This window comes from Typopeltis vanoorti, chromosome 3 (assembly GCF_054136105.1).
Source record: "Typopeltis vanoorti isolate ZY-2024b chromosome 3, IOZ_Tvanoo_1.0, whole genome shotgun sequence".
NCBI lineage: Eukaryota > Metazoa > Arthropoda > Arachnida > Uropygi > Thelyphonidae > Typopeltis > Typopeltis vanoorti.
Window position 1 is genome coordinate 118,740,639 of NC_143551.1, and position 72,089 is coordinate 118,812,727.

Below are 72,089 nucleotides of genomic sequence, written 5' to 3' on the forward strand. Positions count from 1 at the left end.
TTGTTTGAATCAGAAGGCAATTTACAATTATATATTTATGCACATAGTACTAGAGAAGATTAATTCAGTTTGAAAACTTTTATAAGAAAAAGGAAGACCACGGCCTTCAGAAGAAAATTTTTTAAACACTATAAGTTAATCGTGAATGACAAGCCTACAAGGGAGAAAAAGGGAAATTAAATCTTTAGGAAATAAAGTCAATTCAGATGATGAAAGAGATTTGAAGAATAAATAATCGAAGTAACTCAGAATATTTAGAATTTTGTTATTTTGTCAGATGTATGAAGAAACTCTCAGAATCAACATTAGTTTACGATTTTCATCATACCACTGTATTCTGTGCTGTCAATCGCCATGGATGGTGTCTGTCATGTATGCAGCTATCCTTCCATGGAAACCGACTGTGTCTAACTGTTTACGTAGTATTCTAGCACCATTCTCAATCCCTTATAGTCGCTCTCTTTTAGGTTTTCCAGTTTGTTGGTTGAAGCGACATCTCACCTTCATTCATATTTTGACCAGCTGATTATGTTGTGCTAATTTTGGATGATTTAATATTTTTTTTTTTAATCAAAGCCAGGTCATTTATTTAACCCGTGCCATCGCTATGCCACTCGTATGATAACACTGATTTCGAAGTTTTTCTCCAAGTGTCATTAACAGCATACAATACTGATGTACAGTTGATTTGGGGGAATTGATTGTACATCTCCCTTTGCCTTATAAAGCGATATAAACCGCAATAACTTATTTTTATTTATTGCTGTTGCCCACAGAATAAAGCGTTTTCTACTAATTAATTCGTAAAATTGAGCAAATATCTATTTGAGACCACCACCTACTTATTAGTCGAAATTATCTGACTTCTATTCAGTCCACACACGGTACTGTATGTGAGATAAGTTTACGACTTTCTGTGGGTGGTTTGTCTTCAACAAAATAAACCAAAGAAAAAGTAGAAATTTTGAAATATCCATAAATTTTCCACCGCTCATCCGTTTAGATCTGTTAGTTGTCCGTCCACCTAAGAATAACTTGTCATTTTCCGAATTAATAAAACGAAATCGAAGCATATTTATTATAGGGGAAAATACTTTAGCGATTATTGACCTAAATATATCAATTGTATCTTAATTAAAGTTATTAAAATCTATTGAAGACTATAATATCTATCAACAGTTTGCCAAAAATACTAAAATGGACCTTATTACACGGGTAAAGTGAAATAAAGCCCAAAGAGTTGAGTTTACCGTAGAGTATTGCAAAAGCGTCAAATCACATTCTTTTGTTATAAATGGACACCAATAGTATTGGTCTACATTTATAACAAAAAAAAAAAAACGGGTGCGTGTTTTTTTTTTTTTTTAAATAGCCCCCAAAATGAGTTTTATTACTTGAAGAAAGTCTAGTGTAATACAACCCACTGGAAGAGACACTATAATTTAAATCTGCTAATAAGTTGTTAATTATTACAGTGAAGTGCAGTATTTAATTACTGTTTTTAATAACAGTCATACACAACGAAAAGTAATTTTATAAAATTATTGGTCACAGTCAACGTTTTTATTGAGAAATTTCATTTACAGGAAGCTGAATTCAAATAAACAAAACTCAAAACTTTTTGAAAGCTATTTGATTAAAACAACTATTTCGCGTAAAAATACCCGACATTCTCTTATTAAAATTAGTCTATAAAACGTAGAAAGGAGTGGAATAAGAAGTGTAACTTCTAATACTCACACATTTTCTTGTTTAACAGTCTCTTTCCTAAACCGCAGAAAGCAAGTCGTGCTTATACAAAGCCACTTACATGTACGACAATTGTCCCAACTAATCGCCCAAAATCCGAAGGTAAATCTCTTCTTTTACTGCCTCCCCGTTAGAATGGTAGTCCAGTAAGAGAGAGAGAGAGAACAAGACGTTTGCGCCTATCCATAGCTTTTTTACGGTGATTTGATTCCCACTATAGTCCTCCCATCCCCTCACGTGGTTCTCCAAGACGGTCAACCAATCAGAGTACAGTTGCGAGTCTGGTAAAGTATTTGTGACTATTCCAAATCTGTTCGGAACGGTTGTATTACGCTACCGTAGGTAGATGTCTGGAAGGGTTTTTTCCTTCTTTTACGGAGACACACACATACGGAACATCCACCTAATGGCCCACTGATCCTCGTGGGATCATCTCATGGTTGCTGACCTTCCGACCTGTATTGCAATAAAAGTCGGAATGCAAACTGACATCTCGTGGCTGTTTTGGTTGTCGGTAACTATTTCAATGTTTCGATGTTCCTGTGCTAGCTGGTGGTAAGTTGCATCCAAACTAAATATTGAGATCATATATGAATACTAAATCGCACGATCTGTTACTTGATGATAGAGAGAAAGCATGAGCGAGAGAGATAAAGAAACACCATCCGATTCCCACCTATCCTTCCTTATAAATCCAATGTATCATGGAACATTAATGTGCGGTATGATAAAGACATAAATCAACATGGCTACTTGTCATTTAAGTCATCGCTATGTTCTGAATAACCTGGCAACAGCGGAAAAAATGCATCTCTAAAAATCACACTACAGGTGAATTTTAAAAGAATTATATGTGTCTGTTATTATCAGAAAATATGGTATGGGATTCGGCTATTATCTTACAAATTCTGTTTGAGTATTTCTGTTTCTACATTTTTTATTGTATTATGTTGTACGAATGGTCGGTCACTTTATTAATGTGATTCGTATTTTCATTTCTGCAATACGCACATATTACATTTATCAGTTTAATGTTTCATTATAAGGCAATATCCACTTTAACAAATAGAAATTGAGTTCTGAATGCTGAATGCTTTGTCTCGTATTGCTATAGTGATAACTACATTTTATAGAACGAACTTTGTTCGTTCTATAAAAGGCAGACAAAAGGTTCTTTTGTATGTAATTAATTTTAAAATCTTCTTGATTAACAGCTTTGCGATGAAGAGATAATTGTTATTTGCTAACCCTATTTTCTTAAAGATGTAACGAATTTAAATCAATAATTTCTTAATTTGATGAAACACAAAGCACAAATTTCTCTTTATCCTAGTTTATTGTAAACCTGCGCTATTTTCAAGTTTATGTAATTCGCTTTTTTATGAGCTTGTATGGGAATAGCGACTTACATAGAAATATTGCTATTGAGTGGTTCAATGTTGTTGTTATTGTCTCTGATATTGTAAATAGAATTATTACAAAACACGAATGGATTCAACTGTCTGCGTGCGAGAGAGAAAGAGAGAGAGAGAGAGAGAATTCTAACATAATTACAGATATGACAAACAATTTTCAAACAATGACAAAGAATTGTATTGTAAATATAATATGAAGGAAAACATTCAATTCAAACAAATAGAATTCGCTTTCAGACTGAAACCACTCGGTTTCCACTAGATCTTCAACAGAAACTACGAGTGCAGACTTCCTATGTAAATCACATAAACACTATTAAAAAAAATAAAACATCTCTCATGGGATTTTCATAGGAAGTCTGTGCTGTTGGTCTATGCCTGGTTATCTTCAACTGATAACTATTATCCATCCGTCCAACAAGGAGAATATCAAAATATTGTGAATTTTGAACATATCTTTATCTCTCTCAGAATTTATATCTGATTTACTTATTTAAATTTTAATCTGATTTTTCAGAAAAACAATTTCGAGTATGTTCTATGATGTGATGTGATAGTAATTGATGTCCGGATATACTTTGTTGTAAAAGTAGAAGAAAACTGATACAAAATTGTCAGTTATAAAACTTCCGAAAACACGTCAGCCTTCATTATGCATCTGTGAAGTCATCTTTGATAGATAATTTTATCTTGAAACTGTAAACAAAATATGCGTCATCTTCCATTAATATTATTACTTGGGACGGCAAGGTAATGATGGTAGACATGTTTTCTTAGATTATTTTTCATATGGTAAGACGTTCGCCCGATGCTTGTAAAATTCCACATTTCTATGCTCATGGTGATCTTTAAATTTAATATACTTTTTTCGTGCTTTTTTAATATATAATTTATGTATCAGAAATTAGAACACAGTTTGAAGAAATCTGACAGCACCACATAGTTTAATATGAAAACAAGAAATTGTAAGATGATTGGCTCTCGCTATTGTAGTGAAATACATCGGATGAGAATGAGCTAATCTCTAAATATCATGTATATTTCGGAGAAGACTAGAAATAGAGGTTAAAGAATCATTACCAAGTGTTAACAATATATATCGAGACCAAATTGAAGTGTTATGTTTTGTATATAAGCCACTGTCTCTCATGTAATGCAGATATATTTATATGAAATCTAGAAAAGAATAAATATACTTTGTAGTACAGTGTAGTGTAGAGATCTGCATCTGCCGATAAGAATGGTGCTACATGCACTGAAAAAAAAACGTAAGAAAGGCTGAAATCTGAAATTAGCTTAAATACTAACACTAAGCTGTTATATGACACACACACACACACACACACACACACACACACACACACACACACACACACACACACACACACACACACACACACACACACACACACACACACACACACACACACACACACACACACACACACACACACACACACACACACACACACACACACACACACACACACACACACACACAATTAGAGAGTTGTGAATTATGTTTAAAAAGTCAAGATTTGATACACGGAAAATGACTGTTGTGGAATTTTTAACATATTTCAGTTATTATCCCATTGTGGTTTTGTATGCAAGAGTTTTAAGCAAGCATCTTAGCATTATAACTGTTTTCTGTTATGCAATAACATTGCCATTTTTCGTGGTGAGATTTATTTTGATATAGTAAGGCCTTTTTTTTTAAAGACAATTTTCCCATTTGGACTTTCCATGACTCAACATTACAAATAGTCTGCGTGCTGCTGCATGGAATTCTGTCTCTAAGAAAGAACCTTCGACGAATTTTATAAGATAAGACATGTTTTCTATACAGTGATAGGAATCCCTTTAAGTGACGTTTGTCCAAGATTATGTTGTGGCGCAGAAGTTTATTTTCTTCGATCCAACTTGCAATAAATAAGAAAGAGCCCTTTTGTCATAACATTTTTGATGTATTGTTCTCGGCCTGAATGCAGTTGGATTTTATTGCTGTCATACTTTATTGCATCGTATTAATAGCAGGAAAGTCATACTATTGTATGTGACGAGATTAAAGATTGGGAGTCAAGCACAGGGTTTCGGATTGGAGGCAGTAAAAATATCATTTCTCCATAAAGAAAACACAGCGGTCTTTTGAGGAAGAATTTTTATATTTCGAGTAAAGACAAATGGTTTATTGCTGAATAGTTTCGCTGGTGGAGTCGCATTGAATGTTTCACGTAAACCGTATTGGTTTCAAGGAATAAACTCTATCTTCAAACTACTTGCACAACAGGGGTCCTAACCAAGCAACAAGAGGAGAAAGCTAATTCTGAATTTTCTATGTTTTCAATGTCGGTTGAAAAGGAAAAAAAAATTAAATAGAAGAATTCAAAAATGGGCTTCTGTTCTTCATTACAACAATCTGACAACTGCATTGCTAGCATGATCCTATTCTAATTAGCATCTAACCTGCAAAACACACACAAAAAGAATTTTAAAAAACTATGGCCAGGTCTAATTCCTATTGTGTATTGAAGTAAGTGCAACGATAGTGTAAAAAGTGTTTTGGAATGCTGTTTTTTTTTTCTCTTATGCACAAAGAGGAGCACTTGAAGGAAAATAATCCCAAACCACACTCTGAGACTGACTTATACTCAGTGATGGAGATTTAAAAGAATAAAATGAAATAAATCTCAAATGTACATGTCTTATTTGCTCCCTTTTTCCAAGTATGTGAATAAAACATTTTTATTAGTTTTTAACTGTTTATATTGGTGCTGGCGGAAAAATTATTTTAAGATGAAATTTACTTTTGTGTTCACATCATCAAAATTAACACGTGTTTAGAGGTTAAAAAGTCTTGATGAATTCACAGTTAGTTTTCGTATTTCAACCAGTGTCATTTACTGTAGGCATATCGAAGGTTTGAATAGCAGTTTCGTGCAGTAAAGATTTAAAAATTTATTCCACTGTTCGTGGATAGATCTAGGAGGTTGGATATAACGTAAAATATCATTTGAGTTTTATATTATAATGTCTGGGAAATAAGGATGGATGAACATTCTCCTAAACAACAAAAATGGAGAAAGAAATTGAAGCAGAAAAAATAGCGAATAATTGGATGAGTAGTGCTTCTCTTTTGTATCTTGACAAGTGGGGAATTTACGGCAGATACCAATTAATTTGAATAATGCCGACGGAAATATTTTTATAAAAAGGCAAATTACAGAACCGCAGAATCCGAATCCCACATTATGTGTGATAGGAGGAGGATTAGGCAAGAGAGAGAGAGATGGGTTGGGAAAGAAACGTTAAAAGAGGGTTGAGGTTAAGGGACATTGAAGTGAAGGTTACCTTTTCCCATTCGATAATAAAAACTGGAAAAAAAAAATAAAAAAAATAAAATATGAAAATGGACATTTGAATAGGTGGCATGTACTGTTAAAGCTTTGTTATTTATGAGCCTCAATGTTTGTGGAATGAACTTCATCAAACAAAAATACACAATACCATCATTTAAATCACTAATTCTTCTACCGCTTCAGCAAAACAACGAATGGAATTTGAAGTGAGTAAAAGAAGATTGTTGGTATAGAGACAGACAGCAGTAAGAAAGAACACCCTTAAGATGATGAGCACAGTAGTAGCAGAGAAATTTGTTAAAAAAAAATTTGAATCCAGAGAGGAAACTGGAGAAGACCCGATTTCAAAAAAAAAAAAATAGATGAAAGGTCGTCCGTTAGGAACTTGCTCAGAAAGCATTTATACAAAACCCCTATTTGGCAGAAAAACCTCCAGACCACTTGTCCATGAGTGAGTGATAGATGAAAGAAAATATTCCTATGAAATGGCTGTAAACGTATTTTGCGGTCCTGTCTTGCCGAATGGACAGCACGTCCACTTTTCATAAAAGTTTAGGAAAGTCTTTAGATAATAGATGAATTTCATCATCCGATGTGAGACTTAACTTTTACTTAGTGGGATTATCTTAAAGACATGTAGGCTGAAATGATTTATTAGAAATTGCTGTTACATGCAACCAATTTAGCAAATGGAGTCTTTTCGTATTAGTGATATCCCCCAGGAAGTCTGGTTTTACTAATTAGGCAGAAATTGAAGTATGCGCACATATGGTCAAACCTTTCTGTGGGCAATTCAGTCCACAAAACGTTAATAAATAATTTTAGTGTTTGAAGTTTGATTATACAGTAGTACATTATTCATATTTGTTTCAATGACTGTATATTGTGACTTTTGTTTCATGAGACTCTTGTCGTTTCTTGTTGTTTTTGTTTTGAACTGACAGAGAAGTAAGGGGAACGAAGGATAGAGATTGCATGAGTTGAAAAATTTTAATTTCTTTAAATAATTCTTTTCAATATTGTTTCCTCTTTCCATTAAGCTGGCTTGAATCATTTCCATAACGTTTGTAGGATTCACAGTATCCAAGGTCAGCTGTAAAGAAAACAAATTTGTAAATTCAAAGACGTTTATAGACAAACTCGAGAAATTTAAAATTAATTGACTAATTAGACAAATCAGAATATTACGAGGATCTTGACGAAGCAGCCGTTGTGATATAAAGAAATATTAATTGAAATACAATAATACAAAGTTATGAGTCTGCGATTTTGAGCAATGCAACACTTTTCTTTACAACAGTTTCTTCCAAACAAAAGAGGACAGGTTTGTGTAATTTAGTACTCTACAAAGGATATAAGTGGTCGTTCATTTTCTATTATTTTAATATTTTTAAACAATCTGGATAATAAACAAATGGTCCCAAATTATTCCCTGACTACACCAGGTTAGTGATTCCAGTCCAGTGACTCATTAACTCTATACCCTCGGGATTTATTAAAAATACCCACCATGAACATAAATGTGAATTCTGATTTGTTAAGAAGATAAACATAATTTAGTAAATGCCACGATTCATAAACTCACCCAGTGCTGCTACAAATGAAACAGTGGCCGAATGGCCACTGTCGAAGTATTTTCGTTAAAGAGCAACATTTTTAATTCCCAGTAATTTTCGTATAGTAGACATGAAGGAATGAATATTAAGTAAATCTCAGTCTCAACGAGAAACTATTCCACACTGAGAATCAAACAGTACATTTATATAATAATAATAATAATAATAATAATAATAATAATAATAATAATAATAATAATAATAATAATAATACAAACAAAAAAGTACAGGTGCATTCAGACTTGAATCTGTATGTATTCTTCGGAAAGACTACTAACCCCCAGAGAGAGAGAGAGAGAGAGAGAGAGAGAGAGCCTTGATATGATGCCAAAGAGTCATTCAATAATGAGTGTGAAATTCAAGTCCTGTGGACAATTTTGATTCACTGCCGAAGTGAATTTTTAAATCTTCTACCTTTTATTAAACCAATGGAAAAGTACCAACTCTGCAGAGTCACAGAATATACTGTTCATATTTAGTGTGAGTTTGGGGATGATATCAACTGAAAGAACAATGGAGACGTATTGTTCCAAGTGAATTTTGATGGAGAACATCTTTATAAATATGGCATGCTCTACTAAATGCAGCGAATAATTCTCAAACTTTTTTTAAGCGATGATATGATAAACAATTCTAATACTATCTCTTGTCTACTTCTTGCCTTAAATTTATATACTGCCCTGAATTTTCCACTGGATTTGAAGAGAACACGATATCAATTGCTGGTCGTAGACAATCAACAGCAATAATATCGAAATGAAATCATTTGCTGCACTAGTTGGCGTGTGTGCCCAATCTCCAACCATCCAACAGGCTGTAGGTTAATTCCTAGGTAGTAGATGATTTCATCTGATACTGGGGTTCAACAGGCTTACAAACTTTTCGATAAAAAATGTGATATTTTTGATGACAAGCCAATGGTTTTGGAATTAATTACAAAAAAAAATGTAGCTCTGTACCAGTAACATCATTAGAATATCCATTTCTGCCGGAAATACGTGTAACATAATAATAATAATAATAATAATAATAATAATAATAATAATAATAATAATAATAATAATAATAATAATAATAATATCGATTCAGTACAAAGCATTACAACGAAATTACGACTACCAACAATCCAATGCATTCTCTTCATTGAACCGCAGTATGTAAAAGAAAATTGAAACCTGTCCCAGCGTTTTACTAGAAATTCTTATGAAGCACAAAATTATCGTTTTTTCTACTCCAGTTATTTTTGATATTTTAGACTTTTGATTGTCATTTATAATAATATGAGAATAATGAATTCCATGTTTTAACACAAGGAAATACATAAATATACTTGGTCAACCAGAGGATATAAATCGGTAATTGACTACGTTATCACAAATTTTACAAAAATTTAAATTAGCGGAGTTAATTTTAGACGTAAGAGCATATCCAAGCTTTGAATTAAACTCTGATCATTATATTTTATCAGCAAAAATTCGTTTTAAACCAAAGTGGCTGAAAACACATAGAATTTAAAATTCTTACCAGCCAAGCTACAAAATTTCTTCATTACAGGATCCCCAAGTTAGACGACAATATCAAAAATGCACAAACTTCAAAACAGAAACCACTCATGAATCAATGACATAGAAGATGAATGGGAAAATTTGAAACAAATTCTCACAAAAGCAGCAACAGAAACCTCAGGAATAAAGCACAAATGGATTAGAAAAAGAGGACTACGAGACTGGAACAAAGAAATAGAAAATATAATAAAAACCAAAAAGGACAGTTACCAGAAATGGCTAAATTCCAAAACAATAGAAGCAGAAATAGAGTATAAAAGAAACAGTGCAAATGCAAAACGAGAAGTAACGAAAAAACATAGAGAGAGAAATGGAACAATTTTGTAACAGAACTAGAAAAGGATTCATTTAAGCCACAGCCCAAAACCTATAAAGTAATAAAATACATGAATAAAGAAATAAAAGAAAAGATAAAAATACAAACAATAAATTTAGAAAAATGGGTGATCTATTTCCAAAATCTCTGGACAGATGAGAACAATGAATTAAAATTTTATAAGACAAAGAATGACCTAATAGAAAATATCACAATGATAGAACTGAAAAATACAATAAAAAAGATGAAAGATAGGAAAACACCAGGAGAAGACAATATAAATATAGAACTATACAAAAATGCAGGTGAAAAATTTAATGAAAGACTTCTGAAATTTTTTAATATGGTTTGGATGTCCGGAAAAACCCCTAACTCTTGGAAAAAAGCACTGGTTATCCCAATCTATAAAAAAAGGAAATAAAGACGATTGCAATAACTATAGGGGATTAGTCTGCTGAATACAGGATATAAAGTATATGCAGGAATATTTAAAGAGAAACTAAGCAGTATTGTAGAGGACAAACTACTAGAAATGGTTTCCGAAAAGGCCGATCCTGCATAGATCCAGTTTTTACTTTAAAATTATTAATAGAAAAGAGAAGAGAATTTCAAAAAGAAAAATGTGGCGTTTATTGATTGTGAAAAAGACTTGATAAAATTAGTAGACAAAAATCGGTTAATATATTAACAGATTTAAACATACTAAACCAATTTTTACAATTCATTCAAGAAATATATAGAGGAAATAAAATAGCAGTTAAATTAGAACACATCTCAGAATGGAAAGATACATCAAGAGGAGTACGACAAGGATGTACCCTCTCACCTCTGCTTTTCAATATATCATTGTCATCATCATGCGTATCAAGGATTTAAGCCTAGCATGGCCTTAGAAGTCATCGTTGAATCGTTTAAGAGGACGTCCTGTTTTTTTTTTCCCTAATGGCTTGTACTTTAAGGCTTGTTTTGGTAATCTTTCTGTTTTCATTCTTTGAACGTGTTCCATCCATTTATGTTTATATTTTTTATTTTTTTCTATTACTGTCAATATGCTTTTCAATATATATATAAATTAAATATTAACAATCTGGAAACAGCATAACCCATTTGGTATACAAATGACCCCGCAAATGAAGATAGATATACTACTATTTGCAGATGATCAAGTAGTATTAGCTACATCAGAAGATGACTTACAAAGATCATTAAAATCATTAAATGATATCTCAAAGCAATGTAATATGAAAATATCTAAAGAAAAAACAAAAATAATGGCATTCAAAGGAGAAAACCCAATAAGAAGTAAAATAATGAAAGATAATAAAATACTAGAACAAGTAAACACTTTCAGATACTTGGGATGTGATCTATCATACGAAGAAGAAAAAGACATAGACACTAAAATAGCAAACTTTGTCAAAGTAAATGGCATAATAAATAATATATTTAAGCCATCCCTACTACAGAAACATACTAGAATCAGACTATACAATGTCTTGTCAAAACCAATTCTACTATACGGAAGCGAAACGTGGACCGTGAAAAGGAAAGATGAGAAATGAATTCAAACAGCAGAAATGAAGTTCCTCAGAAAAACAGCTAGATATACCAAGTGGGACCACAAAACAAATGAAGAAATCAATCTTACAATCCCTGAAAATAAAACCAATTAATTACTACATAAGACAGTATAAACAAAAATGGCTAGAACATTTAAATCGAATGGAGAACAGCAGACTACCAAAAATATTATACAGATACAAAATAAGTGGAAAAAGAAGAATCGGAAGATCAAGAAAGAGATGACATGAGACCGGAACAGACCACTTGGCCTAAACTCCATGTTAGGAAGAAGAAGAAGATCTGCATACTTATTATTATTATTACTTTTTTGTGTTATATATTATTTCAAGCGTTTAGACATTTAATATCGGCATCTTCTAAGATTTTTTTTTCAATGTTAACAATAATTTTTATTTTCTTCCAGTCAATGGACAGCTTCAAAAAAAATCCTCGATTTCAAGACATATACGCTTTTCAATCGAGAATTCGCCCACCTAAATTCCTTTATTATTTGAGTCCAATAATAAGGTACTTTTTACTATATCCATCCGCCTAGATCTTGTGATCTTCCTTGGGTCTTTTTTCTGCCACTTTGGCATCAAACACCTGTTTTGCTAATCTTCCCTCTCCCATTCTGTTTTAGGGACCACACCACCTGAGATTAGCTCTGCACGCATATTCCTGAATGCTAACAATATCAATGTTTCTTCATTCTAACATCCTCGTTTTTAGTATGATTTTGTCCTTAATACCGTCTGTCCACTTCTCTAATCTTTACAGAACTCTCATATCGGTGGTCTCTAGTCTTTGATCAACTCCTTTATTTCTAACTGAATTCTGTTATGTATGATTTGTTTTTGACCAAATAAGGCATCGGTGACATAGATTCCTCCGTGAGAACCAATGTATTCATTAATGTATTATCCACATTCTTCAAAGATATTTATGAATTTCTCTCATCAGGATATTATCTCACGATTGAAGAAATTGGTATCAAGTGCATTTAAGCAAGAAATGACAACTCGCTGCATATCAGTCAATCGTGTCATGCATATCGGGTTAGTCACTTGCCATCATAAGAAAGGTATAAAGACATGCAAGTCAGTTGGCATAAGATCAGGAGCCTGCTTTGGGTTCTGTAGACCTTCACACTTATAGCATTAAAATCACTCGCTGCTCATCTTTGACATTCTTCCAGTAACAAAGGTTTACACCAAACCCAAGCGTATTTCATCTCACATGATGTTTGTTTCATTCATTTCCGCCAGCTAGATATGAATTTCTGCCGTTACTGTACCTTTATCCTGCACAAATCGGATCGGATCGAATGGCGATGCAACCTGATGTTTGATTAAGTGATAATGTACAATCGATGGACACACGGAAAGGTTTGAGTAGCCAGATTCGATCTGATTTCTACAAATTATAATTTCTATTATATATATTATAAACAAATATGAAAAGTTTTACGATGGCTACTGTGCATAATTCCGAGTGTTGATCAAAGCCTGGCTGTGACCCAAATGGCTCGGAACTTCAACAATTTCATTGTAAATTATATTATAATGGAAATAAAATTACCAGAATTGTTAATCAAAGGCAAACTTTGATCGACACTTGGAATTATACACAACACATTAGCCATCATAAAAATTTTCACAGTTGTTTATAATAGCATTCTTTACTTCAGTCGAAACGTGGAAACCCTGCTCTAGAGACCAAACATGAAATTCTTTCAAGCCACTTCAGACCTCTAATAAGTGTGTGTTTGTGTGGGAGGGGGTCATACACGGTGTGATGAATTCATCTATCACCTAAAGACATTCACGAACATCTACGTCCACGGTAGGATTCGAACCTGTTGGTTGGAGAGTGAATACGCTAACCACTCGGCCAACCAGGCCGGCAAGGCTGTATGTATTCTTGCTGTATTCTTCTTTCTTCCATTTCTGATTTTATTAGTGTAACTTCCCAAAACATTTTAACACGTTCATGATATTTATCTTCTGTAATCCTTCTTATTTGCAATTGTCCGAACGTTATTGTATCCTGAATCCATCCGAAGGCATCAATATCAACAATAATCTAGTCAATGAATGGTTTCTTGTGTTCTATCCACGTGAATGTTTTCCCGTCTTTATACTGAAACATGGTGTTAGTAATGATTGCATGTTTTGAGTCATTATTTAGAAGCACATGCCATTATTAACGATTATGAACATCAAGTCTCCCCAAAACATTTCTATACGTAGGATGTTTATTTCCTATTCTGTTGTTTAGATCTTCAACGTGTGTACCAATTTTTCCTTTTTACTGTGTCAGCTTCCTTCTCTAATGACTCGATAAATTTCCCCATTTCTTCGTTGGTAGAACCTTTTGTGGGACTAAAGGCACAATTAATCTCATTGTATAATTCCCCATAATGTTGTTTGCTCACATTACTTGAAACTGTTTGCCATTTAGGAAATTTATTTGCATGTTTAGTATTATTCAATACCACACCTAATCTATTTTTTCCTCTAATCCCTATATCCTAAATAAATTCACGTAATTATTGTTGCAGAAATCTCTTACGCGTTAACTTTATTTCTCAGTCTTCTTTATTTCACTATATTAGACATATGGCCTATCTCAATTTTATATAATCTCTTTACGCATCTTCCTCTATTTCTCTTTCCTTTTGGTTTGAATTCAGTATTTATTTCTAGTGTGTTCCCCGAGTATTCTCTTCGCATGTCGAATCAATTTATTCTTACAGTTATCTATTATATGCAGAGCTAATTCATGTTGGGTTCACTTCATGTCTAGTTTAGTGTTTTCCACTGTTTTATCTCAAAAATTTCATTTCTACTGATGTAGTTTAATTGTGAGCATTAATTCAATGAACTATTTTAAGATTTTATTCTTCTTAGGTTTCTATTATTGTCCTCTGTCTGCATGACTGAAAATTCTGATATTCTGACTGCAAACAGGTTTTTGTCATCCTCAGTGTGACCTTTGTGCAAAGAAGTCTGAATGGCTTAGTTAGTCGAGTGGTTAGAATATCACCAGTTCTCCAATCAACAAGCTGTAGATTCGAATCCCACCGTGGGCATGGATTCATGTTGGGTTCACTGGGAGATGATTTTCATCTCCCAGTATGAGACAACGGTGCTGCTTATTGAAGGATTTTATTTTATCTAATCTTCGCACTGAAATGCAGTGCTACATACTATGGCTACTTCGGCCTTTCTGGCCCCAATAGGCCAGAAAGGCCGAAGCCAAAATACATCAAGATCTCTCCCACGCCGGTACGAGGATTCTAGAAATCATTCGTTGGTGACGACGCCAAGCCACAAATGTGTTGCAAAGCTCTAAGCGATAAGACCTTAATACCTGCCGAAAGTAATGAAATGAATTCTGGCTTCTCAATGAAGAAAGGTTTCCAACTCCAGTTCTTATTGGGCTTTTAATGTCTTGAGTCTCATATGTAATATTCTTTTGATGTAGTAATTATTGTCTAGACTACGTAAGTAAAGCTCTATGGACTCATTATAAATGTAACATACCTAATAACTGTTCTTTCTTTTTCTAATGTCACTTTCAATTTGTAATTTCTTTCTTCACTGTCATTTTATTTTATTTTATTTTGTCTCGCATATCTTTTTATGTTACTTTATTTAGCTTTATTTAATAATTAAGTTTCAAAATCATTTGTATTAAAATTAATGTATATATTAATAAGTAACATATTTAATAATTTTATTGTATTCAGTAAAAATTTCCGTTAAAAAAAAATAATATAATACATGGTTCATCATCAGTATATAATTAGACTATCGAGTGCTCTGAGCGACCAGTTTCAAATTTGGTGTCACTATATTTGAATTCATTATGGAGATTTGACAAATACTTCTTGTTATAAAAAACAATAATAGAATTAAATATTCCGAGGAATATTAATCGCGTGTATGAATAAATGTTAGAATATTAATAGAATATTGCCTTGCATTGAAGGTTCTGTGATTGATTGTGTTCCATATAAAATATGCTTTTCATACAGACAGTTAAAGTGAGATTATACGTTTTCCATATTCTGTATTTCATTTATTTAATGATGTCAATAATGTAACATGACCACCCAAGAATTCTAAAGGATACATTCTTAACCCAATTTCTAGTTAAACTCATTAGCAAAATTTCTATAACCGTCCGACAGAAACTGTTGTTAGTCATAACAGCATCTCTTCATTAGACAATACATGAATAGCTATCGCCCACATTCGGTTGATATTGCTTTGTTAGCAAAGAAAACAAGTGGATCAAGATTTATACGTACTTTGCCATTCCTCACATATCCTGAAATGAATTATCAACCCAAAATAGCATGGATGAATATTGATTTTGATTTAAATAAATAACGGATACATTATTATTATTTATTTTCTAATGATGAAACTGATTATATAGAGCAGCTTCATGAGTACGGATGGTAACAATAATTCTTTTTGTAAGCCTTTCAGTTTCATAAAAGAAAGTATTCCACGGCAGATTTGTATAGACTTTTAGCTGGGATAGATGAGTGTGGTTATAGTTTTAATATTAATAAATGCAAGGTGTTACACTTTGGGTTACAGAGATATAAAACTATATACTGTATTTATGGAGCTGTACTTCAGGAAGTGGACGATTTCTAGATCTTGGGGTAATGGTAGACAGTGGACTAAAGTTCCGAGGGTACATCGTATTCACATCTTATTGATGCTGTGATAAAAAGTACATTGACATGTAGGGATAAGGAGATGGTGGTGGGTCCTCTATATAAGGCATTAGTCAGACCACATATGGACTGTTTTGCTCAGATTTGGTCACCTGGTTTTCATTGCGATGGGAAAACACTAGAGAGGCTCCTACGAGGAATAATCAAAGTGATAGCAGGAATCTGGAGTGTTGGTTATGAAGAGAATGTGGATTACAAAGGTTGGTGGATATGAGGAAAAGAAGAAATATTATAGAGACCTTCAAGTTCGTTAAGGGATTCTACCAGATTAATATAGAAGGGATTATAAATGGGAAGAACGAGAGGTCATTCCTGGAAGTTGTATAAAGGTGTGGTGAAGGAGTGTTTGAGGAGTACATTTTTTTACGTGGAGTTGTTAGTGAGTGGAATGCACTGCCTGAGTGCGTTGTAAGTGCAGGTAGTGTAAATAACTTCAAAGCTCATTATGACAGACGTTTCTGGTTGAGTGGGCCTCCTACGATGAGTCTGTTAACTTCATGGAGGTAATAATAATAATAATAATAATAATAATAATAATAATAATAAATTAAACGGTTTTTTTAGAATGTAACTATTGATTCATTCGAGCTCTCATCCTAATCTGGATTCCTGCTTCCTTACAGTGTTCTCTAGGGTTAATATTGGGTCGACTAAGACAATTCTTGATACAGATTTTCTCCAAACTACTTGTGTACATAACTGGCTTAATGAAGCATTATTGGGTGAACATTAATGATCCAGTACCGCCCAAAGTTTCAATATGTTAATCGATAATATGGGTTTTGTATCATGTCCCGAATTTTCAGCCATTAGTTAATTAGAATTAATTTCAGCTTCGATGAGGCCATGAAATGAGGTGATTGTGTTATAACTGCCACTTGAATTTGCTCAATCACCATCCAGTTTGTCTGTTCTTCGGGAGGAGAAACTCCTTCAGATCAAATAAATCAGCTTCAGTTGAAAATATAGAATGTTTCCAAGGTCGTTTTTTCTTTTTTCTTTTTTTTTTCAACCAAAGGGTAAGTGTCCTCTTCCGACTTTCACTACGAATGAGTCTATCAATTTCATTCCTCGTCTTAACGTGTCTATCAGAAGAACTGTGACACAATGGATTTCCTGGGGAACTCTTTAAACTCAAAATTGACCATTACACTTAAATACCTTTTACGGTGGAAACATTTATGCTTGACCATGAAAAGCTAGCCTCAGTCGTTCTCTTAGAAGCACTTTGTATGATCAGGAGAGTTCTTTTTTTTTTTTTCGCGATGTGTTTGAAGATGGTTCATCCAGGTACAGTTCTTAGGAAAACATTAAATTGGGATATTTTGTCAAAATATCCCAATTTAATATCCCCAAATACCTCCGCGCATCACCACCATCTTCATTTTCCTAAGTCAGGTTTGAGTGAACAACAGGTGTTCTGTGCTATCTAGCCTCTTGGTGTTTTTTATCCAATTTCTTCTTGGTATTCCTTCTGGTATCTTTCTTTCCACTTTTTTGTTTTGGAGAATTTGAGGAAACCTTTTGGTTGGCATTATGTACACATGTTCATACTATCGTGACTATTTTCTTTGTTTCATGCTATTATTGGAATATGGTGGTGTCATTCTGCTCATATCTCCTTTTATTCTACTTTGTATAATTTTCATAAATAACTTATCCGTGTGGCATAATAAGGTTGTTGGTCTCTGTAGTTTGTACATTACTGAATACATCTTGAATTATGGAATTATTTTTTAGGAGTCATCAGGAATTTCTCCAGAACTTATGACTTGGTTGAAATAACAACATTATGTTTTGCTATTTCACCACCCTACTTCTAGATGTTTTGCTATTTCACCACCCTACTTCTAGATATGAGTATTTCATCTCGAATTTGAGTATTATCTGTTTTCATTTGTCTGATCTCAGCATCTAGTTCCATGCTTATTCATGTGTATATTCCCATACTGCTTTTTTGGAATTTTTTTCCAATGTTTTCGTCCAAATTTTAGATTTTTTTAAACTTGACATGCCAGATTGCCCCTTGTATTTTTCATTATTAATGGTATAGATGGATGCGTTTATGAAAATTATTTTATTGTGCTATATACTAATTTTGTATTATTACAGCAGTTGAATTCTGACATATATCCACTTTTTTTATTTACAATGTGATTTTCCTTGTCTAAATTTATTTGCGATTTTACTGTTTGTTGTTTTTACTGTTTGTTATTTTTACTAAATTGGATGTGCGCTGAGTAGTTAGATTTTATTTTATTTTCTTCTTTTGATACTGTAGGTCTATTATTTCAAAAAGTAAGCCCATTAATATGGTAAGGAAGGCTAAATCAGATTTCAAAAGAAAATTAACTAACAGGCCAAAGGTGTCAGTCCAAAAGAGTTTTTCACTACGTAGCAAGTAAGAGAAAGAATGATGAATGATTATGGTGCTGATCTTTCAGCACTGATGGTAGAAAAGTGACAGAAACAGAAGAAATAGTTCATTTACGAAGTGATCATCACTTTGCAAAGGAATATCATCCATGTGACGACTTTGCAGTTACTGAGGTAACAGAGAGAGAGAGTGATGTGAGCATTGAGGTAGATGAACTGGATATACTCATTTATATTGAAAAGTATATTGAAAAATTATCAATGTGAATACAGCAGTGGGCCTGAACACTTTTGTCCGCTCTTGTGCTACAAGAGTGTGCAAGTGAAATGGAAGCGCCTCTGACTAAGTTGTTTAATCTAAGTCTCAGCTCTGGCAGGATTCCAAGGGAGTGGAAAGCTTGTCAGATAGTTCCATTACATAAAGGTAGCTCCAAGACAGAAGTAGCAAATTACAGACCAATTAGGATCTCTGGAGTGGTGGTTCAAGTATTGGAAAAGTTCGTTAAAAGTAAAATTCAGGAATGGGTAGATACGAATATCATACTTTATAGGGGGAAGCATGGCTTTGTAAAAGGGAGGTCCTGCCTCAGGTAATTTATTCACATTTTGTAATAAGTTGACAGTAGAATTGGATAAAGGAAATGGTTACACCATGACACTGCTGGACATTACAAAGGCATTTAACAGAATACTAAATAGAAAACTATTACATAAGTTGGAGCAAATGGGAATGGATATGAGGTTGGTGGTATGGATGGTGGATAGCTGATAGACATCAGAGAATGGTGTATAGTGGAGTGGAATCAAGGCAAATCAAGATGAGCGTGACTAATAGTTTCCCAAGGCTCTGTACTAGGACCACTACTCTTTAATTTGTACATTAATGATATAGCAGAAGATTTGAAGGGAAATATTCAGGTATTCGCATGATGCAAAACTAAGGAGAGCATAGTTGATAAAGATGATGTAGATATCTTACAGGATGATTTAAATAAATTGGCAGTGTAGACAAATGACAATGTTTATCAATTGTAAGGTAAAATGTAAAGTAATGAACTTCGGGATAAAAAGTTTACACACTTCATATCATATTGATAGTACTAGTTTACATGAAATTGATGAGGCTAGGAATCTGGGGGTGATGGTGGATAGATATTTCAAATTCAGAGGATACATTGCAAGAGTTGGCAAAATAGCTCAGATGATTATTTGGATGTTGAAGAACACACTGACAAGTAAAGAAAGGGAGGTTATTATCCCTCTTTATAAGGCTATGATTCGGCCACATGTTGACTGCTGTGCACAGATTTGGTCATCTGCATTTCTTGGGGATCGGGAGATGTTGGAGAGGATTCAGAGACGAGTGACCAAGCTAGTGAGGGGTCTGCAGAATGTTTACTATGAGGATGGATTGAGGGTGTATGGGTTGCAGAGTGCAGTTAACAGGCGGAGGAGAGGGGATACGATAGAAACTTAGTTACTAAAGGGACACTAAATGATTGACACTTTGCCATCCAGGTGGCAAGTTTGGAAGTCTAAGAGAGTAGTTAGTAAGGGTGTGGTTCTTAACTTTACTTTATGGACAAGGTTCTTTACTTGGAGAGTGGCGAATGAGTGGAATGGATTGCCAGACCGCCACAACAGTTAGGTTTAAGGAGATGTATGATAGGTGTTGTGTTAATGGATAGTGGGTCTCCTCTCTCTCTCTCTCTCTCTCTCTCTCTCTTGACCCCATAGATTACCAATAATAATAATAATAATAATAATAATAATAATAATAATAATAATAATAATAATAATAATAATAATAATAATAATAGACATTTCTTTATTCTGTAATGGTTGTTTAATTGCACCTAATGTGCATCTTCCCCATTTCTTCTCTGTTTTCAAGCGTTAAGATTTCTATTTATAACTGATTTTTTTTTTTTTTTTTGCTTGAAACGCATTTTATGAAACGCCCTGTAGTCCCTTTATTTTCAGGTATGAACTCATAGAGGTCTTTTCATATTGGTGGTTGTGTTCTATTAAAACTCTATTTTTGCTGATAGATTTGTGATCAGAATCCATATCTGTTTTCTTCATTTTTTACATTTGGGAATGATGTTTTCCATGTTTTGTTGACTAGGATAGAATCGATAAACCTATGAAAAAACACACCGTTAGTAATCACCATTCATGTTGTCTTGCAGAGTTCGCGGAATCTCTCACCTCTTTTGTTTCAATCTCAAATTTCTCCACAACTTCCTCCATGTCTTTAGAATGTTTGCCGATATTTGCGTTAAACTCTTCCGTTAACAGCAACATGTCTTTCCCTACTAATATTAGAAATTTCTATTTATAGATTTGAGAGAAATTCCTCACATTCATTATCTCCATCAGAATAATGAGCAAACCTGTATTATTGTAATATTTGTATTTTTTTCATTTGTGTTAATTTTTCTCATTAATTCTCACTAAGATTAATTCTCATTAATCTTAGTGAGACTAATCTTGATGATATTAAGTAATTTCTGTTATTGAATTTCAAAAATGATTTATTATTATGATCGCTGTTTCTTCTCTTTGCACACCATCTTTTCTTCCCGAGTAAAATATTCTTGCATTTTACTGAATGTTAACATTTCCCTCATTTGTCCAATAAGTCTCCTACATACCTACTATACTACATTTATTTTTTTTTAAATTCTTCTTCTAATAATTTACTTTTTCCAGTTTTAAATAATATTCTGACATTAACTGTTGATATATTTGCAACGTTATTTGTTGATTACTTCTCATATTTTCGTCTCTCTTAAGTAGTTTCTGAGGAGGAGACTCAGCTTCTCCGAATGCGATAACATTTAACGCATCCTGTGATCGCCCGAGTTTATTTTTAGTAGTTATAGGCAAATTCTGCAGCTAGCTTCCCACTCTTTTCTTCCGAGTCCATTAAGAATAGGGTCAGAGCCTTGAAAGAGAAGGCAGACGCCTACTGCAAGAAAGAAAGGGAATTTTTTTTTAAAAAAATGAAAGATCACCCGTAGTCCCCGAATACGCTAATAGCATTGAGGAAGCAAAGCAAGAGAGAGAGAGAGAGAGAGAGAGGAATATGGCATGGTCTGTAGGCAATATATCAGAAATATATTACATAAAGTAAGACATGGATACCTCGGGTTAGCTCATCACATACTTACTAGATTGAGCCCCCTTAGGGGGCTCACATACATACATATATAAATTAATAATATTAATATTAATATTAATATATGTATATTAATATTAATATACATATATAAATTAATATTAATAACTTAATATTAATATTAAGTTAATTGAATACAGGACTTTGCTTCTCTCATCGACGACCTCCGTGTGACGCATATTTTTGTAGTTCGTCCAAAGTACAAGAGGATCATTATTTTCATGGTCCTGGGTTCCACAACCAACATACTTATTGGAGGCTGTTAAGTTAACCATACTGATATAATGGCGGAGTCTGTTCTCTCGGATACTTGGGTTTTTCATCCCTTAAGACAAACCAGTTCGAAGAAGAACACTGAATTAACAAGCCTAATACACACGTCTCATAGCTGTAGTTGCTTCGGCTGTAATTCTACGTCAAATCACGATTGGAATAAGTCTATTAAACTCTATATATATCTTAAGTAGTGCAATCACAAGGTAACTAGGAGGAAATGCAATCTCCATATGGTGTCACGTTTTCAAAACCTAGATTTGTTAGTGTAAATATTACTTACCTACTTGTTGAAGTGTGCGTGCAAGTACATATACAGAGTAAAGCAGAATAAATATTTATATTTCGAAATTGAACAAAGAATAAGAAATGTGTTTGGAGCTTGGAACACCTTTGTTATCGATATGTATGATTCAAATCGCAACACACACACACACACACACCACACACACACACACACACACACACACACACACACACACACACACACACACACACACACACACACACACACACACACACACACACACACACACACACACACAAAAGGCAAATGGACAAAGTACACTGGGGCACTCTTTCCAGAATTCTAAATACAAACATTGATTTGCTTATATAAGATGGTTTGGAAAGATAGAAATTGTACATATAGAATATTAAAGCAAGTTTTATAGTAAATATCAGTGCAATAAAATGTAATGTAAATTAGCAAACATGTAAATTGGCTGATGAGATCTGCAAATACACTTTTTAATTTGTATATGAAAGGCACTATATATATATATAAATAATAAGCAACTCGCTATTTACTAGGTAGCGAATCGATTCTTTCATTTTGAAAGATGGAACTAAGGGGATAAAAAAAGACTTTCGAAAACATTCTTTACGAATGATTTCACAGCATGCCATGACAAATACTGACGATAGCCAGAGATGAATTGCAACACAGTTCATAACACTCTTAAACTCAATTAAATACTTCTAATGCCTTTAATTTAAGACCTCTCAATTAACTGCTGTCACTAACAATACAATTACACGTACTTCGATGAGGTGAACGTTCTGAACTTTCAAATTCGCTGACGGGTGCCAGTGGCAGCAGACGTGTTAACGGCACCGTGTGTCCGACAGGTCATTTCTTAATCAACTAATGCGAACACGAAGCAATGATTTCTGTTGTCTAATAAACGTCCAGGAATAAACAAGTCTGGACATTCACCACGAGGAAGAATAGTCTTTAAAATGAAGGGACATTATTCACAAACGGAATAGCTATATTTAAGAATAAGCACGTTACTTTGGGTTATTCTCTAAGAGGAGAAATCATCACCAATAAAGGAACTAAAAAGAATAAATTAAATGTTAGACATATTTCGTAAGTAACCGATTGGACTAAACCCCCATCGGGGCATATCCGTAAAACGATCCCGTATGGATACAACTTATCTATGAGCCACCGAATGCTGTTCTTAAATTTTATGGAATATAAAAAAAGATTTGGCCTAAACACACACACAGTGAAAAACTTAGTGCTGTGGCATTCAACAATCAAAGTTTTGCGGCTACTTCTTATGACTGGACTTCTATCTCTGGTGTTTCGGCGCTTTTATATTTGTACTTTCGTTACATATGTATTCAGATAATTTTCTATTCTCGTAAGGCCATCTGAATACCTTTCAGAATACAGTGTAGTTTTGTTATGTCGTGTGACATAACACGATATATTTAAAATGACATGACCTTTTAACTCAAGTCATTCAATGCGAGAGGACCCTGAAGAGAAGGAACCAAACATTTGGGATGAAGAACCGGAAGTACTGAACAAACGACCATGGCATAAATTTTGTTTTCATTATTGTACTTGTATGTAGGAAGTTTGTTGTCTGTTACAAAGTACATCACACTTGACAAATTATACTTGTTTTAATCCTTTACCCAAGTGTAAGCAAACAAAGTTTAAGCGTCAAGTATATCTTCACGAACGAATCTATTTGTATCTAGAAGCTGTTGACTCCACATCAATAGCATTAGTCTACCATGATGTAAAACGTTATGGGAATACCCAGGCTGGTCTCACTGTTTATTGAGAGCTCACTGGTGTGAACTAGATTCAGGAGGATACTATGGTTAAATCAATACAATAAGTAAGTGATTAAAATAAGAATGCCTTTGGTAACTAAGCGAAAATAATTCATGCAACTATTTCTTTTTATAACATTGCAAATAACATGATTTATAATATTTTTATAAATAACTTTTTATAGCATTGCACAATAACATGAAGCCAAAATGGCGGACAGAGACAAACGCATACAAAGATGTTTTTTAAATTGTTGAGTTTTTAAGGGGTAAAATATTCTTCAACAGGACGTAGAATAATATGAAGAATTGAAAGAAATCTGTGACATGATTTTAACCGTGCATTTTGTTCCTATTTTATAATCATTTGGTTTTTTTTTATGCAGTCATGAGAATACATTTATCAAGATCATTCCTGTCCGATAAAAGATAGATATCTCACTTTAAATCTAACACTTTATCTTAAATAGTTAATTACACGAAAATTTCTATGAAGTTTAATCTTATATATCTTCATGATATTTGGGTAATCACAGCGAATTAACTTAAAATGCGATTAACTTCATTCCTATTACACTTAATTTGAACTCTGTGAGGTGTATGAGTGATGGCTTCAAAGACAGAAGAGTTAATTGGTATGGGATTTGCTGTTATTATTATTATTAACTAGAAATATTAATAACGAAGTTTACTAAAATCTTGTCAAACTGCAACAGTGAGATGTAAGCAGAACGACAGTTAATTAATTAATAAAGAAATGAGAGACTTTCTGATGATCTATCAAAGTTAATGATGCATATTTTTAATTAGGACTAATTCTTTTTCCCTTCGAAAAGTCTGTTTGTAATTAGTAATTTTCTTGCAACTTATATAATAAAGCGGAGATGTGGGATTTCTTGAAAGTACAAAAAAAGGGGGATTTCAGTAACGCTAGTAGCACATTTTTATATTTCAAATTTGTCATATCTGCAGGTACTGCTATTAAAAATTATCGTTTATAATTTTTATTTCAAAATTCCCTTTGTTTTTAGTCGGGAAGTTCTGTAACTATAATTCTGATGAGGAATTAGATCTTTTTTAATTACCGTATTTTATTAGTAATGGCCATTACAGCATTGCACTGTGCTGTGAAACTCTAGCCTTTAACATCTGAACTTTGATTCCATCGATTTTTTATTTATCTTATTTTATTTTTTCATGACATTATCTAGAAATATTTTATAATACGCATGCTTCCCCCCCCCCCCATTCGGGGCGAACAGATTTTAACTGAAATTCTGTTTTTGACTTGGTACAAAATGGTTTCAACTCATTTCAATACTCATTTCAGGGATTAAAAAGGAACCCACGTTTCGAAATTATATAAATTATAATCATGCCGCTGTGTGAGATGCGAATTTAAAAGTATTCCAACGTGGTAGCATGTTGCCGTACTCTTCTACGTTCCCTGAATCTCCAGGTGAGATCTGGAGCAGAATTTTTGCGAAACTATATCGTTAAGTACTAAATTATGATTAAGGATGATACATACTGTCAGTAAATTATTTTCTCTCAACGATGCCCAGGTTCTGGATGACTTTCAAACCCTGCGTCTTCAGAACCAGGACATCTTTCATCATCATGAGTCCCTGACTTTAAATTAAATGTGCGTTTTTTTAAAATAATTTTGTGGTCATGCCATGGCGCGCGCGCGCACGCACACACACACACACACACACACACACACACACACACACACACACACACACACACACACACACACACACACACACACACACACACACACACACACACACACACACACACACACACCAGTATCCTATGACGTATTTCTTTTTGTTTAGGCTTCTTAATCAGCTGCACATTTCTTCATCCGGATTGCAAGTCATTTGCGATAATTTGCCCGGTTTAGTAAAGCGACAGAGATATTTATGCGAGAGGTATCCAGACGTTATGTTGAACATAATTAGAGGGATTCGACTTGGCATACAGGAGTGTCAGCAACAGTTTCGAAATCAGCGTTGGAACTGTTCTACGGTTGAAAAAGACGTGACAATATTTGGAAAAGGAATGCTCAAGAGTAAGAGTTCTTCTCATAATAATCTCTTGCCAAATTCTTAATTCATTCCAATGCAGTCGGGCACTCCGTATCAAGACTTCTTAAATCCGGTCCGTTCATCCCTCACGATGTAATGATATACAAAAGTAGGTCGAAATTTTTTAGCAATAATTTTAACACACCTCATCAAGAAAGATACTAATATTTTAAGTATAGATAGAACACATTCGTTGCTGGAACACATGAATAAGGACAGTAATTAACACTGTGTTTCATTTACCAACCGCTACTACTTAGTGGCGCTGTCTGTTCGCTTTTAATTAATATTTTCTTATTTGGAATAGAACGTTATCGATGCATATGAATACATGACATTTTAAATATTCAAATTAAAATGCTTTTCCTTCATTATTTAAGTTTTATTTATATTTTAATTGAAAATGTATGCATATGTGTCTCAGGAATATCAAACAAGAATTCTGTAAAGTGGCACCGGTCTGACTTTACGGTTGTCAGATCCGGGGTGCCCGACTGTACATGTCGTTAACTTTATGCTTGTGAAATAAGTACAGTCAAAGCCCTATAAAATACAGCTCGTTATATCCAGGATTGGGATATACTGCAGAAAAATATGTATCTCCACGATAGTTGTTAACTGTATCGCATATCGAATTTCAACTGATTATTTTTTTTTGTATTTGACCTTCCCCAGAAGGTTATTATTAATAATGATTAGTTTCGTGTGTTATCTGACTTCCACTCTAGAATTTAGAAATTGTAATTGCTATGGTGAGAAATTCGAACTACAACGATGGATCAATGAGAATGTTCTAGTAACCTTAAAAAGGTAATCGGATGACGATTTACAGGAAAGAAAAAACTATATATATATATATATATACACACACACATGTATATATATATATACATATACACCTTAGAAAAGAATACCTTAAATCACCCTGAAAATGAAGAGAGAGAGAGAGAGAGAGAGGATTTTATTGCTTTGCATGACAATATTGGAAAAACCACAAACTAAAACCAACACACATCTATTTCAATCTTTGTGTATCGAATATGCAATCCCTGCAAAAACTATCAAAAGTGAAAAAAAATGTCTTATGTTCTGCTTCAGGTGAACATTTTTGTTCTCCGTTAGTATAAGTTTTCTTGAATTATTGATGACATAAAAAATATATTCTGTATAATCTGTCAAGGTATATCTGACTGCCTTTCTACTATTATTGACCACTTCTTTTTTGCTTTGGTTACGACACTTAAAGCAGGAAAACTTCACAGAAGATAAATAAAGTATAATAAAGATTTTTTTTTTGTTAATAACCATGGCATCCAAAAACTACATCAAATAATACGAAAACATTTGTATATAGTTGCGTACAATTCGATCGTTGAGTAGAATATCACGAAGCTATCGTGATCCTTTTCAACCAAAGTGGTATTAATCGTGTATTCATGTCCAATTGCAGACAGATAAGATTAATAACAAGAGATATTGTTATTTTGTACATTTTAAATAATACACATTAAAATTGACTCAAGTGGACTGATAGGAATGCAGTTGTTATAGTTGTTGACATATAAAATTGATGACATGAACCGAATGGTTTTAGGAGTGGTGTAGTAGGATCAAGAGCGTAACATCTCCCTCCCTTATCCGAAGAGATACTTCATTGGTCTCATCTGAGCTCTAGGATTTTTCGCTCTGGTGAGTTGTACGGTATGATAATTAAAGCACTGCTTAGGAAGAGGCTGAAACTGATCATAAATAATACCGAGAAGTATGAGACCATAGAAATTCCCCAAATCGTCATTCTTTCAGAGTTAAATGGTAGGAAAATAGAAAATTTTTACCACAAGTCAAATTTAGAAGAAGATAAAAAGACAGTGCCACAAAGCTTAGTGTTATTTAGTGATTTCCCGGATCTTAAAACTTTTTGTACTCAGACAACAGATATTTGAAGATATTTGTATATTTAAAAAACCTTCCGATTATATTTCCCGCTGTACCACAGACAGCTACGAGGTGTACTGTTTATTTCAGATTTCCGAAATATTATCGGGCTTTGACTGTACTTCACTGTACTTGAATATTTAATAAATGTAATGATTTTTTGCTATTTCTATGTTCAGGTTTACATGTTGTTTTCGATTAGTATTAGTCTATGATACGCTTGATAAACATACAATGCACCCCCTCCTCCATCCATCCACCACAATGTAAACTTCATATGCGCATGGATTCTTTGACTAAATAATCAAAAACTGTCGTAATTTGCGGAACTATTCATATTGCACAAAGATCAGAAATGAAACAAAACTAAAATAGAATATAAATTCGCTAAATAACTATTAAATTAAACTACACGACACTCTACTTCCGACTATGCATAATTTATCTGTAGTTTTCATCCATGTAGAATCCAATTTGGGCAACTAAATTTCAAATTGTGCCTCTGTAGAGAAGCTCGGGACTTGAGGAAAGACCTGGACTTGAATCCAGTTTAGGATTCGATTCCAAGTATTTAGAAAGAACATTTATAATGATTTTCAAGGTGATAAGGTGATACAGAAGTGGCAGTGATTTTCTCCTTAGAAATTAGGGTTTTTCTTCTCGCAAAATAGACATATCTGATGTTTAGTTGGACCTGAGGTAACTAAGGGCTCATAGCCTTAGTTGCTTCGTCCGTAATGCCAACTAACCGAAATAGTTGTTTCGTTCAAGATCCAAATACCTAGGAATGGGATGCACTACAAGACGGTAAGGGTTGAACTCAATTTCTAATCCTTATCTTCTTGTAGTCAGTCGGCTTTCTGCATTCTTTACAGAATTTGTAGAGGTCTCCTCTCGATTATCTACCTCGACCTTTGAGAGGCCTTTATGTTAAGGCCTCTCAAAGGTCGAGGTAGATAAATGATGCGAGATATTAATGCAACATCATCATTTTGGTGTATCCGTTGAGGGTATAAACCAAAATGATGATGATGATGATGATGATGATGATAACAAACGACTCTGTTGCAGAATTTTATGAAACTCGCCAGGACGATTCAGCACCACAGCAGCTTTTACAATAGCCTTTGCAAAAGATCGGAATTTTGATCTTTGATGGTTTTAGGAATAACTTTGCAGTCCATTAGCGCATATGAGGCAGCATCTGATCTTGAAGAATAACAGTTTTCTATGTATCTCTGTGTTCTTTGAGACGTGTACTACTTTCAATATCACCAATGGCATTACATTTCCATTTAATTCTATTAGATGGTGTTTAGCTGTTTATTAAAATGTGCATATCGGAATACTATACAATAATTGCCATGCAAATTGTATTCAAAACACACAATACAGCCAACCTGCACAAATGAGTATTTTGAGATATTCTAAAATATTTTTTTTTTAATATCTTCCCACAGGTTTGTTTTCTTGAGTAAATTGTGCATATTTTCCGGAACATAATTTATTTATTTTTTCCTTTTAACATTTAGAGGACTTTTAGTAATATATTAAAACACCTCTTCACTGGGTAGCTTGAAGCATGTCGAACTCAACAGTTTTAAAAGCAAACAATATTTTGCCTAATCAAAATGACTTCAAGATGAAATTGAATCATCACTTGAGATGAATTTGATTCATCTCAAGTGATGAATTCATCTTGAGAGTCATCGTAAATACAGAACTATTTGGCTATTTTTTTCATGCAGTTACGTAAACGTTTAGTGTCTGACCATATAGTTTTCTAATCTAACCGTTTTGCTCTCTTAGTACGTTTAAAAATCCTTGTAATTTTAAAAATCATTCTCCAGTTTGGGTAATGTTTTAAAGATTTGATGATGGCAAATTAAGAAACAAGAAATATAAGATATCTAAGTAGTTTCTGGTATTTTTCTTGACGTTAGATCAACAGAGAAGATATAGGTTCAATTATCCAGAAACTTTTTCTAGGCCTTTTTCTTCCAGCTCTGAGGTAGTCATGTTTAGCGCAAGTAACTATGTATTCTCCTCCTACAATTCAGCAACATTTTAGTCTCAAAACTCATCAAAAATCGACAGTACAACAGACATGATATGCATGTGAACGAACGATGCTAATTATAATAAGGAACACAAAATGGTGAAGGCTGTCTACCGTATGTCGTGACGTTCTATTTTCATGTTATGTTCTAAATCCGCCATCTTGATTCAAGCCACTCTTATCAATATAACAACTAATTGCAAATTGATCACCGATCCAAAAGTAGGGAAATTTATAATTATACTGCGCCACCCTATTTTTAGATTAGTCTATATAAAATAGTAGGATCAATTCTTAATTAAGTTAGCAGTCTCCTCATTTATTTAGGCCGAATTATTTACTATTCCATTTGGGGTTCCTGCAAGATTCGAATATTTATGAACGGTGCAATAAAAAGGAATTCAGGCAAACACAATATTTAGATTAACAAAATAAAACATTTAATATATGATATATATAACAAATACAAGAATTCTGCTTTAAAATGAAACAATACAATTAACTTAATACATCTTGCTAAGTCACTCATGCCAATTCAATGTTCTAAACTTTCACATACAATTCACAGCTTCAAGATCACAAGCTTTCTTAACTCAAGTTAATAAAACGAAACTTCTTATTTAATCAGTCTCCACATATCCATCAGCTGTACTTAATGTTTAAATTCACAGGAAGCACTAATCAAGGTAGACAATATTCCAAGCAATCTTATTTCGGACTTTGAACTTCAAAGATATGTTAATGTTAGAATAAACAAACAAATATGACTACTCTTACCAGATACAATCTTCAATACATCAATTAATTGTGAGCACACTTATAAATTAACTTATTTACGTTAGCGGAACACATTAATAAAAATTCTCCAACGATTTAACTGAACTGTTAATTGCGCTTCACTACTCAAAAAAAAAAAAACAACACATCAATAAGGCACTGATATCTTTCCTTGTTTACTTTTCTCAAACTAGTTAATTTCAATATAATTCTTCTCAGGGCAACATAGAATTAAGACGTAATCCTAGACTAACTGGAACTAATCAGAATTTTCCATTGAATGTCCAGTTCTTTATTTATCCGGATACGGCATTAATTTTCCTGTACAACACAGCTGACTTCTCTTGCAGCTAAGTATATGATTCACTGTGTTTTGGCTCACTTCTAAACACTATTCTCATGAATTTCTGCCCTAGAAAACTTATAATTTTCTTCCACTTCCTTTGCTTGTATCCTACCTTCCTTCCCGCTCCGCAAAAACATCCTCTCTTCTCTCTAATTAAAAATCTTCTATATCTTTTCCTCTCCCCTTTCAGTCCGAAGGTCACGCTCTATTTGACTCGTGCTTGTTTATTTCATGCGTCTCCATGACAACAAATGAACGCAAACATTTCGCTAATGTAATACAATGCTCTACTACTACATGAGCGATTACATAACGTTAAATTTTCACAAATAAGAATAAACAGAATATTTAAGCTACTTAATCAGCTTTTTCATTACGTACAGAATTAATTATAATAATACTTTTCGTTACATCATATATATATTTTAGTTATTATAAATTCTGCACATATTATTACTTAACAAATTAATAGTAGGTTAAGTTTAGAATAAATATTTAAATAGTAATCCTAAATTAAGGAATAATAATTAATTTTTATACAAATCATGATTAATACATAATAAGCAATGTTAATGTGAATGAAAAAAAAATAAATTACACAACATAGTTTCATTCACAATTTAACACCGTATTCTCATCCTCTTTCTTCAAGCACTTTTTAGTTTCAAAACATTGAGGATAATAGTGTTCCACTTATCTCTTTGAGGATTAAAATGCGTCAGAAGATTAATTAATATTAATAAATAAATCCTATAATGCCTATTTATTCTACAACGAAAGTAACTCTATTAGCCCTTTTAGAAATCGATATGCCGTATCGGTTGTTATCCTCTCTCCATTGTCCGCAGTTAAGTTCATTTATGAACGAGGAGGTGACAAGAATAAGAATTACGAGATTCAAACCCAAGGAGAAACTCCTTCCCCCCACCCCCTTCCCCATCTGTTTAATCGATCGGCTAATTCTGGAAGCAACGCAAAAAAAAAAAAAAACCTAGAAAAAGTTCGTTAGTCAGTAACAAGTATTTCTTTCTTCAAGCCGAATCTGGTCATGGAAGATATTATAAAGCATTCACAGGCACCATTTTGAAGATTTATTTATTTTATTTTATAAATAAAACAGTTTTGACTTTCATCATACAGTAAAATAGGTAAATAAATAAGCCCGAAAGCTTCAAAAAAATCACAACGAAGAATTCATTAAAAGGCTTTGCAATCTTTTCGCTGGTTTAAAGTTCTTTCGTCTTTTAAGGTTTTTCATGTTATCAGGCTTTTAAGGTTTTCCAGTGTTTTCAAACTTTGAAAAATATTTACAGAACAGACCTACTAGAGATTTACTGTACAATGGACAAACCAGTAGAATGCCTGCATACAATAAGGAAATGTATGCTTTGAAGAAAGTAATTCAAAGTTACTTATAAGTGCTTTAATTTCTCTACAAAAAATCTTTCGGGATATTTTCTGTAAGTTTTCATTAGTTTCTTTCCTGAGACATAATGGAATTAAGCTTGCCGTTCTCCCACGGAAAAAAAAACTGCAAGGCGTTTTCCGGCTCAAAGTAACATCAAGGCTACAATTGAGAATAATTATATCTTTTAAGGCAAGGTTTTGCTTCATTTGATAATAGTCAAGAGTTATTTTATTCCAGGTTCTGAAAAAAGGCTATTATTCCTGAGGCCACAGCAACGAAAGTTATCTCACTGAAAGAGACAACCACAAAGAATTGCACATTAACAATGAACACGTGTTCAACGCAAATGAGAATGAAATCTGCAAAATGAGTGAAAATTCTAGAGGCGTGAATGCAATGCAAACTAAAGTATTTGTTTATTCTTGCTGTTTTTTTAATAGTTTCATGACCATTAAACAAATAAAAAGCCAATAGAAAATGCATTTAAAATAAAATATAAACAGAGGCGTAAGAAAACATTTAGGAAGTGTTCCAAAGAAAACAAGAAGGGAATTTGTTTGAAATAAGAGCAAAATGTAAATACTAAAATAGAAGGGAAGAATATATTTAATATAACAAAGAAAACAGTCAACGACAATTCAAAAAAAAAAAAAACTGAACGAATAGAAAAATACTTAAAAAGAAAAATGAATCAGACAGAATTTAATGTCATAAAATAGAAGCAGAGTTACTCGAAATGCAATGATCAGCATGTAAAATTCTAAATACCCGTATAAAGAAATTGCAGAAGAAAATAAATAATATAAATATCCGAAGTTTTTTACAAAACTAAAATGATTATTATAAAACTGTATGTAAAGATAATCATTTTGACAATTCTAAGTCTAGAAATAAATGAGTGAACGAAGTAGAAACTATTATAACACTAGATAAATTAATGAAATTCATAAGAAAAACTAAAAACAAATATCCAAAACTAACTGTACATATATGGATTTTTTTTTTTTTTTTAAATATGTCAGCTTGGCATTATATAAAATAGACCTAAAAAAAACAGTATAATAGGAAAACTAGGTACCTCGTTACGGAAGTATAAAGCTTGTATCAAGTCCTTTTGAATAAAATTTTAATGAAATATTCAAAGAAAAGTGTAAGTACCACAGGAATACGGTTATAACCAAATTATTAACTACATTATTACTCGCAGACGAATCAAATATTAATTAATTACTAATACAGAAAGTGAACGGCTATCAGCAAAATTTGTATCTGAATCATAAAATTTTTTTACACACACACACACACACATACATTTTCCTGAATTTAGGAACAGCAAAATATTGCTTTTCAAGGTTGGCATATATCCCAACAACGGTTCTGATGAAAGAGACTTCATAACTTGCAAAACTTAATAGCGTTACAAACTTGCTTTGCAGTAACAACAGAAAAGCAATAACAAAGAGCTACAAAGTTTTATTGATCCAATTACAAGAGATCGATGGGACTACCAGCAGTAATACGCAAGACGATCCAACGGTACTTAATTTCGCACCACATCTGCTGTAACACGAACAATAATTGCATTGAACTTCCTTCAGTTTGTTTACATTTAGACACGATGGGTGGTGTAGGTTTGGCCTTGAAGAATTTCCCGGATGAAGAGGTTCGAATTGTGTGAGGTTTGGAAAATCAACTTTTCCCTGCTTATCCAATCTGCTCCTGCGCAACCACAGACGTAAAAAATTAGTGAACGCAATGTCGCGTTTTCACTAATCTCCCCCCCCCCACTTTTCTAACACACACACACACACATATATATATATATATATATATACATTATTTTTATATATATATATAAGTTTCATTATTGAAACTTATATTTATATACCCAAGTTTCATTATTGAGTTCATTTACTTCTTTATTTAGTTATTCCTTATTAATAATGCTATACTATATTTCATAACATCTTTCGTATTTGGGGGATAATGTATTCCCAACGTAAGATTATTTTTTGAGCAATGAATAATTCAATGCCAATTTTCTATACTCATGCTAGTTTTAAGGTCATTTTTAATTCATTTGTTGCTATCATTAGGCTTCTTCTTCTTCACCTTTTCCTTATTCTACATTGTTTAATTGAATTATACCAATTTTATTCTTTATACGCTTTATTGCAGTTGTTTTCTGTATTCTTAACTCAAATATTGTATATTGTTTTCTTTATATATTGTCTGCATACTTTCTTAGAATATATAATGGTTTGTTTAAGTTAATTAAATAAATATTAATAATTTTTTATGCAGTACTTAATTAATGCCATTTTGATCAGTTTTGTAACAACACTTAAAACTATGAAAAAAATTCTGTCCAAGAAAAGGGATGCATGAACATTTTAAAATATTAAAGGAGATACTAAGGATGAAAAAACAATTATTCTAGCTTGGAAACAGTACTCAGTAACTGTTATTTGATTGAGTGCAATTTTGTATACACATAAAACGCTTTGTTGAAAACGTTGCTTAGCTAAAGCTACACTAGATGGCAGCACAATTTCGTGAATCCAACAGACTCACCGACGAAGTCAAAATATACGAATTTATTCGTCAAAATGGCACTATTTAAATATTTTAAATCACCCTCGATAGTTCGTTCTTATGAATACCATCAGCTTTTTTTTGTTTTTTTTTGCATTTTTGTACGTTTATTTTGCATAGTAAGACGCTATATCGTTTTAAATAAATCGCATAAAAGAAAAAAAGCTTAGCATTAAGTATTTTGTGGCGCTTTGTTAATGAGAAAACAAAAATATATCAATCGAACACACACACACACACACACACACATTTTTTCTTTTCATTTCACGAAGAATTAAAATGCCTCTGCTTTGTCTCCGAAGACAAAGTAATTGGGTTAGAATTACGGCGATGCAACTGAGGCTATAAAATCCAAGTCTATAAACTGCATGCGATATTCTGGTTGGTCTGTATGTTTTGAAAAATGAAAAATCCTGCCACCATGATAAATGTAAATAGAATATATCATGAATTTTCTGTTACAGATTTCTTTATGGGAGAAATTATATACTAATGTAATAAAATTCCTTTACGCTGTCATAAACGATTAAAATATCTTAATCCTAGATTAAAATGATATTTTTACCCATTTCGCTAGAATAATTTACCATGTAAATTGTAAATTAGCTTATATCCAGATGGTTTTCAAAAAATAAAAATTAAAAAAAAAAGACGAGAAAGAGAGAGTCATTGTTATCCAATTATCAATCTTTTATCTCAATTCTTTTCAGATAATGACACAAACAGAAAATTGTTAGCTTAGATAGCACCTGATTTCCATTATCATAGCAAGTGGCGTTATAAAATACTTAATTAAATGGAATTAGAATTAATTTAATAACTCAAACCGTATTATAAAAATGCCTACCAGGCTTTCGTTTTGGTGTTTTTCTCAAACTATCTCAATTTTTATTTCTGCAGTATTTTAAGGCATTTTTGCTCGATCTTCAAGAAATATCAATATCCAAAACTCTAAGCGAAACTTTTAATTTAATCTAATCTAAAAATAGGTTTAATATATTTAAATCTTGAAAAAGTAACGCAGCAGCGATCTTTATCATTTAGTTGGAAAAGCATCCCGTCTACGATCCGAGGAACCTTTATGAGGGATTCTCAACTGAAGGCTAATTAACAAGTCTAATACGCAGGTAAAAGGGTTTTCTCCCCTCTCGAAAAATGGATCATTTTTTAAAAACATTAATTTTCTCCCGTTTTTTTTTTTTAAATTTTTTAAACAGAGGTTATCAATAGCGGTCATGTCTTTATAAATAGCCTACTGTCAAATTAATTTCTACAAATTCGACACTAAATGGTTACCGCTTTGAACTCCTGCCTCCCCTCTCATGATTTGTGATATCACTGATGTTGCGAATGTCTAGCGAATAACATTCTTCATCAGCTTAACAACTAATTCAGTATATAAATGATGTCACTTGGCACTTGTTCGTATTCAGTAAGCAAAAGGCAATATACGACTGGAAACTACAAGAAGACAGAAGTGCAGTAGAACTGTATCATACTGTAATAATTTTTTGGCCAATGCCGTGAAAATAATCGATGTGGTGTGTGTGTGTGTGTGTGTGTGTGTGTGTGTGTGTGCGCGCGCGCGCGCGCGTGATTCTAACTGCTGATGAACCTTGTTCATCTCCGGTGCATAAAATAATAATAATAATGTTACTATACTTGCAAGTCATTTAATATTTTCCTCAATAATATTTTCTTTTAAAAACATTTCTTAGCTCTAAGTTCTGTTTATTTGGTATCACTATAATGCCTTCCTTTATCTGTATTAAGCTTCTGCAGAGAATAATTTATGACTAATGAAAAAAAGTGCATTCTTTGAAAAAAAAAAATCAATTTTTTTAAGGATCAAGTCGAGAGACCGCTTTTGTTTATGCCATCAGTTCAGCCGGCGTGGTCCACTTCATTACTCGCTCTTGCAGCAAAGGTGACCTTCACAACTGTGCCTGTGATCCTTCCAAACAGGGTACTACGTGGGATTCCTTTGGGGAATATTCGTGGGGAGGATGTTCTGATTTTATTAGACATGGTAGTACGTTCGCCAGAAAATTTATCGATGCACGAGAGCGTCGACAAAGGGATGCTCAAGCACTCATGAATCTCCATAACAATCGCGCCGGACGTCAGGTAAGCTCTCCTCAGTCCTATCCTAAAGTGAGTAGCGGTGGTAATAAACATGTTAATTCAGAATCATTGCATAATGTATGGATTTGTGACACGAATTTTGCAAACAGCTATAAAATAAGCCATATCTAAAGGGGAATGTTTCGATATTTGGTCTTAGTACGCTTCTAAGGTGACGATGGTTCCTTAACAGCTATCGATCTTCATAATTAATCCATTGATTTCGAAAAATACTGAATTTCTGAAGGTATACACACAAGATATCAACTGAAGGTTCTCTCCGGAACTCATCTACTCCGACAGGTCATAATCAATACAAACTTTCTCTCTCTCTCTCTCTCTGTCTCTCTCTGTCGAATCAACTTCTAATCATAATTATAATCATTACACCACCACCACACATCTAACCAGATCAAGTGATTATACAGATAAGAGAATGCTCACTGAACAATTTGCAGTTGAGAGCAAGTGGAAATGGGGTGAGTTTTAAAGTTAACCGACTGTACATCGAAGCATTACCATCGGTTGATATATTCGGTTATGACAACAATATGGTGACAACAGTATGATCGCAGCATAATTAGAACATCCAAATTACCTGCAACTGACATAATTCAAAATATTGGTGAACATAAATTCGAGAAAGTTAAGCATATTACGAAACGACTGGAAAGTGATCGGAGAGTGCTGAAATGGGTTGCGCATTCTTTCCTTTCTGCGTTAATAGATTTCCTTTAATAAGAGCTTAGAACATTCAAAGCTATAGAAATTTTACTTACTTACTGAACTTCATAGGTTCGGTCTCTATAGAAGGACTGTTTGATCACGGCTATCTCTGTAGTATGTAACTCGAATCCGAGCACTGCGTTTCTCTGGCCCACCGAAAGTTGCTGTTTAGAATGAGAAATCATGATACATATTTCAAAATAGACAGACATAGTCGAGTACAGCAGAGAGCAAAGATTAGCCTGGCCAGCATATTCATCATCTGAACATTGCTTCAGGGGGCCAAAAGGTTGGGACTTTAAAATAACAGGAAGCTCCACCTCTGTATTATTTACCATTGAGAGTCTCGCCAAAGCTTGAGTGGTGAGGACATAAGACACGTGTACAGAAATACTACAAATTAGAATTATTAGAATTAGATAGGGAAAACATCTTATTTATGATTCTTTCTGATCATTTTTAAACGTATTTCTATGTTTTTGTCGTTACTTCACGCCATACGGAACAGTCAACATGCACTATTTAAAGTTTTCAGTGTTTGATGTAGTAATTCTGCCATACTGTGACAAAATAAAATAAAATGGTTTAAAAAAATATATATATATAAAAAATTATCTTTCTCAACAATATTGTAAGGTAATTGTATACAGCTTAATGCTGGTATCATTTATTGGACGACTTTCAATCCTAATCTGCATTATTCTTATTAATTTAGGCTGTCCTGAAAAATGTTCGCTTGGAATGCAAATGTCATGGCGTCAGTGGTTCATGCGCTATTCGTACTTGTTGGCAAGCTATGATGGAATTTCGAAGAACGGCTTATTATCTGAAGCAGAAATACGACGGCGCCATCCAAGTAACAACCAACAAAGGTGGAACTGGTTTAATGACGGCATCAAAAGACCAAAAACCGCCGTCGAAGGGTGATCTAGTCTATTTGGAGTCATCTCCCGATTACTGTCTGAAAGATGGGGAAAGAGGTAAATACAAACAAATGAAACCGTTAATTGCAATAACTGCAATAAACATGATATTATTTGGGTACGTTTTCTGTATTTAATGGGCTCAAATTATCGTATTGTTTGTTGGTTATTTTAGAATGCATTCCAAGTCCTGTACCAAAAGAAATTAAGGCGGGAGATGAGTGTTTGTGAACTTAGTCTTCAGCTGCTATTTGGCTGGTCTACTCTGAGATTATCTAAGCATAGCTTGGTTGAAAAGTTAAGGGAAAATCCTTTCTCATCTTTTCCTGATTCGAGATTTGGTTCTTTCGAACTAAAGGGCAAGTGTCATTCTTCCATCTGATCCATAGAAGTGCTTCTATCTGAACCGAACATCAAAATAGTTAATTACTGTTAAAAATTCGCAAGTTAAAGACTTATGCATCATGTTACGTCCCTCACGATCATGAGATCCATGATGCACTATTTGTTCCTCGCTGAGAAGGCTGTCCAAGATGATGATGATGTGATCTAGATTATAAGCAATTTTTTGTTTGTAAATGGTTTTTAGAAGCATAAAGATGAACTTACCCCTCTTTCACGTGCTGCTCAGCAGCTAGATCTCAGTCCGTTTATTATCGTGGACTTTTTGTCGCGAGTGCGGTGGTATTTTGAATGTTAATGTTGGAACTGATAACAAATAATTAATTAATCAATAATTTTTCGTACCGAGTTCGAACATGGGGCTTTTGAAGAAGAAGAAGAAGAAGTTGTAGGTAACGCTCAGAATAATTGAGCCAGCTAGAAAGACATTTCCATCCAATGAAATAGCGCACCCACCATGCATTTTTTTAGGATAAACAGACGTCTCGCAGTGACCGCACGGGGATTTGCAGTGCCCCAGATACGCATATCCACACATTCTGTTTGTTGAACGGATTAGGTTACTGAGCTTCTTCAGAGAACCATATTCGGTGAAGAACTATTGGGTTGTTTTTCCAAATATTTCCGCCATGATTTACAAAAGACAGCTCTCCTGTTTTTTGGCAAATCGAAGCTTGTTGCATCTGAATTTTAAATCTTTTTCTCATGAATGACCACTGAATGAGTGGGTGATCAAGATTAAAGTTCTTCTGACATTCTTTGACATATTTTTATGGATTATGGATGAGATTTGCCTATAAATAGGCAATGTTTTCAGGTGTCCTCAATTCTTTTTTATTATCTAACAAAGAGTCTGATTTTTCATTAGGTTCTCAATTGTTTGATCCTTCTGATTCTTTCTTTTAGAGTTAAATATCTTTAAACTCGCTCTCAAACCGGTTTGATAAAACTGTTTCACACAAAACTAATGTCATTCTTTTAACTCCTTCGTTTTTTTGCCTATAAATGTATGTTGAAAAAAAACAGCAGCGATTTTCAGAGAATTATAAATGTTTCAAAAAGGTTTTACGAAGGAACTCAGTCCAGTCCACTGCAGTTGATTTACCAATAAGAGTCGATGATTTTGGAGATTCAAGTGATCAAAATTCGTGTTGTAGAATAGCAAGCAGCATTAACAGCGTTTTCATTTGGTGAGGAAAGACGTTCTTGTATTTAGAATCCTTTTACGTTGTGTTATGGATCGTACGCATGAATGCCGATGAAGACCTCAACCTTTTCATTCGAGGCAAACCACGAAGCGGTGTCAAGACCAGATTATAAATATTTCCAAAGTTTTCATCTGGAATTCATATAAAGTTCACATAATTCATTGAAATATATTTCCTTCCATGGCCGATTCGGGAAATTAACTGAACAATTCCTAAAGATCTACCAGGACGATTTTCTTCGTTTTCGCTTTACATGAAAGCAAAAATGGCGTACATTTCCAGAAACTGAAACCGGTCTGAGTCATTTCTAGGTCGAAGAATGCTCATATAGTTTGATTTCTCATAACAGAGCCCATTTTCGAAACAGTTCACAGTATGCAGTAGGAAAGCATCTTTCACAGTATGCCTTAAGAAAGCATCTTTCCCTTGGGGAATGGTTGAAATTACGCAGAAGAAATTAAATCAAGAACAAAAAGCCAGTATATGTGATGTTCATGTATTCTCTGCCCGGCTGGCCCATTTTGCATAAGGAAAAAAAAAAAAAACTGCCACGGACATTATGACTTCGGATTATAGTTGCTATAAACAACACCGTCGTTCATAGCTTTCGGCGTTGATGCTGCAAGTATGATAAGTACCATCCTGAATTCCAAACAGTATTGTTGGGTTGGCGGTACTTAAGAAAGTCCTAATGATAGCAAACACACGTTCTCTTTATAGTTCTTTTCACCAGACAAGACCTTCAAAGAATATTCGAGATCTTCGAGCAAATATTAGGAAACTCACACCAAAGGTTGTAAGCACTTCGCATCGCCATGTTTGGCCATTGCTGCTATGATAATAAAATCGGGACGAATTTATGAAGATCTCAAATATAGTATATGATGTTTTTTTTTATTTTAATTGACTTTTTAAAATTAAGAAATTACTTTTAACATGCTGATTTTTAATAAATTTTAACAAATGACTGAAATTATTAAAAATAAATTGTTTAACTTAACGTTGTTAAGACAGTTTAAATTGTTAATGCAATAATAATGAGAAGGGATTAAAAATGAAAAAAAAAAAGACGAGTAGAAAGAAAATAATTTTTTTTTAATCCAGGTTTCGTCTTTATGCCATTCATTCTGCTCTAAAAATGTGATTACAACTTTTTCTCTTGCTTTGCTGACTTAGTCCGCAAATTAAAAACAAATAAATTTTTATTGAGATTTCTCCTCTTTCAAACTTTCTCCATTTATCCCCTCAACTCAAGTTTTTTTTTCTCCCTTTCATATTTTTTTATCATTTTCTATTTTCTTTTCCGTTTCTCAATCTTTCTGATTAGCAATGTATTAACAATGACTCTCCACCAGCAACGAGGTCGTTTCTAACAATAAAGACATTTCGTGAGATGTAAAGAAAACTTCGTTTTCTGATCGACTACTCCGAGACAAAATAGCCTTGCCTAGTAGTTCTAATTTAAAGTTTAATATGCTGCTGTAACATTATGCAGTTATGCTATTTTATTCAAATTTTATATTATATTCAAAAAAAAGCAAAATCCTGAAGACAGATCTGAATAATTTTAGTCTTAAAATTGAATATTATTTAATTTAAAAATTGTCACAAATAATTCGATGCGTACGCATTTCTCTTATAACCTATTTCTGTTTATGGATAGATTTTTGTACCAATTCTCCTCCAATCTTTGCACCCAACCACTGTTAGAAATATCCAATCCTGTTTTGGTGTTTACGAGTCGCTGCAAGATGAGTTAATATTCTTAAACTTCAAACAATTTTAATGCGACTATGGAAGAAAAGTTTTCTACTCAGTCAGCACTACAGTAACTTGATGAGACTTAACACGCGTTCTAAATTGGGTGGTTTGTAAGATCGATATTGAAATGCAATCCGTATTCAACTTAACGAGGGTTCACAGTACTTTAATGTTATTTCCTTTTATCTGCATATTGTTCGGTTTGCTTCTTCTTCTTGAACGAAAGCAGACAGTGTCAATCACTGACCAATTTGTGTTTATTCATGAATGCATTTTGAAACATTTTGATTTGTTTGACTATTCAGACTGCATTACATTTGGATTGTCTTACATTTTAGGTACTCTGGGTACCGCTGGCCGTCAGTGCAATAGGAGTTCTACGGGAACAGACGGTTGTGACATCATGTGCTGTGGCCGAGGATACGATACTCGCCGTGTACTTGACGTCAGGAAATGCGGCTGTAGATTCAGTTGGTGCTGTTCTGTGCAATGTTCCGAATGTCGCGAGTGGAAGGATGAGAACACCTGTAAAAAGACAGGCATTCCAATATGATCCTCATGAGGAATAACTCACTTGATTCTTTCCCTTGTACCGTTTGCGCAGCAGCAACAAGTAATATTTCTCCAACCTGTGAGCTTATAAGACACCTTCAGGTATTTGAAAAAAGTCCACGAACACTATAAATTTAGACGAGCCATAGTGAAGATCACTTGTTTGTCTGTAAGAGGGAATGTATATATATTTATTGCTTTTTTTTAGGAGTCATCGTGTTACTGAATGCTTCACTTCAATCATCTCGCATTTTCTGAGCTCCAGGCTAAAAATTTCTTTCCGAGTGTAACCAGCTAGGAGCGCAGATATACGAATTGCTGTAAAGCAGTCAGCTCTCGAGTGCTAAAAATGGAAATAAAAATCAATAAAATATAGCTATCGCTAAGTTAACGGAGAAGAGAAAATATTCCTCCTTGTAAACTATATCCACACACACACACACACAGGGCAACTAAATTGTAATAATGATAACAATGAAGTCACGTACTGAAAATTAAATTTAATAAATCCAACTCTAGTTATTAAAAATAACAATAACAGAAAGGAAAAAAAAATCTCGTGATTGATCAGTAATCACAAAATTCAGACACAAAGCAAAATTGCCGAGAATGTAACAAGTTTTACTACCCATATGCATTTTTATATGGTTTCGGGAATAAAAATTTCCCAATTACACTTCATGGATATGGTTTTAAATTTCGCAATCCTATTAATGTCATTCGAATTTTATTGTGTGCATAAAATCAACCTTTTATCGATGCTTTGTTTCTTAGGTGGATTTTAAACATTCGTTGACAGAGACAAATACCGTTTGAACCACTAACCTCTCTTCTTCAACATTATACTTAATATAAATAATTGACAGTCATGTCTGTAGTATACAAAATGTTGACATCCTCCTATGTCCTTTCTACAAGAAAGGACATATGAGGATATAAGAACATAAGTTACCTCCTTAACTCAGCTACTAGTATGTCTTTCTTATGGTTATATCACTTACTTTAAAATCATTTTTGTACCACGTGTTTATCAGAACTTCTCAGCCCCCCCCCCCCTTTGTACAGTCATATATACAAATATATATGACTGTACAATACAGCTCTATAGCACGCGAGCATCATTCGACTAGTGTTTGTTCTAGTTCATGAAATGCTAATTCCTTCAAACAATTGAAAACTAACATTCTGACAAATCGAAATTAGGCCGAAAGAAATTAAAGGAAACATTTTATCTGTCCACACAGATTACATAAACACGAAATGAAATCCAATACTCATCCATATATTAGCCGAGTACAGCAATTTCTGTTGGCAGAACTTTGTTTCAGAAGAACAAAACTAATCGATGCAACTATCAGATGCTTTGATGCCGTTATCTTTGCTGTAAAAAAAGGAATTTATTCAGATCGCGTTGAATCACTGTCTGTAATGAAATGCAACACTAGGTTGAAAAATTATTCTTATTAGAAATAAACGTGTAAATATGAACAAAACAAATATAAAATGAAATTAGTTTAAAATAAAAGTGTCTCTGTCCCTCTTTATGTCTCCTATTCTTATCGAGTTTCAAAAATTGGAATTCGCTAGTCGTCACTAACTGCTTTATTGAATATAACATCCGCTAAAAATAAACGGCAAAGCAACACAGTTGCGAATTGAATGTAGGATACTTCCGATCGATAGGCAGTATTTATTAAGTACGTGGTTTTATTAAACGAACATCGATTTTGAAGGACGACTTGCTTTCTTTGCAAAGCAAAGAAGCCTGTAAGGAGTGCGTTTTCTACGAGATCCACAGAGAATGAGTTTGCTGATGATTTTCAGACAATTCGATCGGATTTCATAAAGCTTCAGGTTCTCTTGAAAGTGCAAAGAGTAAAATAAATCCTGTGCGTGGAGGTAAATTTTTATTTTAAATATGGGAATGCGAAACTGAACAGACCAAGTAGTTGCCGACAAAATTGATTCGAGATTTTATCGAAGAGCACAACTGTCAAACTCATTTCAGCCAGTGCTAGTTCTGTCTTCTGTTAGACGCAGCCATTTACTTTATTCCAGTTCCCAGTTTATTTATCAAAAAAAAGTTAAAAATAATAATAACAGGTGTTTAAATAAATTCGCAGTTTTCAAAAATATAAAATACATTTTCTTACATGATATTAACATTTCACATAACATTTTTTTTAATATTTAAAATAAAAAAATATTGAAATAAATTTTATAATGAAAAGAGGAATAATTGAAGGAAAAAATCTGTTATTGTGTCGTACTTTAATAAGTATGGGGAAGACATCACTGACAAGAATATGATTCATAGAATTGAAATGTGACGTTACAATTATTTATCGACAATTCTATGTGGATGTACGTAGATGTGTGGGGTAATTACACTAAAGATTGATAAACGGAAAAAGGCAAAAAAAAAGCTGATTGAAAATAATCAAGAAGCATGCAATCAGAAGTACATACCAATATTTGAAGGAGAAAAAAAGCACAAGAACTTGAAATGTGGAAAGGCAGCTTTAGTAGATGATATTCTGTAAGAAATGCTCAAATATGGAGGTACAAAAGTTTTACAGTAGCTCCACTGCGTAATTCAGATGAAGATAGAATTCCAAATCATTACAGTTGAGCTATGATAATACCCATCTGCAAAATGGAAATGAACTGAATGTGAAGCATTGCAGAGAAAAAAAATTCTACTGAGTAGAGCTAAGAAATATGCAACATACCCGAGAAAAGGCTGAGAAAAATGGCGGAAGAAAAACTTGAAGATCATCAAGCTAGGCTCATGCCAAACAGACGTTGTCAGAAGCAGATTTTCAGTTTAAGACAAATAGTTAAGAATGATGGGAATAAAATAGGCATATGTGATAACCACAACTTTTCAGCACACCTTCGTATATGCCTGTTGTCTATGAGGTAGAACCATGTAACTCACACAGTATTCTACATATTACCCACAAAGTGTTTTACACCTGTTACGAACCCGCTGCATCATTTGCAATCCTCTGAGAAAAAAATCTTTCCCTTGTTGCCTAAACCAGTCATTTTTATTCTAGGTGTTTATCAGAATGTTTCAGCCTTCCCCCCCTCCTATATTTGAGTTTTGTAGATCTTGATAAAGTATACGACAATGTGCTAAGAGAAAAGCTGTTCAAAGCACTACAATTGTATGATGTAAAAGGAATATTAAATCAACAATATATGGTCTATATTTGAGTTGTAAGTGAAAGAGCAGTTAGAACTAAAGAAGGTACTGGAAGATGGCGTGATATGAATTCAGGTGTAAGTCACGTCATCCACTATTTCCGCTGTTACTCATCATCTATATACATCATACTATGCAGGGTATATCCAGATCTGAAAACTGGAGATGTAGAATAAACAGAACAATAAAAATACGGCAACTGTTCAGGCATAATTTTAGTAAAGATGGCAAACTAAATATGGAAAAAGACAATTAGCAAAAGGAGTATGGTAGAGACTCTACTGAATTCATTTATATGGAATAAGAGAGCAAGTACACTAAAGTAGTTGCACATAAGACAGCGCTCCGATTTTAACTTATGTATCTGAGATAACAAAACGTTTGATCAAAGACTGGCGACTACACATAAGAGAGTTCTGAGAAAGCTTCAAGGAGTGAATAGATATGACATCAATGACAGAATCATATTAAAAATGGGAATATTGTGAAGGAACTCGATATTATTAGCATTCATGAGTGTATGAACAAAGCTAATTTCAGGTGTTATGGTCACTTAAACAGAATGGAAGAGGAAAAACTAGCAAAACAAGGATTTGATGCGGGTATCTTATGGAAGACCAAGACTTAGGTGAATTGATGAATATTTAAAAGTGCCTTCGAAGACCGAAATAAAATGATCTGACTATTGTGTCCTGACAGATAACAAACTAATTTGCAGAAAAATTGTCAAAGGAAGTTATCGATGTAAACTTTGATGTAAAACTATGATTTTTACTAATGGTGTAAAAAAAAAAAGATATATATACTTCGTGAGGGTGGATATCAGGAATTTAATGATGATAAACATGTTTTTATTCTACTTCTGTTTTCATTTGTCTTTTCACGAAAACTCAAGTTGAAAAAACAAAGCTTGGTTAACAAATTTTACTTGGTGATCATTGTAACTATTGCAAATAAAAAAGGATAGTCAATTTGAAGGAAATTGTCTTATGATAATATCACCCACGAAAGTGTGCAAAGATACAGCACATTAGTACCGTTTATACTGGATAAAGGACAGATTAACCTGGAATTTATTGTACGTGTGAAAATATGGTACTGTTTAGTAACTACCACCACCGAAAAGTCTTCTGATTCTGTAATCTGGAGTATCCAAATGTTAAAATAATAATAATAACAGAGACAAAAATTACTTCACGTACAGACGATAGTCACGAACATCTATGTCCACAGTGGAATTCGAACCCCTCTTGGATAGAATGCGAATACGCTAATCACTGACCCAACTAGGCGACAAAATTGTCATTTACCAAGGGGAAAAAACCTAAATTATCTTGCAGAAAAAAAAATCTTAATACTGTATTAACCAAATAAGAACTGACCAAAATTACATAAACGTATGTGCGAAAACTTTAATGAAGAAGAGATGAAAAACAAACACATGATTTTTTTTCCCTCCTGCAAATCGCGGTTACTTGTAGTTTCTGAAGAAACGCCTTCTAAACTTAACCTCCCCCATTCTCTTAAAGAAGCAATATAAGCTCACGTCAAAAACTAGTTAGTTATTCTGCATGAACGAAAATTAAACTAGTGTTGCGAATGTATAAGTGGCTATTCGTAATGGAAGAAAATTTCATCAGCTAACCAAATCTATGGGAATTGCACATAAGACAAGGAAGAAATTCCAGCACAAAGTTAGCAAAAAAAAAACAAAAGAAAGAAAGAAAAAGTGTAACACGCAGTTCAATTTTTTTAAATCCAAACTTTTCTTTTATTACTTGCATCAATGAACATTCATTTTCTTTTGAGACACTGAAAGAAACGGGAAAATACCACGGCATTAAACGACTCAAGAAATGTTAGAATCTAATTACTTATAGTTATCGAACCCGTTCAGAAAGAATTGAAGTTCCCTGCTTGAATTTATCACTTCAAACACCAGTGCACGTCTCCGCTCGAATAGCAAAACGATTTCTGATTAATTTTCGATCGCATTTGCATTGTATTTATACCAAAGCAGTAATAATCTCACTTCATTTTTCTTTCGAGTGAAAATAAGCACTGTAATTAATCTCATTCTTTAGATATACGGGACTTGCATTCCACTAGCTTGGCTTACCTCCCTTAAGCGAGACTGCAAATAGTAGCACAAGATTCTTATATTTAAAAGTAGTTGATCAGTGGATCAGTAGCCTCTGATTTTGCAAAATCTCCTCAATTCCTCACCATCCGCTTCTAAAGCACAAAAGTTGCATCAAGATGATTCGCTACCTGACCCGGAAGTCTTCACGTTTCTAATATTCGCTTTACAGAACACAGCTTTTAACAGTGTTTCAAAGCTGTGCCTTCGACAAGAACTGCTGGGTCTTTCCCTGATAACCGATTTAACTCTGTAAGCATCACTTACACGACATTCTAGAAGGAATGGGAATAAATAAACGGGACAGAAGATGAAACTCATCTGACACCTACTAGTGTCTAGATGTTGGATGAGTTTCCAGGTCTAGTATTCTACGAATTTACTTTTATTTTACTCAGAATTCAAATCACAGAAGGGAAGAAGAAGATACCTTCATTCACTATTAAAATCGCAGGCTATACGTGCATTAAATGTTTTCGATTTACATTTGTCATACAGTTTACATTTGTCTACTATGATATGTTATGCTGCAATAATAATAGGTTTATTGTAACCCCCTTCCCTCCCTTAACGTGTTTGGCCCCCCCCCATCATGGCCAAGTCTATTTGTTATTTTATAAACCAAGTTAATGCTATGATAGGACGTTTTAATCTTATCTGTGTCTGCCAAATGCTTGTATTCTCTGGCCATGCTTGTGTTTTACAGTAGCCCATTCATGCTACCTACGTATGAAAACCAGCTAACTCAGATGAAAATACTTCATTAAGATTCTTTTACACGGGATAGATTCAAACCCAGAACTTTTTGCAGTTGAAAGGCATCGTTACTATGGGAGCTCTATTAAAAATTGCTGTAATAATGAGATTCTTCGTAACTCGAATAGTAGCGACAGTCTATACAATATTACATTTTTAAAAATTAACTTTTAAATCATTATAATACTGACCTGTCTGAATTGCTTGTGTCCTCCCAAAGACCACTCGAAACTCTGATCCAGGTGAGTTCTGATTATCTTTTCGTTCGATGGATTTTCGCTTTAAAATTTTAATTCAACATTTTGTCGAACCAAGTTTCTTTATGGGAGGTGAAAAACAATAGAATTCAGAGTATTTACTATAGAACTAAATCTTCGGTTTAATCTTCAATAGTTTCTTGAGAACTAAACTTCAGGTATTGTCCGCGTGTTGCTAAACATACAACTGAGATGTTCTGTTAGCACAGCAATTGCAAATTACTTCTTCATTTCCTCTCTTAGTTGTTGAGCATTTTTGACCTTCTTAGAATAGCAAAACCGATTAAAAAAATAATCTTAAAACTCAGCTCAACCGCTCTCATAGGTAATGATCCCTCAGTTAATTTAAGAAGGGCAGTGTGGTCTCATTTGATTGGCAATCCCGTATTATATTGATCCGGTCGTCGGTGTAACTCCGTTTCGTAAATCTCTTCTGTTAACTGTTTTTACTTTGCATAATAATGGGTGATTGTGTGTGTGTGTGTGTGTGTGTGTGGAGGCGGAGGAATCAAGATATGCATCTTACTCTCTTTATTTAAAGTACTGAAGAGAAAAGGAATAGAAATAGATTTTCCCCTAACATATATATATATAAAGTTTAAACATAACACACACATCATGATAAGTTTACCAAATCGTTTCAGGGTGTCTACTTTCTCTACAATATTAATTTTTTCCCTTTGTTTTTTTTTATCATAAATCGTTTGCTCTATGCTATTAAATGGAGATTCAAAAGATAAAGATTTTACCGTCGATTACCATTTAGTTTTTTTTTTTTTAAATATTTACGTATGCATACAGTACAAATAATCTGTATAGATTTAGACTATTATGTGCGCAAGGATGATTACTTCACAAAATAATACGTTTTATTTGTTTAAATCCGTTTAAAATATGCATTCAGAATTCTCTTCTTGGGTTTTTATTTTTTTATGTTGCATTATGCCGAGAGAGAGAGAGAGAGAGAGAGAGAGAGAGAGAGAGAGAGAGAGGATGGAAATTATGTCACAAATTTTTAATTAATATCAGCAACGAGTAACTTTTAACAAGATTGTAGCAGAGTATATTTTGAACTTAGTATTACAAAAGTTAAAAAATTCCAAAGATGAATGGTGCTTTTCCCTGTCACTTCGAGTTTTCAGCGAACAGGATGACGATCTCACATCAGGTGATGAAATTCATCTCCCACTTAATGGCTTTTACAAACATTCGTGCCACAGTAGGATTCGAATCCACAACCTACTGAATGCGGGGGGGGGGGTAATTGCTATGCTAACCACTTGGTCAACAGAACGTCAACTTCGCACAGGAGCAGTTTAAACAAAATGACGGAAGACACGCTTCTACATAAATAATCCCCCCCCCCACTTCTCCGTTTTTGTCCACTTCTTTACTTATTTGGTGGTTTGCAAGTTAACAAGACATTAGAACTATTAGATTAGTCCGGACCATCTGTCTCTCCATACGCATATTAGAACTTCATTCTGGATGAATGAATTGTTTTTGTCGACGCATTTCAATTTTGGCTAAAATTGGAGCATTCATCTGACATATTTTGATAAAATAATTCGAAACGACAGAAAATTGCATGTTAATAATAACAACTACAGTATAGATGCAAAAATGCGACTCTTGGCTGAATTCTGACTGTGGATAATTTCACTATACAAAAATGTTATTGCAAAGCTCTTTTATATTTATTGCCTTGGTATTCATACTCGGCATATAGTGGGGATGGGGACAAGTATTCATTCACATAAGCTTCCACCCGCGCAGCTATTGCAGTTGGAATGAAGCGATGATCTGAATTTATCTATTTCACAAAAAAGTTTCACAAAAAAAAAACGTATAATTTATTCTTATTCTAAGTCATGTGATCGGGTATAGCAATCGGCTACAAACAACTCTATACCTAGTGATGGAGAAACGTTAATGAGCACAAAAAGTTCTTCGTAGTTATATCGCATCTTAGGTTTTATGTGGGAAAATGAAAGAACAAAATTCGTTGTGTCTCAAACATATCTAATGGTGGGTTTGCAAGGCAGCTGTCTACGGCAGCTTTATGACGACTGCGACAAGTTGTCCTTGGCCTCCCACTGTCGACTTTGAATAGTGTGCAGAAGAGTGACGCTCTTGGTGAAAGACCATCCTTTACTTCCCACCAGCGTCCGTAAGTGCTGCTTCTTGGATTCTCAATGCGGAAGTGAAGCTATTGTGGAGGTGAAAGGAGGAGTTCATGCAAGAGGCTGATTACTAGTGCTGTACACACAACGATTCCCGCCAGTAATTGTAGGATAATTGCCGCGATTACAGGAGAACAGATGTACAGGCCACCGCTAATGTACCTACTGCACAACGACATTTAGCTCCCTCTCTCTCTCTCTCTCTCCATCCCGCTGTCTCCTGCTCTATGCTGTCGCTTTGTCCTATTCACATCGGACATACAAGGAAACCCCCAGATTGGTTTACAGATCGTTTTGCCAAACACCAAAAGTTTTTACTTTTTCCGAGTTGTGTCCATCCCAGATGGGAGAGACATTTTAATTCTTATTGCTGGTTCGAATCAATTTGAAAGAACGGACCGTAATGTTCGAAGAATGATGCGTCGGATTACGTAAAATAGTACACTGAAACGTGATTGTAACAAAGACCAAAAAATATAAAGAGTGCTCTATAAGTGAAATATATAGAGCTTTCAAACGCTCTTAAACTATGTATTTTAACGTAAAATCAAACTATATTCGCACGATAATGTCGATACAAATCATCACTTGTTATAAATAACCTTACAGACTGTACTGCTGTTCGTTATGGTATGGATCTCACGAATTTCGCATTTCAATTCAATGCACAAAAGTATTTAATTTTAAGCAGATGAAAACTTACACTATAAAACATTTACCGTGTCGATGTCTGGTATATTCCACATCTGGAATAATGAAATAATAGAGCGTAATATGATAGAACTCTAACTGTAATTGCGATAAACAAATAATTTCGTAGAACTATGTAAATTGTAGAAAGAAAAAAAAAACACCTGAAATCTGAATATCCATTTTAGTAAGGAAATTACTATAGAAACGTTTATTCAAACAAAATCCACCAGGTGGCTTTGGAAGTGGCAAAACGACGGATAAACAATGACCCATAAAGAGTTCTGTTACTGTTCAGCTTCGCCGGATAAAGGATCCCTCATGAGTGAAGAATGTATTTGTACCAGCAAAGATAGTATGGTTAAATATGTCTCCAAATTATCGAGTTTGTGGTGTGTGTGTGTGTGTGTGTGTGTGTGTGTGTGTGTGTGTGTGTGTGTGTGTGTGTGTGTGTGTGTGTGTGTGTGTGTAAAGCACAAGATTATATCGTGCTCGTTTCTCCGAATGAAAAGCAGCTTGTACTAGCACAGAAACTGCAAACAGAATGTAGTTTGAATAGTCAGAAAGTTTGAATTAGTCGGTCTCATACGAAGGGTTCTACTTCACGGAAGTTTGGGTTTTTCATCCCTCAAACAGGCAAACCTGCCAGAAGAACTCACACAATAAACAGTCGCAATACATTTGCCACATAGCCTAAGTTGCTATGGTAATTCTAAATAACAGCAGCAACCTCTATACTATAATTTCAGTTATGATTGTGTGTGTGTGAAAAAGCGCAGTTTCTTGCAATGCCAATCTGTTTCCGATTTTCAGGGATTAATATAATAAAATACGAATCTACTGCTGATTGACAGAAGTAGCGAAGTTATTTTTTGAAGGCACCGTAACTCACAGCTTAGGAAATGCCCTCTCATACAGTAGGGCGTTTGAAAATAAAATAAAATAAAATAGTTCACTTTTTTGGCTTAAATTGTCACTGTTTTAATGGACGGTTTGCGGGACGAAAAATAACGAGCTTCCGGAGGGGAAACCCTCCGCCTGAAACCAACTTAGTCATTGAAAAGTCCTGATAAACGTCCTTCGTATCCTTGATGGGACTCAAACCTAGGTCTTTCCAAACAAACGGCTTCGCCTATACCGACTATGCTACGGTGGCTCTCGTAGATAATTGATGCATAATTCGACAACTGTACACCATTTTCCCGCATAATCACTAAAGATTTTATGTATTCTCTCTCTCTCTCTCTCTCTCTCTCTCTGATCAGAGAAGAATTCGATGTCAAGTGGCTTTTACCAGCTAGCTGGTTATCGTTTTCCAGGGAGGCGCTCCTTAGGTGTTCCAAAGAGATGGAAATAACTGAATGCAAGATTACGACTGCGATGTCCTTTTCAAGAAGTTTTGAGTTAATTTGAAACTCCAACTCTGTAATTAAATGTTATGAACTTCGGTTAGCGGTGTATGAAGATCCCCCCCCCTTCCCCAAGCTGCTTGCGATATGCTATTTTTATTCTCTCTCTCTCTCTCTCTCTCTCTCTCTCTCTATGGCACATATTGGAAGTCTATAACTTCTATACCTGACTGGAATTTTAAACAAAACCGGGACTAAAGAGATTTATTCCCTACTTAGCTTAAACTGTTGCCCGACCATAAAAAGGATGGGTAAAAATCTGGGAGATCTTTCCACTTGGTATTGGATAAAAAGTTGTGAATAGCTTGAGGGAAGGAAGTTCCACAACAAATGAAACTTGCATGAAATTTTTTTCTCAATTACTAAGAGCAGGTCACCTCAGTAATGTACCTGAACGAAGGAAACAGGTCAAGAAAAGAACTAGAGTGTTGGGTTAGTGGAGAGGAGAGCACTGTCAGGTATTCTGGTTGGTAGAAATACAATTTGCCTTCGGCGATTGCTTACAAATACCTCGGCAAATATCTTATCTTTTCTTCCATCTTGGTGAGTGGAACACCGAGCTATTTGGACTTCTGGACAATAAAATCGACAAAATGACAATGTTAAATTATTTCTATTGCAGGAAATCAAGCTTTATGGATAAGAATTCAAGGAAGTGAGAATCATTTTCAGAATTGGTTTCGTCATACATTCAGGCTACGTTAACTGTAACAGCAAAATTTACAAGCGAATCATAGATACCGCCATGGGGTCCACTCCCCTCATCTTAGCATATTTCTACTCGAAACATCTTGAATAATCTGCTTTTCTAAATAGCCGCAACCACCTTCTTTCTGAATATGGTATGTGGATGATGTGTTTGATATATGGCTCTCTTGAAGCCGATCTTCCTTCATCCCTAATCTAGATCATAATTCTAATCAGTGGAAAAGGACGGAAAATTAACATGCCGAGACATCTTCCTGGCGCTCTCCATCAGGCGTGCTGGCTGTTTCACTGTATCGTAACCCTGCCTTCAGTGACTGATACATACGGCATTAGTTGGCTCATCATCCTGTTCAGAATATCGGAATCACTGAAACGCTACTCAATACAGCACATGTCGATTGCGCTGATCTCCGTTACCTGAAATTAAAACTGGACATCCGAGGAATCATGCAGGAGAACGGCTTCGATCCAAAAAGATCCAGCGCATATTAGAAACTTCCAAGCCTGTTCCTAATAACTTCAACCCTGTAAACAGAGTTCCTCCTTACCCTCACACCGCCATGGTGCTTAATTTCTTTTCTGTCAGTAAATTATTCTCCATGTCACCTTCCACCTAGGATAAGAAGTCTTCGGTTTTACTACGGTGTTTTTTAGGTCCCTGGTGATGGTCGTCCGTCATATTTTAGACAAACACGACATTCTGTGGAGAATAAACCGCAGGAACATCATTTCTAGATTAATAAATCTCATAAGTCTAGTCGGGCTCAGCAAGGAGTAGACACTGACCACAGAATCTTCTTACTTTTTACACAGACGTCGTTTCATATTTGAACGTTTATTCAAAGAAAGTTCTGAAGCACTTTTATATTATTATTATTATTATTATTATTATTATTATTATTATTATTATTATTATTATTATTATTATTATTATTATTATTATTATTATTATGCATTGATTTCATATCTACAGTACTCTGACCATTCTAGTAAGTAGATCGTAGCTCCTTTATGAAATCTGTTGTTGCTATTGTATTTTTGAATTTTTAGTTACACTGAAGATAATCATCTTGCAAGTTATAGACATCCGTAAGATTATTCGTAAGATCTAAATAACGATATTTGATATCGAATATCTGATTATTTAGATTAGAAATAAAGTTTATTGTGTCAATGTCTTCCTATAATCTACCTAGCAGTCTGCATGGCAGCGTGGTTATGCGCTGCGACTGCTCGAGTAGCCACTAAGCGCATTATCTTCAGTTTTGGTCCCATACGCTATCTGAATTCAGGCCAAATAGAGGCTGTCAGGATCAGATTTTTACTTTACGACAAATAATTGAGAAATCGTGGGAATATGACAAGGATCTGTACTTAAGTTTTGTAGATCTCGAAAATGCATATGACAAGGTGCCCAGGGAAAAGCTTTTCAAAACACTACAATTATATTGGGCTAAATGGAATTTATACAGACCAATACATAGTCTATATTTAAGCTGTAAGGCAGCTGTTAGAATTGAAGGAAATACAGGAAGATGGTTTGATGTAAGATCAGGAATAAGACAAGGGTGCATATTATCTCCACTTTTATTCCTCATCTATATGGATCACTTTATGAAAGACAGTGGCATCAAGCCTGCTATTAGAATTGAATATGTCAGACTTAGCTCTTTGCTTTATGCTGATGATCTTGTACTCCTAAACACATCTAGTGCTACCAGAATTCTCACTGAATTGAATAACAACTGCAACAAATATGGCATGAAAACCAGCAATAAAATGACCAAAACTATGAAAATATCATAGTAAAGAAAATAGTAAATAACATAGAAAAACTGAATGGAGATCATATAAAGTAAAACATTTCAGCTATTTAGGCACAGTTTTTAGTGACGATGGCAGGTTAAATCTGGAAATCTGGAATTAAATCTGGATAACAGAATAAACAAAACTAGTATAGTGGATAGCCAGGTGAATTAAATTTATATGGAATAAGAAAGAATTTAGCCAAAATACCAAACTAACAGTATACAAGACAGTGTTCAAACCAGTTTTAAGTTGTGGTTCTGAGAGTTGGGTTAGAAATAAAGCACTTGATCAAAGACAAGAAACCACAGATATGAGGGTTCTGAGAAAAATTAGGGGATTGGACAGATGGCATCAATGGCAGAATTATGTCAGCAGAGCTAATCTCAGGGTGGTATGGCCACTTAAATAGAATAGTGAAGAAAGGTTATCAAACCAGGTATTTGGCCAAGATGGAAGGAAAGAGTTCCAGAGGAAGACCAAAGTCTAGGTAGATTGATTCGGTCAGAAGTACCTTAGAAGCACGAGATGTAAGATATGACAATATTAGAGTGCTCATAAGTAATACATTGATTTGGAGGAAAATTGTTGATAGGAGATTAATATTAATGTACACTAGTGATAATTTAGGTAAGCTATGTGACCCAGCCACCAGAGCTGTTTCCTACATATTTTAGCGATGATATTTTCTTGAGTGCTAGCATTGGAGCGGAGTTTCCTCAAAACCTCGTCATTTGTTACGTGTGCCATGCATAGTATCTTCAAACATTTTCTGCAGCACTTCATCTCGAAGGCCAGTAGTCTTTTCTCATCTTCCTTTGGTAATGTTCAATTCTCGCATCCGTATAGCAAGACAGAATTAACAAGGGGATCGATGAGGTAGAGTATTGTAGAACAAACTAGCAATAGTTATATAACTTTCAGAGTCTGCTTTAAGAATAAACATGCATTTCACTATGCTTTATGTTAATATTTCCAACATTAACTTTGGCATTATCTACATACCATGTGGTATAGGTCGCCTTCACACATGGTATCTATGATTGAATGTAATTTGATATTAATTATAAATTCTTGTTTAATCCCGTATTCAAGTGTAAGCAATGCTTGCGTGTGAAGTATCTTGACGCGATAAAGCTAATTGTATATAGAAGATAATGACTTCACATTAATTGCCTTAGTACGTATCCCATAATGCAAAACACACATAGTTTCGGGTGTGTATATTGATATGCATTATGGGAAGAGTCACTGCCAAGAACTTTGTATATAAGTAAAGGGTATTTCCCCAAAACCAGGTTCTATTTAAGTGCGGGCCTTTTCCATAAACTAGAGCCATCCATCCAGATCACCAAATCTCAAGTTTTGACTCCAGTTAACATATTAAATGTCGATCACTCAAAAAATACTCAGCGGTTGTTTCAGTGTCAGGCTTACCCTAACGCCCAGAAGAACCGCTCATCTCTCAGGAAAAACCACCCACCCACCAAAGCGATCCCGACAAAGTCCACGTTAGTAGACTCCAAACCATAAGCAAACATCCAATGAATGCAACAATCGAAATCTCATCAGTGGGAGCCAGACCCAGAAGAGATACCAAGGTTAATGCAGAAATCATACATATACAAACAGGGAAAAGGCGCAACACCTTATTATCAAAATACTCATTAGAGCTAGTTGTAGAACGTTTTTCATTTGATTATAAAATAAGTCAAATTAAACTGGATAAAGGATTAAGCACGAATTTAACTTAATACAGTTTGATATTGTTTCAAGTAATATTTCAATGGGAGCAATATCTATCTCAGAACCTTCAACAGCACGCAGCTATTTACTGTCGAAATACTGAATGATTTTAGGATATGATTGCTAATCTAGATGTTAATCCCTAGACATAAGATATAATATTCAAAACTCTTCACTAATTCGAATACTATGTGTGAAGCATATTGCTTCTGTCTTTCGGCACGATCTTTTTTGGTAGTTTATAAGTCATAAAAAAAAAACACTTTAATGTCTAATTCAGGAGCCATGAAATACCGGAGTATCGTTTGGCGCACTTGCAGCTCAATCAAGATCGACGAAGCCCACTGGTTAGAAAGATCTGGATTCGAACCCCATCTAGGACGCAAGGATTATTTTTAAAGACTTATTCAGCTTAAGGTGAGATAGCCCGTCTCACGCTAAGATGAAAGAGGTTTTCATCCCAGTAAACCGACTAAAAGAACACATGCAAATGAACATGCAATACGCTGGCTTCGTGGCTATTTTAAATGAGAGAGATGCGACTCTTACTTTTGGTGATGCGGCAGGAGTTACGGATAAAGCAAGTAACGATGTGAGGCTATCTTATTATTTTAGTTTGTTGCGGATGTTCTCTTGTTTGCTTTACCTGTTTAGCTGAATAATAATAATAATAATAATCCTGCGAGAGCTGTATATGAGAGAGATTAGCTTCAGCTAATCTCTCTCATATACAATCTCTATGAGAGAGATTAGCTTCAGCTAATCTCTCTCATATACAGATTTTATTTCATTTATAATGAAACATACATAAGATTTTATACAGAATAGAACATTTTTATTTTTATTTTTATTTATAGATGACCCTTTTATTTTTTATAACCCTGCTCATTACGCATCTCAAGAATAAATTAATATTTATTCCTGAAATGTAATGAGCAGGATATAAAGGAATATAAAGTTCTTGGGATACGTAATGAGCAATATTATTATTATTATTTTTTTTTTTAAAGCCTCAAAAAAGTGGCATCTTCGTTTGACTGGGGGTTTAGTTAGAAACATTTCACAAGTAAAGGCTTCAACGTTTGGTTGCTGTTCGCGTCTTGTTGTGAAATGACTAGTACTTCCATCTATCGGTGTAAGTTTAAACAAAATGCATTCTGAGTAATATTTCAAGGTAGCGATATATATATATATATATATATTAAATATATGAGAATGTTTTTAAATGGTACGGCATTTTTAAAAAAATACTAATGAGTATAGAATATGTTTCTAATCTTCAAATAACGGATAGGGAAATAATCTAAAGGAGACACTTATTATTGAAATGGTAAACATATTTATTTTATTGCAATCAAAGCTTATTTATCAACGTTATCGACAACGATTAAAAAAAAATACACGCAAGAATGAAACGAAGTTTAGAATAAAAAAAAAAGCAAAATATTTAAATTCGGGAAATACACGGTGAAGCATGCAACTGAATATCGGAAATATACCAAAATGGATCAATTGCGCTAATCTAACTACAATAATTTACCTTAAAAAAATACAAAAATATACGAAACTTATTTGTTAAAGAAATTATATTAGAGTGTAGGTGCCGGAACCATATTTGAATTCAAGAAAGAATTACCTGAAATACATAACAAATATGTAAAAAGTGGAAATTTTGTGTTATTTGCTTAATTATTTTTCGTAAATATTAAATAAAAAAACGCAGCATTCTTTCAATATCTGTGAATATTTCAATTGCACATTTACTCCGCATCTTCAAACCTTGATTTGGACAGATTCATTGATATTACAAAAGAATCCATCAAATTCGATGAAAGGATTTTTTTAATGGGTTAGCTATTCCTGTTACTTTCTGTACATCATGAAGCTATTGAAAAATAGCAGCTGACATAATGTAGCGTATTACTTATGGGGGGGGGGGGGGAGAAAAAGAAAATTAACTCAGGCTATATATATATTATGTGACAATAATCAGTAGCCATAATAAGCAAGTTATCGAGTTTAAATTACACTAAAGGAGATGTCCACACTGAAAATAAGATTGAATTCCTCAAGGAACTTTCAGATTGTTGCTTTGGGAGTGGGAGGAAGGAGAGTAATTGTATGAGCTCCTTAATCAAGCAATTAATAGACAATGGCTTGGTTGTCAAGCCATTGTCTATTAATCCTGATTTCACAATATACTTTTCTCAAGCAACGTTTGGGATGCGTGGTCAGGATCGATGTAAATCCAAAGAACTGATGATTTTGACCAATCCTTGAACTCAATAAACAAGACGCAATTCGCATATACGTTTCATGAAGGATAAATCTGGAAAGCAACTTCATTTTCTTGTCGTAAGCATCTGTCTGACTCCTGATTTTGCTGTGCGCTGTGTCAAGACTTTCGTTATCAACATACGAAATAGATGAATATTTATGCTTTTTAAAAATTTCAATAAAATGAGCCTGTGTTGTATGCAAATTAAAATATCTCGATTTCAATCATTCACGATAAACTCAGTTTTAAACTTCAATTGCGTAATTCATTAATAAGTAATTAAAGTCTTAGAACAACGTGAAATCTGTCTCGGATTATTGAAATTTCATTAACCGTCTAACATAAGATGCTTTAATCGAAATGGATTTCAATTAGTCACTAGAAGGAACTCGAAGCTCACAAGGAACATTTCAACCGATTATCTTAATGTATGTATATGATTGTTATTACTTCCGGATTATTCTTATTACATAAGAAATCTAAAATAGAAACAAAAATAAACTAATAACAACTGATGTTAAATGATTATATATATTTAAAAATATTACTCTTAACTTCAGTTTATTTTGCGTCTGTTGCAGGCTGACGTGGAAGAATATGTTGGCTTAGCCATCAAATCAAGTTCAAAATTTAGATAATATAATTAGAGTGTGTGTGTGTGTGTGTGTGTGTGTGTGTGTGTGGCACATACATGGGTTTGTATGGGACGTTTTTGTTTGTTTATTTGCTATTTTTTATTTTATTTTATTTATTTATTGCAATCGCACTGTGTTTTATTCATATTGGTTATTATTATTCACTCGAACTTATTTTCAATTTCCATCTTAAACCATGAATTTGGAAAAGTTAAAACCAACTGATGTATAAAGAAACATGTAGCGAGAAATATGCGTGGAGAAAGAATCAAAAAGAAAAAAAAAAGTAGAATTATCGTAATTATAGGAGAAAATGTATTATGAAAATAACTGTGCTAAATTCAATGCGAAATAGCAAATATTGCGCATTGAATTTGCTCCCCCCCCTATTTAGAAACGACAAGGAAAAAAAGAAGTATTAGCGTGTGAATTTTAATATTGTAGAACGAATAAAGCAGTAAGGAAAAGTTAGACCTTTTGTATGTCTTTAAGAGTATACAAATATCCAGAAATAATAAAGATTTGACTTCACTGGATTGTTGATAGCTAAATTCACTACGTCGCATTTAAAATGGGCAAAACATTCTTTCTTCTTTTTTCGTTTTTTTTTTTTTTGTCATTTTTGACATACAGACCGTCTCCCGCTGTTTTCATAGACGGAGTGGCAACAGCGGGAGTGATATCACAGCGTCGAAAGGAATACAGTGACACAATGAATCAACAAAAGAACTGATCGAAGGTTGATAAAATGGCAATACTAATATACATATCAACGAGTAAGTATTATTTAGTGCCACTGCATTTATAAATATGTATACCTTTAAAAAAAGAGAAGGCTCATGTGGGCTATTTATTTACCGGGAAGCAACCAAATCCATTTGGACGAGAGTGAAGTAACAGGCGAGGTTTCCCATCATCGATCATTACCGAGACAGAGGAGTAGAAATGATTGATGAGAACGAGTGAAAGACAAATTTAGTTCTTATTTGGGAGTGGAATTCAAATAAATATGTCCTACTTCGTTTATCACAATTTGCTACTCTTCCCAACCACACATTTCAAAAAAAGAAATACAAATAATAATAGAGCATGCGCTAAAATAAAGTAAACGAACTAAAGGATCAATTAATAACGGATTAATTACATAATTAAATTAATGAAATAAATGGAATAATAGCAATTAAACATTGTTTTATTATATTAAGAAATTGTGAGGATTCATTTGCACGGTAAAACACGTTTTCTAAAAATATAAAAATAACTAAAAAACCCTCTAACGTCTTTTATTCCTAAAGGGGTAGGAGGAACTTTTTTTTTTTTTTAACCCCAATTAACATTAGGCAGATCAATATATAGATGGCCTAGTTGGGCGAGTGGGTAGCGTATCTCCTCTCCAACCAACAAGTTAAGGGTTCGAATCTTGCCATGGGCATCGGTGGTTGTGAATGTTTTTAAATGGAAGATGTATTTCATCGTCGGGTCAGAGACCTTCCCTTTTAAAAGTTAATGTTTGGCCTCTGCAGTCTAGAGCAGGGTTTCCACATCTGGTAAAACATAAATGTAAAACAATAAAAAAGTATGTAAACCCACTCCATAGGTTATAATCAGAGTCTCTCCTATTCTCACATCTTACACAGTCTAATTGTTATTTTCTTCACTTTATATTTATTTCTAAGTGTCTCTGAGCCTCCAATAAGCAGACTAGTGATCGCATATTAGGCTAAGAAAGTTATCCATAACCTCCTGACTGTCATACCCGTGTTTTAGTGGAATTTAACCCCATATCTCGGTAGGAGATTATAGTTTTATCATTCGATTGGAATTACGAATAAAGAAAATAGCATTAACGGCTATGAGACCAGCGCATTATGTCCGTTAAATACGTGTATTCAGCTGGTTTGCCTGTTTTCAGAATGAAAAACTAGTTTCCAGAAGGGATAACTTTCCTCGTCTCCTCCACTTGAGAAGCCGAATCGAAGGGAAGATGTTACGTTGTTGTTTCTCGCGACAGTGTTTGCAGTTGTGCTGATGGTTAGAGGGAGCCGAAAAGCTATCTACTTATTCAACTAGGTCTAGAAATATTTGACACATTCTGTAATGGTAACAGGAGATTGTTCATCATCATCATCATCATCATGCGTATCAACGATTAAGGCCTAGCATGGCCTATTCCCGCCTTAGAAGTCATCATTGAATCGTCTAAGAGGACGTCCTGGTTTTCTTTTTCCTAATGGCTTTTACTTTAAGGCTTGTTTTGGTAATCTTTCTGTTTTCATTCTTTGAACGTGTTCCATCCATTTATGTTTATATTTTTTAATTTTTTTCCATTACTGGTTCTTGGATTAATTCTTTCATAATTTCTTCGTTTCTTTTGTGATCAAATAGGGTATACTTTGCAGTTTTTCTCATAAACTTCATTTCTGCTGTTGTTAATCTTTGTTTGCCTTTTTGTTTTATTGTCCAGATTTCGCTTCCACACATTAAGACTGGTAGGGCTAATGTATTGTATACTTTTAGTCTGGTTTGTTTTTGAACTAGGTTTGGTTTAAATATAGAGTTAATTACACCTGTTATTTTTAAGTATTTGTTGCAATTTTTACATTTATATCTTTTTCATTTTCATATGTGATCATACATCCTAGGTAGTTAAATGAATTCACCTGTACTGAGATCCTGTTATCTATTACTATTTTAGTTCTTGCTGAATCTTGTCCTTTAAAGGCCATAGTTTTTGATTTTTCCGTTGATATTATCGTACCATAATCTTTGGATATCTCATTTAGATCTAAAATAGCTTTCTGTAAGTTATCTTCAGAATTTGTAATTATTATTTGGTCGTCTGCAAAGAGGAGAGTGTTTAAGTTAACTGTAGGAGAAAGTTTAATTCCTTGATGTAAATTTTTATTCCATTTTATTATTATTCCATTTAAGTAGATATTAAAAAGAGTTGCTGAGAGGGGACATCTCTGTCGGACCACTTGGTTTATCTCTCTCGTATATGCTAGCTCGTGATTTAATCTTATTTGTATTGGATTATTTTCATATATACTTGTGATAGCTTTTAGGATATTATTTGGTATTTGTCTTTCTTTTAATATGTTAAATAATATGTTTCTTTTAACTTTGTCAATTGTTTTTTTAAAGTCAATAAATGCAATATGTGTTTCTAAATTATATTCTCTTCTTTTCTCTATTATTAATTTTAGGCAAAAGGCTGGGTCTATACTTGATCGTCCTTTTCTAAATCCATTCTGTACTTCTAGAATAAAGTTTTTCGGAATATTTCATTAGTTTGTTATTTAAGATTCTGCTGTATATTTTGTAACAGGAATTTAGTATACTGATACCTCTATAGTTTTTAAGGTCATCTCTATTACCTTTCTTAAAGATTGGAATCACAATTGCTTTTTTCCATTCTATTGGGGGGGGGATACCAGTTGAGTAAATTTTATTTAAAAATAATAAGAGTTTTTCTTTGAATCTTGTTCCTGCGTATTTATATAGTTCTGAACCTAGCTTATCTTCTCCAGGTGATTTTCCGTTTCTTGTTTCTTTCAGGCTGATTTCTAATTCTTCTTCAGTTATTTCCTTTTCATTTTCGTTAATTGTTTGCCAGTTGTCCTTTTTAAAATATTTGTCTGTCCACAGTTCTGTGTAGTAATTTAGAAATTCTTCTAATTTCAATTCAGTGTTTAATTTTATGTTTTCTTTGGTATCTGCATTTAAGTGTTTCAAAATCTTATATACATTGGGTCTTATTTTATATAAATCATGTTCTAAGTTAGAAACAAATTTATTCCATGATTCTCTGTCTTTTTCTGACTTCTCTTTTAGCTATGGCTCTTATTCTTTTATATTCAATTTCATCTTCTAATCTTTTACTGCTTAACCATTTGTGATAGGCTTCTGTTTTCTTTTTGATTATTTCTTTGATTATATCATCCCAGATCTTCAGTTTTTTTTCTTTTATTGAATTTTTTGGTCTTTCCTAAGCTTTCATTTGCTGCTGCATTTAGTATCGTTTTTAGTTTTTATATTAAGCCAATCTATTTCTATTTCTTCATTTTGTTTTATTTTATCTAGATATTGGTTAATTCTTTGTTCATATAGCCATTGTACATTTGTGTCATTCAATAGTCTAGTTTTATAAACAAATGTTTCAATTTTTCTTTCTGTTCTTGTTACTTGTAGCCATTTAGGTGGTAATCTTAATTTTATTTTAACAAGGAAGTGGTCACTGCTTATTTCATATCCTCTGTGAACTCTAACATCTAGTGAAAATTTTGATGTCTTTTCATTTAATATGAAGTAATCTAATATTGATTTCCATCCTCTTGCTGCCCAAGTATATTTATGTATGTCTTTGTTTATAGAAGGAATTCATTATTTTTAGGTTATTATAAACTACAAAGTCAATCAATTTTTTACCATTTCTGTTTAGAGTGTGTTCTCCATGTATTCCTATATTATTATTAATTTTCGTGTTTCCAATCCTTGCATTTAAGTCTCCTGCTAAAATTATATAATCATTTTTATTTATTTTATTATATATGTTTTGTAGCTGTTTATAAAAATCAATAGTATCCTGTTCTCTTCCTTCTTCTGGGGCATATAAACCAATTATTGTTAAATAGCCTCTATCTATTTTTATTCTAGCTTCTTCTATTATTCTTTCATTCCATAATTTATAATGTTTTAACTGTTTTGAAAGGGAGTTATGAATCCAAATCATGACTCATGCTTGTGCTCTTTGGTCTCTGTCGACTCCACTGTATATCACATTAAAATTTTCGGTTCTCATAGTTCCTTTTAATTTCTTTTTTGTTTCAGTGATTACTGCTATTTTAAAATTTCTTTCATTTAATAACTGGTATAACTCTATTTCTTTATATGCTATTCCTCTTACATTCCAGTTTGCTATGTGTATTATATTTTGTCGTTTCCATTTTTGTTTTAACTTTTCCATTCCAGGGCCGTTTCCCATAGATTCAATCCGATTATCTTTTTCTGTCAGCTTACAAATAAGATTATGTTCTCCATGTCAGGGGACTAGCCTGACGATGGAATAGTTCAGTGGTAGGGCTGCTACCTTAAGGCTTCTGAACTAGCCTTCTTGCGAATTTAAACCCATAGGAGGAACATGGTATATTGAATGGGAAAGAGTAGATTATAGAAGAATTATAGTAAGGTTTATAGAGAAGGCATAGTTGTAAGGCCAGAAATGAAAAGACCCCATGGCCCTCGAGTACTCTAATAGCATAAGGATCATAAAATAAGAAGAGTTGCTTGATAAGGCCTTATAGGAAAGATTAAAGTAAGTGGATCTTCCTCAAAGTAGAAGAAGGAGAGGATAGATCCAGCTAGGGGTCCATGGGAGTGCCGCTTCCCTTACGATCAAGATGATTGCCCCCTTATGGCCCTGTTGGTCCACGAGTCCTTATTCAGTATATTCATGGTGGGCTCCCCTATCCGCCACCCAGGGGACGCGCTCTCTAGGGGTTACAGGGTTCCCCGAGAGAGGAGATTCTTGAGCTCTGAATATACCTCAATAGCGTTTGAATCATCCTTTGGACACGATCACACTTTCCATCCTTATAAGCATTCTCTCCAGCACTTTGTGATAGATATGAATTTCGGACTATTCATTCTTCCACATGACCACTAGTCTATTCGCCATTGACGAACGCACTAGCACAGCCAGCATCTAAAAGTTTCATAGGTGGCGAGTGGGGCTCCACGCATACAAGTTTTCTATATCTTTTCCTCAAACCATGTCGCAATAGTATCTGGCTTGTGCCGATCACCTCTTTATATAGAGAATGTAACAATGTGGGAAGCAATGCATTATCCAGACATGTTGCATATCAATCAGCGTTCATCCTTCCAGAGATTGCAACCAAATAATCAGTTCTGTACAAAACAGCCCAGACATTAAACACTTCCTCCACCAAACTTCACAGTTGCGATGATTTACTTGAACATAAGGCATTTCTCAGACATCTGCCACACCTACATGCCTATCTAATTGGACAAGGTTTAGAGTTTATAACTCCATCTTAAGGATTAGCAACGCTCCAATACCAATTCCAATGTTCTTTTCACCAGTGAAGAACATTTTGACTGATGATTACCATGGTTGATGTTTGGTTTAAATGTAGCACTTTTTAATTAGTGTTTCACTACTAATCTGATTCTCTTGTACACTCTTTGAACTCCCGATTCATCCAATCCACACCGAATTGCAGAGATTTTTTACCACTCTTCCTAGCACACTTTGGTCCACTGGTGTTAGCTTTCCTCACCAAAATAGTCCTTGCATTCCTTGGATGATAATGTCGCCTGCAGATGATTTGGGGTAATGCAGTTTTTATCAGTGTCAGGGATTAACCATTGATATGGCATCCTGAACTCTTTCGGAGTTCAGGAGTTCCTCTAAGAGTTCCATTGCTGAAGACAATACAGTCGACTTCAGAGCATATATGTTTGTCTAAATAACAATGTAGGCTAAGTGGTGACGAAAGAATATACATAACACTCTTTTCCCTTCTAAACTGTTCTGAAATGCACATATTAAATGTTCGGTATTACAGAATTACACCACAGATCAATGAATTTTGGTTATATCCGGTAGGGAAGTTATCACATATCACTACGAAAACAAAAGTTGACTACTTTAGGCTGAAAAAAGGGATCTAATAGAAGATGTGTACTCTAGGTAATAAAAATTCTTAATTTTGTTTGGGTCATCTGCGTGATGACCCAAACAAAATTAAGATTTCATTGGGAATCAACCGTCCTGAAAAAGAGACTTAAATTGGAATTCCATCTATGGAAAGGAGGACCTTCATTAGTTCATTAGTTCATAAAAGGCTAACATTTGCAAAGTGTAGAAGACTTCCTCCCAAAAGACAAGCAGAGGAACTAACGAACTCCCGCATTCGATAGACAGTAGAGGTTTAACAATCACATAAAGAAATTTGCAGTTAAAAATTTATGGATGTTAGGATTAGACCAAAGCAACCAAGGTTATGAGGTGAATCTATAACTCTTGTGTAACTGCACTTGTTTTATGGTTGGTCTGTATGTTTTGCAGAATCAACATCCCACGTTGAAGGAGGAAAAAAAAATCTGCTGATTCAGTATAAAACAGCGATTCATCCAATACAATACACACGATTTTGAAGAAATATCATCATATTTCTAACTGGCAGAGTAGACAGCATCTCCGGTGTCTAGCCTACAGGAGGGTAATTCAAAAGTCACTGTGACTATAGGTGAATACGAATATTTCAGGGTTGCAGATGAGTTTCTTCCTGTCGTGTGAAATAATCATTCACATAAAAAAAAAGAGAAAACTTTTGCTGAATTGGAAGTAAAATAGTTTGCTGGAATAGTGGGTTATGTCATGAACGAAAGCTAAGCATCTGGATAAGGTTATGCAAATGAAAATAAGGCCACATATTTCACATTTGATATAAACAAATTATTATTTCGCATCTCTTTACAATTCTGTAAAGAGATATGAATTAAGCAAAGCTATTCAGCACAAACTCGTTATATATGAGAATGCAACACTAAATAAATAAACTCGTGAAGGATATAGAGACAGAAAGCTATAAAGAATTACGATTATGAAGGACTAATTTGTGGTGCGTTGTACAAAATGCATAAGAGCTGTTCGATTAGTTTATTCCTTCCGTCTGCGTAATAACTGAACTCTGACTGGATGCAATTAATGGCATTTGCTATTTACGATTTCTACTAAATTTGTTAAATAACTTCAGTTATAGTTTCAATCGGACGGTTGGTTATAACGAATGAACAACAACAACAACAAAAAAAAAACAGAGTAAAATTTTCACTATCCTCATAAGTGTTATTCGGTGTCACATGACAACATATGTAAATATTCTATATTCTTCTTCTGGAATTTCTGTTGGAATTGTTTTTATTAGGCTGCAATGTTGTCATGTGATACCACGTGACATCGAGTGAATAAAAGTTTTTTTTTTCACATAATGGAAAAAGAACTTAGAAATATTTAAGAGTGTCAATGTAACACTGCCCCTACGACTGTCGATTAAATAAGAAAAGAAAAAAAAACATGAGCATTAATCTATCTAAAAATCAATTTATACTCAAATAAATTTATGGATTACAATTCACTATAAAAAGCTAACTGAATATTATATTCTTTATATGCTTGCAAAAACGGCAATATAATGGAATAAAAAACAGAGTGTGTGGTAACATTTTCCTCAAGAAAGATGAAAGTTGAACATCACTGAAACATGAATGATTTGAGAGATGCCATGAAGAAATTCTGCATGCCGCAAATGAGATAGTAAATGTGGAAGGAGCGGAGATAAATAGAAGAAGAGAAGGTATAAATAGTAGTGCTATTAAGAGCAGGACAAATAAGAAGGTAGTAAGACCATTGGGAATGGTCATTAAGATAGGAAAAGTAGTACTTAGTAAAATGGATAAAGAGGATGAGGAAGTTATTCAGCAACTTATGGGAAAATGAACATCTGCAGTTAGATAATGTCAAATGACTCGAGAAAATTATTCCAGCACAATTCTAAAAACAAAAAAGAGAAGGTAAGACAACTTCGAAGTAGGAAATTACACAGAAAGAAAAGAACACGATGACGATTGACATTCTGATTCATAGTATACACTTTTACATGCAAGTAGTAGTGGCGGCACTTTGAAAAATATCAAGATCAAGATAACATAAGAATTCATGACGTCATTGGCTGCTAAGTTCATTGACGTTATTTTGTGATTAGATCAGTGACGTCATGAACATGGAATGTTTGGAATTTCGCTGGGGGATACATCTGTCAGTGACGCCACGTTGTATCATTTGGCTCGCGTATAGCATTATGGGTAATTGTTCGCTTATGGAATTCTGGGTAATGGTCAGAGCATGGAATCCTTGGAACTTCCCAGGGTGACACATCCATCAAAAAACCCCACGTTGTGTTTTGGTTCAAGTATGGAATCCTAGGTAATGGTTAGAGTATGGAATTCTGACAAGATTGAAATGTTGATAAGAAAAGAATTAGATAAGTGACGTCACGAGTGTCTTTGGTTCGAGTGCAGACTTGTGGGTAATGGTCAGAGCATGGACTTTTGGGATGTGGCTGTATGATAAGCTTTTTGTTCGCATGTGGCATTATGGGTAATGATCAGAGATTGGAATTCTGGGAAGACATTTGGTCAACTGTTGGGATCTTTGACTCGATTGTGGAACTATGGGAGAATATTTGTCTATAGGTGGCAGCACGAATTTTCCAATATAAATGTGTGGGATTTCATTCCTAATTTTGAATATGGGAATTTTTAGATTAGAGTCAAGAGATGGCATCACCAGTGAGACATTTTCTAAATAATTAATTATTAGCTATCAGTGATGTCCCCTAACTGCGCCCCCCCCCCAAACACACACTTTTTTCTCATATACATCACTCATCCGAATATTTTGATTTGTCTAAAATTTTAAGATCTTAAAGTTCATTACATTTTTCTAATTAATTGTCAACTTTATTACAAATTTTAAGTATAATAACTGAGAAAAACATTAAAATAAATTGTGTGTGAATTCACTGTGACTTCAAAAATATATATGGTCTTTCTTAAATTTGCAGAACACATTTTTTTTTCTTTCATGTTCGCATTTTCTAAAATAATTAATTACTGGAATCTCAGTTTTACTGCTTCTATGTCATGTTTAAGATCTTAAAAACTTCATTACTTTTCTAATTAAATGTTAACTTTATTACAAATTCTAAGCAGAATAAACATTCCTAAATATGGACAACAGCTCAATGACACCCAAATTTCATCATGAAGGTATTTTCTTGATCATAAATTAGTATAATAATAATATTTGGTTGCAGATCAAGTGTTAATTAATTTTATTATTAAACTGAACCAACTAGTTTCGCCACACTTTAGCTGTTGGTATCTTCAGGGCACTTATAAGTTTAAACAATCTCTCAATTATGCGTAACTGCAAAACTGACAAAATTAACTGTAAAAAACTGACTAGAATAATTACAAATAGGATAGTATCGAACGTGAGTGAGACACGTATCGCGTGTACAATGTTAACTAGCTGTTGCTAAGGGACTTTCTGTAGTTTGTATTCAAATTCATTTCTTCCGTTTTTAAGGTTTTGATTAGGGTTTTCCATATCTCTGGGAGTATTAGGCCTTGATTTCTGCTAAGGTTGAGAGTAGAACGGGCGGCTGTGGCTGCTTCTTTGAAAATTCTTGAATGGTAATCTTCCTCTATGTAAGGAGAACAGCTTTTCTCCCACTCGATGACATGGTTAGTTGTAGAGAAATGAGACGATAGGCCAGAAATATGCTGTCTGTTGTTTTTGACATAGCCAATGTGTTCCTTTTGCCTGATTTCGAGGCTTCTCGAAGTCTGTCCGATGTAACTAGAGCCACAAGCTCATGGAATATTATAAACTCCAGCATATTTATAGAAAGGATGGTTGTCTCTTGGAGATCTTAGTAGTTTACGAATAGATTCTATTGGTTTAAATGTTACTAAATGAGGAGGCTGGCGAGCTTGTTGGAGATGCCACTTACAAACCGAATTGCAATCGTTTTTATATATTGAATTATAATATTTATTTATTTCCGACAATCTGTATTTGAACGGCTATCCAAGAAGACTAGTCAATAAAGTCCTTTTCTCTGAACCACCACAAAGAGAACAAGAAGATTTCAATATATAAAAACGATTGCAATTCTGTTTGTAAGTGGCATCTCCAACAAGCTCGCCAGCTTCCTCAAACAACACAAAATAAGAGTAACATTTAAACCAATAGAATCTATTCGTAAACTACTAAGATCTCCAAAAGACAGCCATACTTTCTATAAATATGCTAGAGTTTATAATATTCCATGCGCTTGTGGCTCTAGTTACATCGGACAGATTTCGAGCAGCCTCGAAATCAGGCAAAAGGAACACATTAGCTATGTCAAAAACAACAGACAGGATATTTCTGGCCTATCGTCTTATTTCTCTACAACTAACCATGTCATCGAGTGGGAAAAAAGCTGTTCTCCTTACATAGAGGAAG

The 72,089-nt window shown here is 33.9% G+C and overlaps 1 protein-coding gene across 1 annotated transcript; it reads left to right on the forward strand.

The window, feature by feature from the left end:
- The first annotated feature begins 26,075 nt into the window (after positions 1-26,075).
- Positions 26,076-43,167, forward strand: LOC150108514 (protein Wnt-2b-like). Its single transcript, XM_090390476.1, has 4 exons — positions 26,076-26,334; positions 37,317-37,597; positions 39,036-39,300; positions 42,953-43,167. The coding sequence occupies exons 1-4, from the start codon at positions 26,076-26,078 to the stop codon at positions 43,165-43,167; spliced, it is 1,020 nt and encodes a 339-aa protein (XP_090246602.1).
- Positions 43,168-72,089: the final 28,922 nt, after the last annotated feature.

Excerpts from the sequence above, each read along its gene's own strand:
- LOC150108514 (XM_090390476.1), top strand. The coding sequence starts at position 26,076 with ATGACGTATTTCTTTTTGTTTAGGCTTCTTAATCAGCTGCACATTTCT. Across the intron at positions 37,598-39,035 it reads ACAATCGCGCCGGACGTCAG|GCTGTCCTGAAAAATGTTCG; the intron begins GTAAGCTCTCCT and ends TTATTAATTTAG. Across the intron at positions 39,301-42,952 it reads TCTGAAAGATGGGGAAAGAG|GTACTCTGGGTACCGCTGGC; the intron begins GTAAATACAAAC and ends CTTACATTTTAG.